This window comes from Cannabis sativa, chromosome 5 (assembly GCF_029168945.1).
Source record: "Cannabis sativa cultivar Pink pepper isolate KNU-18-1 chromosome 5, ASM2916894v1, whole genome shotgun sequence".
NCBI lineage: Eukaryota > Viridiplantae > Streptophyta > Magnoliopsida > Rosales > Cannabaceae > Cannabis > Cannabis sativa.
Window position 1 is genome coordinate 4,132,821 of NC_083605.1, and position 57,640 is coordinate 4,190,460.

Genomic DNA, 57,640 nt, shown 5'->3' on the forward strand with positions numbered 1-57,640 from the left:
AAGCCTCTTCTTCATGTGCTATAATTTTCCCTATACAATAAAAAATAACTCTTGTTTTTCCCATTTGCAGCACAAGAAGACGGCCCGTAAATCGTGGCAAGGCAAAAGTTGATGAAGCTGGGATTTTGATGGTACTAAGCTATGACCTATTCTAGCATGGTTTTCTTTCTTTTCTATCTAAGATGCATGTTCTTAGAAAGAATAGGATTTTGTTCCATCCATTTGATAAGCAGATTATAGTTAAAATTAGTATAAATTCACATGTAAATATGTCGTCAAAGCTATCATTTTCTGTTTATTGTAATTGTTTCTTTTTCATGTATTTAGAAACACTATCCAGTTTCATTTTTCCATTTCCAATTTTTGTTCCGTTGATCCATTTCTCAACGGAACATAATTTGCTGTGTCCTTTTTTTTTTTAAAGATAGTTTGGAAAAAAAAAAAAATTAAGACATTGAAATATTCTAAAAAAATTAAATATCTTTTTAAAAATAATTCCTAAGTACGAGTAATTGTTTGATGTAAATTAGTTGCTCATTATATAGGAGTATTTCATTCAAAGCTGGGAATATTATTATGTGTAATTTGTAACGAATTAACTACAAAATTTGCAATATTAAAGTTGTGTGATTTATATTTGTTTTTCTACAAGGGATAGAGCCTCTTCTGTTTTTTATTTTATAAAAGAGTAATTTGTGCATAAATATTACGGTTTTCCAAATTTTTTACAGTACTAATATTGGGAGAAGTTGACAAATACATTTTTTAATACTTTAATTCAAATATATATCATTTTATGAGTATTGTACCCAAGACACAATTTCAAATAATCTAAACATAATAGATTATGTTATTTGGAGATGCAAAATTTTGATTAGAGAATAATTAAAACTATTGTGAAGTAATAGGAGTAAAATTGGTAGAATGATTGAAAAAAGAGTTAACATAATAGATTTTGAAAGAATGGGTAAAAATTAAAAGCATTAATTTTAAAAAAAAAAATATGATAATGTAATTTTCTCGATAATATCTAAGTTATATTTTCGAGACTTTCATATTTTATCATTAAGCTACGTGTAGTTACTTATTGACTCAGGTAATTATATTTTTATTTTTTATTTAAATATAACCTATAAGAAACAACATGACACTTAATATTAAGTACTTATGAAAGTTCTAAATATATAGCTTAAGTATTTATATATAACTTTTAGTTAAATTTCAATATTTACACCACAAATTACTCATAAATAAAATTCTAACACATTTATTATATTTTTTTTTGAAAAATTACAATAATTGATCATAAATTTGAACCAAGAAGGGTAATAAATAGAGAAATCAAATTATTAAATAGTTTAGCAACACCATTATAATTACCATGCTCATCATTACACAGCAGAGTGAGATCATCATATCCCACATCTTTTATATACTAATACTGATCATGTGGAGGGAGTTTATAAAGAAATTACTAGTTGAACTCTATTCATAGAATTACTTGACATATAAATTAGTGAATGGAAAAGTTGAAAGAAAAACTTGTGTGTTTAATTTTGGTTTAATTGTAAAAGTAGTGAATAGTCTCCTTTGAGTAATTTACTCTAGCATTATATATACACTTGAAAGGCTTTGATTTCGACAACAGTCTCCTTAATGAACAGCCTATTCTTAATTGCACTTATTTCAACAACAAAGTAAATATGGTAAAGAGACTCCTTGAACAATCTACTCTAGCATCAATCATGGTCATAAAACCACACATTTATTTTTTATATACACTTGGAAGAATTTGATTTATTTAAAAAAAAAATTATAATAATATATCTTTTAAAATTCAATTAACATAAATAAATTAAAAACAAAACTAATTTATCTTGTACATCATAACACGATAATGTACTTAAGTTAAATAATTACATAAATTTTAAAAATATCATTCCAATAATCTAAGTACCAGTTTGGCACAACTTTTGAAAAAGCTAAAAGCTACTTTTTGAAAAAAACTGTGATAAAAATGTATTTGGTAAACAGTCAAAAAACAGTTTCTTGAAAAATTTATAGAAAAGCTACAGACTATATCTAAAAGCTAAAACTAGTACAACCCGACTTTTAGAAAAAACTATTTTGACTAAAAGAATATAATTAATCTATTTATACTGAAACTATATTTACTTATTTATTATATATTAGAAAAATAAAAAATATTTAAAATAAATTAATCATAATAAAATAAATAATAATTAAATCTCTTTTTTTTTTAAAAAAAAAATATATATTTTTTATATTTTATTTTTATATTAAGAAACCATATCAACTTAAGTTTTTTCTTATACTAGATGAATGTTACGTGGCGAGCCACGTAAATATTAGTTTTATTTAAGTTTTAGTAGTTTTAGTTCAAGAATTCGGTAACTAATTGTAAATTATTGTTTAAACGATTTGTTTTATAAAAGTAAACTTGTTAAGAGTGTCATAATTGTGTATATAAACCTATGATATACACATTGTTATTAATAATAAACAGTAAGTTTATCTCAATATATTCATACTCATATAGTAATTATCTTAATGTGTGAACATCTTCTGCAAGCCTTGCTCCTCTTGTTCTCGCAACTATTCCATTCTTGTCTCGAGAGCTTGAAATGCTTCCTGCCAAAACAATTCTGGAAACAACTTCACCTGTGTTCTGGTTCAGAACAAGCGCAGAACACGCAGTATACCGTCTATCCCGCCCACAACTAATGTTGATGAGTCATTTCTTAGGTGTTGCAAGGAGTACAAAACGTTGGGGCTAACTCGATTTTCCCATAAAATTCTTATTGTCCTGCAAAATGTAACTGAGAAAGAAAAAATGGTTCATAGATTTCAAAAATGATAAGGAATGTTAAGAAAAATCTTAAAAAAAGTATGTGTTATTACCTAAGGTCTCAACAAGACATATTTCCAGAAGTTGCTCTCGCAAATACCAAGTGAGAGTGTGGATTAAAACACAAAGCCCTCAAGTCTAATTCGAAAAGTTTGTTATGTATTCTAACCTGTAAAAATTTTGAGTATCACGAATAACATTCCTAATTATTTTTCTAGCTAAGCGAGTGAGTGGACTATCTAACTCGTGGAATCTCTTGTTCTTAGCTTGGAAACACGTTGATCGGACGAAAGACTTGAGATGCCGACATTGCCTAGAGAAGAACCGCCGAGTACCGCTGATCGTCGCTCACACATAAGCACGTCAACCGACCCGTATGCATCCCGAAATTAGAAAACCAAACATAAAAATGACCTCCATCGGATAGTTTATTTAGATCACAGAGTTGCAATTATTTTCTTCAAGAACAAAATGTAAAATCTATAAACTGATTTAGAAGGATAGCAGGCATCCTTAAGAACATGCTATAATTAGCTTTTACACAAAGAGTATATAAAGTATTGATTTACTTTTTACCTAATTATCCGAGAGCATTTCTTACCGTACATATCGAATACACGAACTGTTCCATCTTCACACCCGACCATAGCCTCGGGATCTAAGTATCTATAAATAGATAAGAACACAAATTTAGACATGAAAGAGAAAGGGTCGAAGCAATAATACCGTAAAAGGCGAAGCCGCTTAGTTCCAAGTGATGCACATTTTCGGACTTAACATAAGCCGGTGATCATGAATTATCTTTCTAACTAAAATTTTCATAATTTTTTATAACATTTTTATCAAATGACCAAGTAAAAATGAGAGGATGAAGCACCACACCGCATGCATAAACCCTTAGAAAAGGTACCCTCACAAGGAGGAAATACACTTCTTGCCCCATCTCGCCTCCATATACATATACGAGTGCCAAGTAATCCAACAATCTATGAAACACAAACAATGTCACTAACATAGGAAAGAAAATCATGAACTACAATGATTTGCCGATGTATTCAAGTTACCTTATATTCATCAAAATTGAAGTCAATTACGGAGGTTGAGTCCGGTGTTGAATATTCTTCCAAACATTTATAGTTTCCTAACGACCGCAGACGCATAACCTACCATAAGAAACATATAGAAAAACGGTAATTTACCAATTATTAACGGTAAAGATTTATAAGAAAATAATTGCATATATAAGAGCTCTAAATTTATAATTTACTATGGAGGCTAATAACTAATGTGACCTAGCATTATGAGAACCTGGAAATAATGTTGAAGATTCATTTATTTAAATAACAATACATTCTACTTGTGAACTTCTTAAAGCCTATGTAAGATCTAAACGTAACGTCCGCAAAGGAAACTTACCTATGATGAGAAAAAACCAACATATAATTACGATCTACTAAGCAAGAACATATGTCAAAATCAAAGACACGGAATCTCTCATTTTCACGTTCTAACTAAGTAATCATAAGTGAAAAAACTCTACTATTATCTTGGTGTGAGGTAGAATATACCTTATCACCTCCACCGAAGAAGCAATCCCCTCTTCATTCGACATTAATTCGTCCTAAAAAGTTAACTTAGAAATTAGCAACAACAACAACAACAGAAGTTAGAAAACATGATATACAGTCTTTGCCTTTATTGATTACATTTCAAGTTTAAAACAACCATCTTGATCTTTATGCTCATTTTTAAGCATTGTCATTAGTAAACACTTAAATCCCAATAACTAACTATAGATGAAACAACATGTAATTTCATAAGTGAATTAACATCTTCCAAAGTGACCAAAAATAAAGTTTCAAACTTGAAGAAATACTATATCATTAAACATTACCCAATTGAGTGGCCTCTTCACTGATTAACAACAATCGATCCTTTAGCCAAAGCCAATCTATGGCGCTCCATAGCCACCTCCTCCAAATACACATTCAAAAGCTTCTCCAAACTCGTAGAAACATCCAATTTCTGCTGCTGCATGTAAAAGACTTGAAGCAGCTTAGACTTGTTGATAACCACATGCCTGCATCAAAACACAAAAATTAAAAATTAAAACTTTAGATACTTTTTCAAATGGGTTTTTCATATAAACAAAAGGGTACCAAGATTTGCAAACAACAGAGCAGTGAGCGAGGTCGAAGAGGTCAAGGAACGAGAAGATGATGTAGAGGACGTTGACTGATTCTCATGTCGAATATACCAAAGAAGAAATTTGGAGTCAGATCTACGGGGCTTGGGGCTAGTAGTGGCGGCGGGGTGCTGGGTGGATTCATCTCCAATCGCAGATCAGCGAAAAAACATTTTGCAAGCGACTGAAGCGACTGAATTTATGCCTTCAATCGTCGACTGAACGACTTTGCGGGTTGGTAGGCAATCGAGAATTTATACATATATATATTTTTTTTTATGTTAACGACTTTGCATATTTGTAGGCAGTGGGAATCTATACATATTATTATAATTATTATTATTATTATTATTATTATTATTATTTTGATGTTAACGATAACGATTCAAAAGAAATATAATTTAAATGTTCTGTTAAAACTAACGGAAGAGGAGAAGAAAAACGTTAAACCAAGAAATGCCGTTAGATAGACACTTTTAATATATAAAGATATTTGAGTTTCGAATTTTTTTTTTATTTATATTTGATAAAATATAACATAAAAATATTATAAATTATTTTTTATCAAATATATATAAATTTAAAATTAAAAAAAAATATTGACGGCTAAACCACTTGAACTTTAAATTTTTTAACACTTAACCACAAAAATCAATTTTTTGGGAGCAAAACTACCTAAACTCCCATTCCGTTTTGCTCTGTACCCCTCCTTCCAAAAATCTCAGTTAAGTGCCACAGTGGACTACCCACGTGTACAAACTTGTACACGTGGCAAATTTTTAGTGGCCCACGTAATATTAATTATAAATATTTAAAAAATTAAAAAATTAAAAAAAATTAAAAATATTTAATTTTTGGGATATTAGCGACTAAACCACCTAAACTTTGAATTTTTTAACACTTAACCACGAAAATTAAAAATAATGTTAAAAATATTTTTTTTACTTTTTTTTATCTTTTTCTTTTTCTTTCTTCTTCTTTCTTCTTTCTTTCTTAAACTTTCTGAAACCTTAATCTCTCAGCCCTCCCTCCCTGACCCTTTCTTTCTCTCTCTCTCTCGTCTCACCACCCAAGACCTTGCCAGAGCTGAAGCACCCAGGCCCTCGCCGGAGCCATTTGCCCTCTCTCTCTCTCTCTCTCTCTCTCTCTCTCTCTCTCTCTCTCTCTCTCTCTCTCTCTCTCTCTCTCTCTCTCTCTCTCTCTCTCTCTCTCTCTCTCTCTCTCTCTTTATCGTCTCTTTTCTCTCTCTTGTTGCGATATTTTGCACACGCAAGTGTACGTATCGTTTCAAGTAGTAAAACTCACGAGGAGTGAGGTCGATCCCACAGGGAGTGTAGTTAAGTACGTTAAAATTAAACTTTTACTTCTATTTGGTTAAATAAAAATAAAGAAAGAATTAAAAATAAGAAACTAGTAAGAAACAATTATTCAAGAAAATTGATAGTTAATAAAAACTAGGGCTTCAATTTCAATTGTTTCTATTGAATATGGCCTAATATGATTATTTTCCTAATATTAATCTCTATGCAATAGCAGGTTTACTAAGGTAATTTATAGTCTTCTCAGATATATAAATCTCAATTACATGCAAACTTTCTACTCTCGTGATAAATTTAACATGCAACAGGCATTAAGCATAAAAACCCTATAAGCTATCTAAACCATATAGGTACTCTCGTCCTATATCGAAATTCAGTTCTATTTTACTATAGCATATTTGACACTCACTTCTCAAATCTCGCATTAAAATCATAGACATATAATTAGTGATCAAGCAATTAAAAGTAGTTAAGCACAAATAAAATATAATACATAGAAATTAGGGGGAAAATAACTCATATTAAAACCATAAACAATGTCAAACAATATCCATCTAACCCTAATAAAGTGTTTAGTTATTCATGTTCATTGAAGCACAATTACACATATTAACTTTAAGAAAAGAGATGAAAATAGAGAAGAGAAGAAGAGAAGAATGCTGAAAACCCTGAGAAGTATGCCTCCAATTTTTCAGTTGATCTCTCCACTCTGTATCTGAATTCTCTCTTTTTTTCTCTCTGAAGTTGCTTGATGAAATCAACTCCATTCTTCTCTTTATATAGGCATTGAAGGCCTAAAAATATGGAAAAAAACGCAATATTTAAATTCCCATTCGGATTTAAATTTTTGTGAAACCTCAAACGAGATATTTTTTCTGTTGCGTCGACTGATAGTATTTTGGCCATAACTCTCTCAATATTAATCGGAATTAGACGATTCAAGATGTTCTGGAAAGATAAAAGAGAGATCTAGAACTTTCATGCTTCGACATTTTCCAAAATCCAATTAGAACACCGTCGAATTCAGGCTTGAAGTTTCGGCTTGCACAATTTTCTCTATTTTAAATATCATGATATTTTTATCTTTTTCCCATCTTTTTCTCTGATATTTTTCTAATCTTCTTCTATTTTAAATCTGCAAAAATAAAAGATAACAAGCAGTAAAAATGCTCCAAACACGATTAAAACTCAATTAAAAATATACTAAAATTAATACTAAAAATAACTTAACAAATTCCCTCAAACTAAGCTTTTACTCGTCCTCGAGTAAAACACTAAATAAACATTAAACAAGTCAATCTTCAAAACATGAGTAATTTTCAAGTAACTTCAATAATATGATTATGAAAAAATTCACTCATGCATATAATCCAGAATTTCAGTTTAATTACACCCTTGACAGATTTCAATTTATTTTCATTTAGCTTATAAACCATATAATGCAATTAACTAACAATTAAACCACTTGATGCACGCTAATTAAAATCATCAATCCACTAACCCAAAATTCCACATGCTTGTAATACTTACTATTCTCCACTAATATAGATTAATGCACAACCAAGAATTAGAAGGTCTTTCTAGGCTTATAATGTTAGGCTTAGGGTAAAGGTAGTTGAAATGATCATTTAGGCTTTCCTATACCATAAGCTTCTCCAATCATGTCACCCACAATATTTTTCACACAATCCCAATACCCCTTTTTCTAATTACATGAGAGATATATTCTTCAACAAGGTTGCAACAACTTTATATTTATCTTTTTTTTTTCTAGATTTGACACTGGTTGTCAGTTCTTTCTTTCTTTTCTCCTTTTTTTCAAGTTGTTGTCAATCAATTTTTTTTTTTTTTTATATTCTCTCAATTTTCACACTTTTTCCACACACATACAACAAACTTCCCATCCAAATTCCCCCAAACTAAAGATCTACTTATGGTATAATTAGGATTAAATCTTAGGATATTCATGGGTTTATCTTTTTTCTTAGGCTCAATATGTGTAGAAATAAAGAATAGGTTAAGGCTCAAAAGGGTAACTAGGATGAAAATTACAAGGATGGCTTGAAAGGCACAATCGATCCAAACAATTGCCTAAATCACTTTCCTAGTCATGCATAATTTATTATTTCGCCTCAAATAGCAAGCAAGCAAGTTCTAGAATTTCCAAACAACTTTCCACATTCCACAATCAACATACATAAAACAATTCAATTACTAGCAAATTACCTAATATGATTCCATGCTCAAAATTGAAATTAGTCAAGAACGTAATATCACCAAGCACACGGATTTACGAAAATAAGTGAACTTTTCAAATCATGTTATCTACCTACTTTCAAATTGACTCACATTAAGTAAATTGACTCACAACAATAAAAATTAAAAATTAAAAGACATAAAACTTAAAAACTCAAAATAAAAATTAAGTCACTCCTCCCCCAAACTAAAGTGACACATTGTCCCCAATGTGACATTAAAGAAAAAGGAAAGGAAACTTACCTGAGCGCCACATCAACAAGCGGTTGACGCCCGTAATAAGCGTCATGCAAGACAACTTGAAAATTGTTATTGTACTTGCCTTCAAGCTTGGCAAGCGATGAGTTTGAACAAAAGTCAGCACCAACAACATAAGACTTTGGATGATGAGCTTGGGAAGAAGCCTTTTGTAGCTTGCAGAGGATATAATATAGTGTTGATGAAATATATGGATTCATTGGTGGTTTATTAGTCAATATCATTGATGAAGTTGAATCAATGATGTCATGTGCTTCCTCATCCTCCAATGTCACGGTATCTACTCATTCATCTAACAAACCTTCTTCTTGTTGCTCACTCTCCACTTGGCTATCCATACCCTTGCTTGTGATTTCATATTCAATGAGTTCTTCTTCACAAGGATCTTGATCTTCAATTGTAGGCTCATTGTCTTCCTTGTATTCAACTAATGACCCTTCTTCATTGTAGCAATAACTCTCATAACTTTCATTATTGGAGTTATTACATTCTGAATCATGAGCCACTAAATTATCACATAAGGATCTCACCATGTCTGTTAAGCGATTAATCTCTCCTGGAAGTGATTGCATAAGTGCTAATAGTTGCTCCTCTTTTTCAGTTTGTTGGGATGAATTTCGGCAATAAGGTGGGTATTGGTGACTCCAACCCTGAAGTGATGGATCCCAATGCCAGTCATAATCAAAATCTGCCATGTTATTCAACAGATTTATTACATCATAGCCTCTCATTAATAGAGGTGCTCTAGTTGCCTCTGCTCCATAATCAACCCAGCTTCTTGTTTCATTATTAAGTCCATTATAAAAGAGCTACGTAAAACACCCACTTGAGAAGGTGGGATGACATCTCTCTCCATACTCTTTAAATCTCCTCCAAGCAGAATAGAATGGTTCATTGTGTTGTTGGGCAAAATCCTTAAGATATAGCATCTGAATTTATCTTGCAGGTCAAGCTCATCAATAAAACATTAGTAAAATAAAATAAAACTAAATTAGTACTAAAAAGATAAAAATTTGAAACAAAAAAAAAATTAATACTAAAACTAAAAAGAAAACTAAATTAGAACAAAATTTAATTTTTAATATTATTAACTATCACTCCCCGGCAACGGCGCCAAAAACTTGTTGCGATATTTTGCACACGCAAGTGTACGTATCGTTTCAAGTAGTAAAACTCACGAGGAGTGAGGTCGATCCCACAAGGAGTGTAGTTAAGTACGTTAAAATTAAACTTTTACTTCTATTTGGTTAAATGAAAATAAAGAAAGAATTAAAAATAAGAAACTAGTAAGAAGCAATTATTCAAGAAAATTGATAGTTAATAAAAATCAGGGCTTCAATTTCAATTGTTTCTATTGAATATGGCCTAATATGATTATTTTCCTAATATTAATCTCTATGCAATAGCAGGTTTACTAAGGTAATTTATAGTCTTCTCAGATATATAAATCTCAATTACATGCAAACTTTCTACTCTCGTGATAAATTTAACATGCAACAGGCATTAAGCATAAAAACCCTATAAGCTATCTAAACCATATATGTACTCTCGTCCTATATCGAAATTCAGTTCTATTTTACTATAGCATATTTGACACTCACTTCTCAGATCTCGCATCAAAATCATAGACAGATAATTGGTGATCAAGCAATTAAAAGTAGTTAAGCACAAATAAAATATAATACATAGAAATTAGGGGGAAAATAACTCATATTAAAACCATAAACAATGTCAAACAATATCCATCTAACCCTAATAAAGTGTTTAGTTATTCATGTTCATTGAAGCACAATTACACATATTAACTTTAAGAAAAGAGATGAAAATAGAGAAGAGAAGAAGAGAAGAATGCTGAAAACCCTGAGAAGTATGCCTCCAATTTTTCAGTTGATCTCTCCACTCTGTATCTGAATTCTCTCTTTTTTTCTCTCTGAAGTTGCTTGATGAAATCAACTCCATTCTTCTCTTTATATAGGCATTGAAGGCCTAAAAATATGGAAAAAAACGCAATATTTAAATTCCCATTCGGATTTAAATTTTTGTGAAACCTCAAACGAGATATTTTTTCTGTTGCGTCGACTGATAGTATTTTGGCCATAACTCTCTCAATATTAATCGGAATTAGACGATTCAAGATGTTCTGGAAAGATAAAAGAGAGATCTATAACTTTTATGCTTTGACATTTTCCAAAATCCAATTAGAACACCGTCGAATTCAGGCTTGAAGTTTCGGCTTGCACAATTTTCCCTATTTTAAATATCATGATATTTTTATCTTTTTCCCATCTTTTTCTCTGATATTTTTCTAATATTCTTCTATTTTAAATCTGCAAAAATAAAAGATAACAACCGTAAAAATGCTCCAAACACGATTAAAACTCAATTAAAAATATACTAAAATTAATCTAAAATTAATACTAAAAATAACTTAACATCTCTCTCTCTCTCTCTCTCTCTCTCTCTCTCTCTCTCTCTCTCTCTCTCTCTCTCTCTCTCTCTCTCTCTTCTCCTTCCCAGACCCTCTCTTTCTCTTTATCGTCTCTTCTCTCTCTCTCTCTCTCTCTCTCTCTCTCTCTCTCTCTCTCTCTCTCTCTCTCTCTCTCGTCGGACTGAACGAAAAAAAAACAAAGGGGAGTCGAAGAAAGATTGAAGGAGAGAGAGAAGAGGGCAGATCAGGGTTGGGATTTTTTGGGTTGTGGGGTTCAGTTCTGTGGCCCGTCTGACATGGGTTGGTCGGAGAAGGCCGACGTTGTGCATCGTGAGAGAGTGTGTGAGAGGAGAGTTTGTTGCTGAAAATTATTAATTACTACGCAAGTGCACGCAATCAAGTAGTATACTCACGCAAGTGAGGTCGAACCACAGGGAATTGGATTAATTACTACTAAACTATACTTATAATTCTATTTGGCAAATCAAAAGTATTTATGATTTAAAAAAAGAATGAAAGTAATTCTGAAAACTTAAATAACACAATTAAAAGTTGAGCAAGATGAGATAATAGGGAGGAGAATCCTGTTGTTGTTTATCCAAATCGTTAATGCCTAATTGCTATCCTATTCTTGAAGTGAATGACAGATTATAAAGTAACCTAGCTCTTTTCAGATCTTCTAGGTTCTAAATCACATGTTATCTAATTAATTCCTTAATTAAACTAACATGAAATCAGCATTAGGTAATAATCTACTTGTCACATAAGTCATGTGAATACTCTCGTTTCACATAGAACATCGATTATCCAATTTTAGCATTCTCAATTCTCACTTTTCAGATTTTGAATTGAGATCATAAAGCATGCACAAGGTGATCAATCTTAAACATGAAATGAAGAACAAATTAAGATAATTTCACACACAAGAATGGAGGAATGGCAATTAAACATTAACTAGGCAAAACATTAAACAACAATCATCATCCTCCCTAAATGGGAAATTTAGTTCAGAAATAAATCCATAACCATTCCTATGACAATATTCAACATAAATAAATTAAAGAGGAATAGAGAAAGAAACTGTTGGTGGATTGACTCTGGATCTTCACTTTGATTTCCTCTGCTCTTCTTGCCTCTTTCTGCTGTGTTTTAGGGTTCCAAATCGCTTCTCTCTGACTTCCAATCGCAGTTTTCTATTTATACTTGAAATTTAGGGTTCGATGGACGAAATTACCCCCGGTCCGTACGGGATCTCGCCGCGGCCACACTTCCTCTCGCCGCGGCGAGAATGTGCCAAAATTAGGCAGTTTCTGTTTCTCGTATCTCGCCGCGGCGAGACTCTTCATCGCCGCGGCCAGATATGCAAAAACTCAAAATATGAAGTTTTTCTTCGGCATCAGCACGTCTTTCAGTGAATTTCTGCACCCGAGACCTCTTTTACTCCAAAGAACCTGAAAACATAGAAAACAAGCGTAATTCCGTCCCAACACAGCTAAGAATGCACATAAATCGGATCCATAACATAGGCTAAAAATAGCCTAACAAACTCCCCCAAACTGACTCTTTACTCGTCCCCGAGTAAACTAAGACTAAACTAAAAAAAAAAACTAAAAATGATAGCTGAACTTTCCAACAATTAAATTGTTACCACCACCTGCACAACTTCAATCCTTCAATAACCAGAATTTTAACTTGCCAACTCTAAGAACTAAGTTGAATGTGCAGTTTACAAGTAAGTAATTCATACAAACATAAAGCATCGCAATTCCCATCAATATCACAACTGTTCTAACTTTCCAACATCCCACTAACACATGATCAATAAGTTTGAATGACATACCTCTCTCCACTAATGTTGACAAATTTCTACCTGGAATCAATAGGTCTTTTTCGGTTAAAATCACATGGCTTAGGTACATGGGTAGATGAGAAGTCATTTAGGCTATACTATACCATAAGCACTATTAACCAAGCAAGCCTAGACATTTATTTTGCTTTCTTTCCATATATCCCAAAAACAGAAATAAGAGATTGCAGTTTTTTTCTCTTGTGTGTGCACCTCATAATTTTCTTAACTTTTTTTTTCAAGAAGACACATTTTTTCTTTTTTCTTTTTTCATAAGCACAACACACAATATTCTTATTATTTTTTTTCAATCTCTCATTCCTACACTTTATATATTTTTTTCTTCACTTACAGCACTTATTCCCCCCCCCCAAACTTGCTTCAAAGCTTATGGCATAACAAAATATGTTCAGGGTGAAAAAGAGTTTAGAATAACGAATTCAGCTCCGTGAAGTGGTGAAAAATTTGAAAACAGGCTAAGGCTCAACTTTGGGTATACTATGGAAAAAATTTTTTCAGGTAGGCTTGAAAGGCTCAATCGATCCAAAGAAAATTTGCCTAAATCATTTTCCAAACAAAAATCATCAAGGATTTCGCTTCAAGAGAGTATGTCAAACAAATTCTATTCCATGTTCAATCAGTCATTCCACAATCCAAATAGAACACAAGTGATATGTGAGAATAGCAAATGTTTTAAATCTAAATGAACAACCTTCTAATACACATCCAATTTGATTCAAACAGTTGCAAGTCAAGCACACAGTTATGTTTCAATCCATTGCACAAGTGAATAACAACAATTCAATCCATCTTTCAATTTAACTATCACGCAAGACTAAAAAAAACTAAAACAAACTAAACTAAAACAAATAAATGCGAAAAAATAAATTAAGTTTCCCCCCCCAAACTAAAATGCACATTGTCCCCAATGTGTAAAAATAAACCAGGGTGAGGGAAACTTACCTGAACGCCACATCAGTATGGCGGTGGAGGTGGTGGCGGGTAGAATCCACCTCTCGCCTCCATGAGGGCCTTTGTGCCAAACGAAGAAAACTGACCTCCAATGTTGCAAACTTTAAAGCTTTCCTTAGATTGAGAGTCACCTTCATATTTCCCACACAACAGTCTTTTCATACGTCGTCGAACAGTTCGAAATCGTTCTTTAGACTTCCCTTTCGTCTTGTTGGTAGTGACTTCTCGACCATCCTTTACAACTTCCAGTCGACAACAAGTAGGAATTTCAGTTGCAGCAAATACTTTGAAAGTCTCTTCTTCTTTTTGAACACGCAACTTTAACTCCCCCTTCTGTACATCAATTAATGCTCTTCCCGTTGCTAGGAATGGTCTTCCCAAGATGATAGGAATATTCTCATCTTCTTCCATGTCAAGTATTAAGAAATCAGCAGGGAAGATGAACTTACCAACCTTTACCAAGACATCTTCAATTATACCCCGAGGATGAGTCAAAGACCGATCTGCCATTTGTAAAGTAACTGTTGTGGGTTTTGCTTCCCCTAATTTTAATCTTTTGAACATTGATAGGGGCATTAAGTTGATACTGGCTCCCAGATCACATAAAGCTTTTGTTTGTATAGAACCCCCTATTGAGCATGGAATGTTGAAACTACCCGGATCTTTAAGCTTGGGCGGTAGTTTCTTTTGCAAAATGGCGCTACACTCCTCAGTTAATGCCACTGTTTCATAGTCCTCCATTTTTCTCTTCTTAGACAATATCTCCTTCATGAACTTCACATAACGGGGCATTTGTTCCAAGGCTTCAGCAAAAGGAATGTTGATGTGTAGTCTTTTGAAGACCTCTAGAAATTTTGTAAACTGCTTGTCTAGATTGGTCTTTCGGAGTCTCTGAGGATAAGGTATCTTCACATGATGATCAATACTGATTGGTGGAGACTGTTGTTGTGGTGCAGGACTATCAGTAGCCTTCTTTTCTATTGACGTTGGAGTTGGTGCTGATTGATCTATAACTTCTTCATTGAATGGTTGTACCACATCAGGCCCATCATAATTCTTTCCACTCCTCAAGGAAATTGCTTTACATTGCTCTTTTCCTTTTGCCTCACTAGTGCTAGGTGAATTTCCTTGAGCTTGGTTTGCCACTTGAGTAGCCAATTGTTCCATTTGAGTTTCTAGAGTTTTAATAGAGGCTCTAGTTTCCATCATGAATTGGAGCAATAAATCAGCTTGGATATTGGAGCCACTAGGTCTTTGTTGTTGGTTTTGTTGGGGCTGATTTCTCTGCTGGTAGAACCCCTGTTGGTTGTGCCCATAATTATTATTTTGGGAGTAGTTCCCAATGGCTTTTACTTGATCCATTGGCAAATTATCCACATCTGCCTGACACTCTGAAAAGTGATGGTTGCCTCCACATATCTCACAAATAACTTGGGCTTGTTTAGCTTGCCCTGCAATCAGCTTTGTCAAGGCCTCAACTTGAGCTGTCAATTTTGTGATGGCATCAACCTCTAGCACACCAGCTACTTTCTTAGTTTGACTCCTTTCAGTTGGCCACTGCTGATTATTTAGAGCCATCTCCTCCAATAGATCGTAAGCCTCATTAGCACTTTTTCTCATAAAAGCTCCACCAGCTGCTGCATCTATCAGAGTTCTAGTGTTACCAACCAACCCGTTGTAGAAATTGTGAACCAGCATCCACTTCTCTATGCCATGATGAGGGCATTTTCTGATTAGATCTTTAAACCTCTCCCAAGCCTCATGGAGAGATTCATTATCTTGCTGACAGAAGTTGTTGATTTCACCTCGCAACTTGGCTGACTTTGCTGGAGGGAAGAATTTAGACAGAAATTTTGTTGCTAAGTCTGTCCATGTTGCTATAGAATTTGGTGGCAAGGAGATCAACCAACTCTTGGCTCGCTCTCTCAGTGAGAATGGAAACAGTCTCAAACGGATGGCGTCATCACTAACCCCATTGACTTTGAAGGTCTGACATAACTCCATGAAGTTCGATAGATGCAGATTGGGGTCTTCAGAAGGGAGTCCACCAAACTGGACTGAAGACTGCACCATTTGTAGTATGGCAGGCTTAATCTCGAAATTATTTGCATCCACTGCCGGTGGCCTGATACATGACTGCACTCCCGTCAGAGTAGGGAGAATGTAATCTCTCAAGCTACGGCCATTAGCTTGATCTTCCACGGCACCTCCATTATTACCGTTATTACCCCCATTGTTTCCAGCATTATTGTTCACATTGGCAGCCATGATCTCTGATGTTTCAGCAGTTGCTGAAACTCTTTCTTGCCTCTTGTTCTTTCGATTCTTCCTGCAAGTTTTCTCAATTTCAGGATCAACTGGTAATATGACTGATTGTCCTTGACGGCGCATGCACTTAGGATTCCTGAGATAAATAAAGAAAATATTGCAAGAAAAAGGTTAGAAAAATCAGCAAGAGAAAATATACCAAAGTAGAAGTTAGTATAATTTTATGTAATATTAATCTTTAAACAATTCCCCGGCAACGGCGCCAAAAACTTGTTGCTGAAAATTATTAATTACTACGCAAGTGCACGCAATCAAGTAGTATACTCACGCAAGTGAGGTCGAACCACAGGGAATTGGATTAATTACTACTAAACTATACTTATAATTCTATTTGGCAAATCAAAAGTATTTATGATTTAAAAAAAGAATGAAAGTAATTCTGAAAACTTAAATAACACAATTAAAAGTTGAGCAAGATGAGATAATAGGGAGGAGAATCCTGTTGTTGTTTATCCAAATCGTTAATGCCTAATTGCTATCCTATTCTTGAAGTGAATGACAGATTATAAAGTAACCTAGCTCTTTTCAGATCTTCTAGGTTCTAAATCACATGTTATCTAATTAATTCCTTAATTAAACTAACATGAAATCAGCATTAGGTAATAATCTACTTGTCACATAAGTCATGTGAATACTCTCGTTTCACATAGAACATCGATTATCCAATTTTAGCATTCTCAATTCTCACTTTTCAGATTTTGAATTGAGATCATAAAGCATGCACAAGGTGATCAATCTTAAACATGAAATGAAGAACAAATTAAGATAATTTCACACACAAGAATGGAGGAATGGCAATTAAACATTAACTAGGCAAAACATTAAACAACAATCATCATCCTCCCTAAATGGGAAATTTAGTTCAGAAATAAATCCATAACCATTCCTATGACAATATTCAACATAAATAAATTAAAGAGGAATAGAGAAAGAAACTGTTGGTGGATTGACTCTGGATCTTCACTTTGATTTCCTCTGCTCTTCTTGCCTCTTTCTGCTGTGTTTTAGGGTTCCAAATCGCTTCTCTCTGACTTCCAATCGCAGTTTTCTATTTATACTTGAAATTTAGGGTTCGATGGACGAAATTACCCCCGGTCCGTACGGGATCTCGCCGCGGCCACACTTCCTCTCGCCGCGGCGAGAATGTGCCAAAATTAGGCGCTTACGTTTCTCGTATCTCGCCGCGGCGAGACTCTTCATCGCCGCGGCCAGATATGCAAAAACTCAAAATATGAAGTTTTTCTTCGGCATCAGCACGTCTTTCAGTGAATTTCTGCACCCGAGACCTCTTTTACTCCAAAGAACCTGAAAACATAGAAAACAAGCGTAATTCCGTCCCAACACAGCTAAGAATGCACATAAATCGGATCCATAACATAGGCTAAAAATAGCCTAACAGAGTTGGAGAAGGTTGGGTCGTGGGGTAGCGACTAGGTGCTAGGATTTTTCAGTTAAGAAGAAGAAGAAAAGAAAAAGGAAAAGTGTTAAAAATGGAATGGGAGCTTAGGTAGTTTTGCCCCAAAAAAATTAATTTTTGTAGTTAATTGTTAAAAAATTTAAAGTTCGGGTGGTTTAACCGCCACTATCTCAAAAAGCAAATATTTTTAAAATTAATTTTTTTTTTTAATTTTTTAAATATTTATAATTATTTTTTAAAATTAATATTACGTGGGCCACTAAAAATTTGACACGTGTACAAGTGTGTACACGTGGATAGTCTATTGTGGCCCTTAACTGTGATTTTTGAATGGAGAGGCACAGAGCAAAACGGAATGGCAGTTTAAGTAGTTTTGCCCTTAAAAATCGATTTTCATAGTTAAGTGTTAAAAAATTTATAGTTCAGGTGGTTTAGCCGCCAATATTCTTAAAAAAAATTAAAAATATATAGAAAATAAAAATGTTATATAAAATAAGTTTTTATATATTTTTTATTATAATAAACTAGATTATAACATTATCATTATCATTATAATACATCATAACAACTCACAATACTTTAAAATTTATAATTTACCAAATACTCAGCTCCGCTTTTTTCCACAGTTCTTTTGCAGCTGTTTTTTCTCACAGTACAGCTACAACTTTTTTTTCCTACAGGCTACAACACAACTGTACCAAACTAGCCCTAAATCTATCTCATGACACTCAAGTACCCTAACATAGCTTTAAAAATAGAGAAAAATTAAGTGACAATGGCTCGTAACAAAATCAAAGACCCATTTAAGCATTATTATGGGGTTTAATTCAATATGGAAACATAATAATGAAACTTAAAAAAATTTCCAATAAAAAAAATCAGTGCAAAGAAATCAATGCATATAAAAGTAAAATATAAAAATTCTCAAACCCAAGAACTCGATGAACTAAAATTCAACACTAAATTATAATTCGAAAAAATATTAACTTTTTCATTAGAAAACTTAGACATAACATCAATTATCAAACAACTAAAAACAAACCTAAAATAAAGGAAAAACAAAAGCTCAACCTGGATCTAGAACCAATGCTCCAAATCGATACCCTGGATCAGGAAGAGGCCTCAATCAAAACTATGGAAATCGTGTGTTGGGTTTTATGCCCTAAATAAAACTCATTTCAATATAATCAGGTTTACTTATTAATATAGATCAGAAATAACATTTAATGTTGCACGGTTCACATGATTTATTTCATGATTATATGTACATAATGTATGAATTCATCTGAAACCCTTTTCACATACTTGATCCTGTTTATTGTGCTGTCAACACTTTGAAAAGTAAACATGATTATGTGAATAAAGTTTCCTAGATTTATCACACACAGGGTTTTACTGATATGATAATCTACAACAAAGTTTACTTGCATTTGGAGAAATGCTATGTTCTTTCCAGAGCATTGGTTAAAGTAAAGCTCAGGTTGGATGCACGGAGTATGCATCGGAAGGGACCGATATTGAACTTTGACTTAGATTTATTAAACTTACCGTAATATCTATTCAAGTCAATATCGCCTAGTTGATCCTAGATCAAATGATCTTAATCCTTGTTATGATTAGGCTCAATCTCAAGAGGCTATTCGTGTTCTTTGATTTGTTAGTTAAGCCTACTTTTAGGTCAGGGTGATACGTACATTTTGGGAACACGGTAGTGTAATTGAGTGGGAGCGATAACATAAACATGGAACCTATAGCTTCTATCTGGCGAATAGTAAGTAAAGGATGATCTCCTTTGAGCTTGACCAAACGAAAATAAATGGTGGAGTACTCATTTCACATAAGCTGAAATATCATTTATACGGGGTTAAGTGTTTTAAGGATAAAATACATTGTAGGGTGTAACAGTAATCTAATCCCTTTACAGTGTAGATCATTCATATAGAGGATCATTGATCAAATTAAGATTATAACAATGGATAACCAATGATGTGTCTATATGGTGGAACATATAGAGCATTCTATATACTGAGAGTGCAATTCTAAGTTCTATGCGTGGATTCAACGAAGAATTAATAAGTCAGTGAATTTAGGTTATAAATTCTTGATCTGCTTATTGGAAGCTCGGTTATATAGACCCATGGTCCCCCCACTAGTTGAGATAATATTACTTGTAAGACTCATATAATTGGTTTTGATTAATCAATTATAATTCTCAAATTAGACTATGTCTATTTGTGAATTTTTCACTAAGTAAGGACGAAATTGTAAAGAAAGAGTTTTATGGGCATATTTGTTAATTATGATACTTTGTATGGTTCAATTAATAAATATGATAAATGACAATATTATTTAATAATTATTTATAGTTATTAAATAGTTAGAATTGGCATTTAAATGGTTGAATTAGAAAATTGGCGTTTTTGAGAAAATGAGATGCAGAAATGATAAAACTGCAAAATTACAAAAAGTGAGGCCCAAATCCATACTGTATAGGGCCGACCACTTTTAAAGGTTTTTTCATTTGATATTTTCATTATTTTAATGCCAAATAATTCAAACCTAACCCTAGTGGAATGCTATAAATAGATAGTGAAGGCTTCAGAAAATTTACACTAAACTTTCTACTATTTCCTTCAGAGAAAAACCTGAGCCTTCTCTCTCTATTCCTAGCCGCCACTTCTTCTCTCTCTTCTTCCTTGAATTTCGAAATCACTTAGTGTAAGAGTAGTGCCCACACACAGCAAGTGATACCTCAATCATAGTGAGGAAGATCGTGAAGAAAGACATTCAACAAGAAGGAGATTTAGCACTAAAGAAGGAGAGAAAGAGATCCAGGTTCAGATATTGATAATGCTCTGCTACAGAAAGGAATCAAGGGCTAGATATCTGAACGGAAGGAGTCATATTATTCCGCTGCACCCAATGTAAGGTTTCTAATACTTTATATGTGTTTATTTCGTAATCGTTTTAGAAGTTCCTATTTAGGGTGTTAATCAACATACTTGTGAGTAGATCTAAGATCCTGGTAAAATAATTTCCAACATCGTGGTCCACCCAGATTCGACAAAGGATTTGTTACACCAAAATAATTTCCATAAACTTGGCCACAATGCTACTATGTGCCAATACAGATTCGACAAAGGATTTGTTACACCAAAAGTCGGCGATCCTCGTGCATTCTTGACAAAAATTGATGACTCTGAGGAGCCTCAAGCTTACTCTTCATCCATGCTACTTGACTATGCTATTGATCAAGAATGGTATGCTGATACAAAGACCACCAATCACATTGCTCTTGGCATTGAACACCTCGAAAATAAACATCCCTATGCTGGAACTGAATCTCTCATAGTTAGCAATGGTAAGAAACTTCACATAACCCATGTTGGTAATCACTCTATCCCTACTATTTCTCAACCCTTGAAGCTTAATTCTGTTCTTAAAGTCCCCGAAATAAAGAAAAATCTAGTTAGTGTTTTAAAACTAACCAATGATAACAACGTCTTTCTTGAATTCCATTCTAAATATTGTTTGGTGAAGGACAAACTCACAGAGATTGTCCTGCTCAAAGGGAGGGTTAAAAATGGTCTTTACGTGCTTCCCCAACATTTTACTTCAGACTCTAATCTGGGACTCCAATGTAACATGGTCACTACTTTGGCTTCTGCATCAGACAATGCCCACTCCATGTCTACTGATTTAGAGTTTAAATGTTGTTTGTCTAATTGTACCTCAACTGTCTTACCAGCTGTAACTCTTGTAACAATGCTAAAATAAATAAAAGTGACTCCATTTTTCTTCCAAATTGACTGTATGCTCAAAACAGTTATGCTGTCAATCTTTGGCACTTTAAACTATGCCATCGTGCACCTAGAATTTTGGCCAAATCACTGTTAAAAATCAACATTTCACCAAGTTTAAAAGAACTAAAATTCTATGAAGCATGTAAAATGGGAAAAAGCCATAAATTTCCTTATTCTTTGTCCAACTCTAGAGCATCTCAGCCACTTAAGTTGCCGCACACAGACCTTTGGGGACCCTCCCACATAACATCCCTTGAAGGTCATAGGTACTACATCATCTTCATTGATGATTTCAGTAGGTTTACTTGGATTTTCCCACTAAATATAAAGTCCCAAGCCTTTCCCATCTTCTTAGAATTTAAAAAGCTTGTTGAAAAACAATTCAATTTACCAATAAAAATTGTTCAATCAGATTGGGGAGGAGAATACAGGTCATTCTCTAAGTTTCTTACCAAAAATGGGATTCAGTTCCAACACCCATGTCCCCATGATCATGAATAAAATAAAAGGGTTGAGAGGAAGCATAGACACATTACAGAAATTGGCCTAACATTGCTTGCTGCATCTGGTCTCGATCTGACATATTGGTGGTTAGCTTTTCAGCACACTGTCTATGTTATTAACAGGTTGCCTACACCTGTTCTTGATGATTTATCACCATATGAATACCTCTTTCACAAAATACTAGACTACAACTTCCTAAAACCTTTTGGTTGCTCTTGCTTTCCACATTTGAGACCCTACTAGTCTCACAAGCTGGACATCAAATCAGAAAAATGCACCTTTGTTGGCTACTCCTTACAACACAAAGGCTATCTTTATAGAAGCAACAAAGGGAGAATCTATATAGCTCAAAATGTCATGTTCAATGAGCTAGACTTTCCTGCAAAATCTTCACCACAACCTCAACAGGTAACTATCTCGCCATCTACTTTACTCCTACAACAAGTTTCTTCACCATACCTTTGGAAAATAGTTTCAATAACTCACCATATGGTTTTCTGCAACACCTGCTGCTAATGGTGCTAGTCCAAGTACATTACCTGATATGGCTCTTAGACCAGCTGAGAATGCACAATTACCTGCTACACCTGTGCTCAATTTATCCAATCATCCTCCAGTCTAAACTGCTACTCCTCAAGAAGATGAATTAGTCACTGTTGCTCCCCACAACTGTGATAGCCAACATGTTGTATCCATAATAGTGTCACTAGTTGTAACTTCTAATAAGCCTCAACCATCCACTATGACTGAACCCCCCATTCATACGCAAACCTTACCAACTCAGCTCCCAAATACCGATGTGGTGCCCCAAACTACCAATGTTGAAGTACATGAAATCACAGCAGCTCCCAACTCTGCTCCAGGCTCATCTTCCTCATTTATTCCATGTACCTCTACCTTTAAAACAATTGGCAACACTCATCCTATAAAAACCAGATCAAAAAATGGTGTGTATAAACCAAAGGCATATCATGCTACCACTCACCCTCTACCTGAATCTCTCACACCAACTAAACCAAAAATACTTAAACAAGCTCTTGCTGATCCTAAATGGTTCAAAGCTATGCATGATGTATACCTAGCTCTTAAAAGAAATGGAACTTGGATATTGGTTCCATATGATTCAAACATGACATTAGTTGACAACAAATGGGTGCATAGAATAAAACTCAACTCAGATGGTTCTGTTAACAAGCTCAAATCAAGGTTTGTAGCCAAAGGGTATCTCTAAACTCTAGGGATTGATTTCACAGATACTTCTAGTCCAGTTGTTAATCAGCAACAGTTCGAATCCTTCTCACAATAGCTGTGTTTAACAACTGGACAATAAATCAACTATATGTCTCAAATGCTTTTCTAAATGGATGTCTACAAGAGACAGTCTATATGCCTAAACCCCCAAGAATTGTGGATGCCGAGAAACCAACTCATGTGTGCAAACTCCATAAAGCTTTGTATGGACTCAAGCAAGCTCCAAGAGCTTGGAATGACAAATTAAAATAGATATTGTTTCATAAAGGCTTCTCAGCTTCAAGGTGAAACACCTCCCTCTTTATAAAAGGTTCTGGACATGTTTTGATAGTACTTCTTATATATGTTGATGGCATAATAATAACAGGGCCTAATAATAACAGGGCCAACTCATGTGTGCAAACTCCATAAAGCGTTGTACGGACTCAAGCAAGCTCCAAGAGCTTGGAATGACAAATTAAAATAGATATTGTTTCATAAAAGCTTCTCAGCTTCAAGGTGAAACACCTCCCTCTTTATAAAAGGTTCTGGACATGTTTTGATAGTACTTCTTATATATGTTGATGGCATAATAATAACAGGGCCTAATGAGATTATCATCAACAATCTAATTGTTGAATTGAATCAAGTGTTCTCCATCAACAATCTTGGTCTATTACACTACTTTCTTGGAGTATAATAAGATTATCATCAACAGTCTAATTGTTGAATTGAATCAAGTGTTCTCCATCAACAATCTTGGTCTATTACGTACACTACTTTCTTGGAGTAAAAATTGCTCGAAATAATATTGACATGTATCTTTCTCAGACCAAGTATATCTCTGATCTATTAGTCAAGTTACACATGGAAGGGACAAAACCATGTCCAAACCCAACAAACTCCACTCACAAGCTATCTCTTACAAATGGTCAACCATTCATAGATCACACTCTCTATCACAACACACTAGGAGCTTCAAAGTATCTGACATTAACTTGGCATGAAATAGCATTCATTGTGAACAAATTAAGTCGATTCATTCATGCTCCCATAACAACACAATGGGAGGCATGCAAAAGGTTGTTCAGATATCTTCAAGGCACCATTAAATCAGACCAGCAACAAGACTATGCTTACAGGCCTACTTAGATGCTAATTGGGCAAGCTGTCTAGATGACAGACGCTCAACAGGTGGCTATGCAATCTTTTTTGGGAGAAACTTAGTCTTGTGGTATGCTAAAAAGCAATAAGTAGTTGCTCGATTGAGTACCAAAAGCGAGTTTCGAGCTCTTGCAAACATAGTAGCTGAGATAAAATGGCTATGCTCTGTTCTTATTGAACTTAAAGTTAATCTGCTATCACACCTATCATTTGGGTGGACAATTTAGGTGCAACTTCCTTAGCTGCTAACCTTGTGTTTCACGCTCGATCAAAACACATAGAAATCGATTTACATTAATTCGAGACCAAATTATAGCCAACCAAGTCGAAGTTCGCTATGTTCCATCATGTGATCAAACAACAAACATTCTCACGAAGCCCTTGTCCACATAACGTTTTGACTACCTCAAGCACAAGCTTCACGTGTGCTAAATACCTTTTCATTTGAGGAGGGATGATACAACTACTACTTTTACTAAACTAACTGTTAGTTAGTTAATACTGTTAGTTTTGTACTGTTGTAACAATTTTTGTAACAACTTTTTTTTTTTTTTTTTTGAGGGAATTTTGTAACAACTTCTCATTTCTTGTTTTTTTGTTAATTCTCGTAAATTGGGTTCTTGTAGACTCTATAGCATAGATAAGATCTTGGGCTATTTTCAAAAATATGGGAAAAATTATTAAGGTTATGATAAATATGGCATAAAAAGTAAATACCACTAAATATGGCATTATCTAACCAATCAAACTAAAAATATGGTTTTTCTCTAAAAAAAACCATACAAAACATTAAAAAGAAATCTGAATTTAAAATTCATAAAAAATAAAAACTTAATTAAATTACCATAAAAAATATTAAAATTCCCTTCATATTTATTTTTTTTAAAAAAATAAAACAAATAAAACTATAGTGATTGCCGAAGTTGTCACTCGTGCTGGAAAAGTCACCGGAGTTTACTGTCGGCACCGGAAAAGTCGTCGGAGTAGCCGCCGGTGCCGAAAAAGTCGCCGGAGTTATTCTTAAATGTAGAAAAAGTCGTCGAATTAGCATTGTCGCTGGAAAAATCACCAAGAAACCGGTTTCGATGTTAAACCGGCTTTCTTGGTGATTTTTCGTAATTTTACCGTTGACAATGCCAAGTCCGACGACTATTCGAGTTTGATGCTCGGTGCCGAAAAAGTTGCCGGAGTAGTTCCCGTGTTGGAAAAATCGCCGCAGTTATTGCCGCGTAAAAAGTCGTCAGAACTGGTATTGTCGCCAGCAAAATCATTAGAAAAATCACCAAGAAAGTGGTTTTTTCATCAAGAAACTGGTTTCTTCACCAAGAAAGTGGTTTCTTCATCAAGGAACTAATTTTGTTACACAACAATAATAAAGATTATGAAAACAAAACAAAAATGATATACACTGAAAATAATTGAAACCAGTTTCATCAATCAACCAAATAGAGAAAAAAAATATAAAAAAATTACCAAGAAACTGGTTTCTTCATCAAGAAACCGAAAAAAAACCAGTTTCTTGGTGATTAGCCCGATAATTTTTCCGGTGACAATGACAATTTTGACGAATTTCCTAGAGTTTACTGTCGGTACTGAAAAAGTAACCGGAGTAGCTGTCGGTGTATTAGTCGTCAGAGTTGCTACCAACGCTAGAAAATTCGTCAGGCCATTGTCGTCAGAAAAATTACCGGAAAAATTACCAAAAAACTGGTTTCTTCATCAAGAAACCAGAAACCAGTTTCTTGGTAATTTTTCTGGCGACTATGCCAATTCTAATGACTTTTCTGAAGTTTACTGTCGGTGCCGGAAAAGTCGCCGGAGTAGCTGTTAGCGTCAGAAAAGTCGTCAGAATTGGCATTGTCAACGGAAAAATCACCAAGAAACCAGTTTCTTAGACTTCAAGAAACCGGTTTCTTGGTGATTTTTCAGTGATTTTTCCGGCGAAAATGCCAATTCTGACGAATTTTCCGGCACCGGCAGCAACTCCGACGACTTTTCCGGTACCGACCGCTACTCCGGTGACTTTTCCGGCACCGGAAGCAAACTCCGGTGACTTTTCCGGCATCAATGACAAATAAAACTTCCTAAACAAATAAAAACAGTAAATATGGGATTTTGAAACCTAATTACATATATATGGCATATCAAAAACCATACAAAAACCTAAAAACAAAAAAATACCATATAAATTGGCCAAACTTAAATGTGCCATATTTATCATAAGAACTTTTAAAATCCCATACTAAGTGTAATTTTTTCACACAATAATACGTAAATCAACTCGATGGCCCAAAAAAATAAAAAAAAATTTGTTAAAAGTGGGGGTATTTGGGTAAGTTAACCCCAAAATCTCCTCCATTCGTAGTCTCTTTCGCTCCCCAAGAGGAGCTTTACTGTAATTTCAGTTCACAAAACCCTAAACCCCTTTTCTTTTTCTTCTCCCTCCAAACTCCTTCGCTTCCACAGTCACTACATTCTTCTTCTTCTCCATCTGATCCATTATTATACTCTTAATAGGTTTGAATGGCTTACATACAAAATGGTAGAAACGCTCTCCGCCACATTATCAAGGAGACCAACATCCATAGCTCCGACCGCATGATGAACCCTCTTCTCTATCTTTCTCAAGGAGTTCGACACAGAAAATTGGAAGTTATACTAACCACAGTGAGTAAATGGATGTAAGATTAAGTTTAGCGTAGTTGTTCTATGTTTAATTTTTCTGAAAAAAAAAATTCATTCTTGGTTGATTTATTTGAAGATTTTATAATGGGCTTTTTTTTTTCTTTTCTTTTTTGATTATCAGAACATAGAGAAGCTTGGTAAATCTGGAGAGACAGTGAAGGTTGCACCTGGGCATTTTCGCAATCACCTCATGCCTAAGTTGCTTGCTGTTCCTAATATTGAAAAATATGCTTATCTCATCAGGGAGCAGCACAAGGTTTCTTTCTTGTTCTATAATTTGATTAAGAGTTCTTTCTTTTTCTGTTTTACTTTTATGTGTGATTTTTTGTTTACCATTTGAGCTGAGTCTTAAATTTTTGTTTAATTTTATGCTGTGTGGTATTAGATTTTCCCACCTGAGGAAGAGAAAGAGGAGGTGAAAGTGGTTAAAGTTTCTAAAGAAGATAAGATGAAAGAGCATGAAAGGGCAGCCAAACGTCTTGATAATGCTCGATTGGTTAGTAAACTCTTGTCCTATTTATATCCCATTTCCTGTTATGATTTGATTATGTGTTCTTCTGTTCTCTTATAAGTTATAGCCTGAATTGGTTTGATTTCTATACACATAACTCTGTTAATAGATGATCCTTTTGGGGTGTAGTATGAGATAGACAATGGTTGCAAAACTAAAGACATAGAAAACATTTCATGTTTGGAATATAAAAGTATTGCCTTTATCTTCATACATTGCTGGTGGATCATATCAAAGTGCTATTTTTAGTAAAAATTTATGCTTTGTATAATGTATTTGAGCCTTTGGGTATGGAATCTGGTCTAAAGCTCATAATGATAAGAGGGATTTTCTGAACTTGTGGCCTTACAGAATGAGCTTGGGCAAATCTAACATTTATATCTGCTTATAGGTGCTGCGGAGATTAATCAATGTTGAGAAGTTTCGGACTCGCTCGACTAAAGACGAGCCTATAGAATTGCGTAATCCGGTCACCGCAGATGAGATTGTAGCTGAGGTATGGTTTTGGTCTTGCTATCTATTTACTTATGGTCACAGCATACCATTTCACCACCGTCTGACAACATGTTACATTTTGGCAATAAAACTTTTCAATCCTTTGAAGACAGTACTTTTAATTTCTATGTAGTTCATTTCATTGTAGTTGAAACTTGAAAGATGTGTGTTTGTGTTTATTTAGGTGGCAAGGCAACTTTGTGTGCAAATATCTCCTGAAAACTTGCAGCTACCATCGGATTTGTCGACTGTGGGAGAGTATGAAGTGCCACTCCGTTTGCCAAAGTCAATTCCTTTGCCTGCTGGCAAGATTAACTGGACGCTTAATGTTAAAGTCAGAACCAAATAAACAGTGTTCTGCATGTTGATGATGCGTACTTTGTGTTCGATGACAACTTTTGCTTTCATATTTTTTTCTTTGGAATTTCTTGTAGCAAGAAAGTGAGATTCAAGCAACCCCATTTGGGTTATGATTTTCTCAACGATTTGGATATTCTGTTTTGGTCTTTTCTGATTTTGGCAAATCTGCCAATCTTTCTTTCTGAAGGCATTTGTAGTAGAAATTGCTTACTTGGTTGATAGACTCTTTAATGACAAATGTAAATTAAATAAAGATTTTTTGGGGCCTTTTTTTTTTTTTTTATATATATATATAGTTTTATTTTTGATTGCCCAAATTACAATAATCTAATATTCTAATGTAGGGGCATTTAATGTAGGTGTATTTTGTGACTTAATGTATGAAATTAAACAGATATTTACAAAAAGTTGGTCTCAGAAGGGGAGATAAAAGAGAGTTTCAGCAAATTTTCTTAGACAATAAATTTAACCTTTTTTTATTTTATTGGTGAAATGGATAATAAATTTAGTTAATACTCTAACATTTCTATTGGGTTTACTATATATTTAATACTCTTAAGTCGACTCATAAAAAATGGCTTCTTTCAATAAAATGGTCGATGAATGATGTCAAATATGTTCAGAAATGTAACATTTCATTGTGATTTTTTTTAAAACTATATTTTTTCACTATAAGTTTTTACCTTATTGTGTGTTTTTTTTTTTGGCTAATATATTGTGTTTTTATGTTAATTTTAATAGGGGTTTTTATGGATTGGTTTAGTCCGAATTTTTAATTTTTTCAAACTAAAGTTGCATTACGTTTTCTTAAAAATTTAAAACTAAACTAAACTAATCCACTCAAAATCGTATTGGTTTGTAATTCATAGTTTTTTTTTTTGGGCAATTTACACTAATATATACATTATATAATTTTATTACAATATATGTGCATAATAATTTATTTTCATATAATCATACATTTTATCTATTATGAAGAAAATTATTTTCAATTTATTATACAATATATAAATGGTAAGTATTTGATTATTTGATTTATTGCCACTCATTATTATACTTATTGAATGATGATATATTAATAATTATATATTTTTATATAATTTTAAATAATTTTAAAAATCAACCATTATTACAAATATTGAAAGTTTGTATTTAGATTAAATCACTATTTAATTCTTCCCTATAAAACTATTATCCAAATACAATATACTCAAATTTTAAATATTTATGTTTATAAAAATTATAATAAGAAGATTAGTTTTTTTTTTTTTTTTTTTTTTTTTTTTTTTTATTTACAATTGTTTTCTTTTGATTATATTTTTTATTATTATTTGTGTTATAAATGTATGCAAATTTTTTTGTTTATATTTTGTTGATATATTATCACATTTTTATTTATTGTAAAATATATGATTCTCAATATTGATTTTTTTCATAAATAATTTATTAGAATATTTTATTTATGGAAATTATTTTCTAATTAAGGAAATGATTTTCTATTTAAGGAAATAAATAAATAATTGATTTTCTGTTAAATGAATATTTTATACTCATTGAATCTGGACAAAATCAATTATGTAATATTCTATATATGGTCAGATTTCTATATTCATTACCTGATTTGATATCCTGAATTAATTGTCAAAATATTCTGACAATTAATGTGGCGCAGATACTGATGGAGTATCTCACCTATAAATATAGGGTCTCGGTCCCCGAGCTCCTCACTCATTCTGTTCATAACAGCAAAATCCATCTAAAGAGAGTTGAGAGAGCGAGGAAGCCCGATTACCCACATCAATCGGTTTCTTTTGCAGATCAAGCTTATGTGGGATTAATGCTCAAAGAATCAATGGCTGGAGGTATTTCGATCCTTATATTCATATAGTGTATATGTTTATTTATTCTGCATGTTATATACACATACATATATTTTATATTATACATATAAATGTCTAACAGTTGGTATCAGAGCGGATTATATATCTCTGCCTTGATTTTTTTTTTTGAGTTTCATATATATATACATTTACGGGGTTCTTCATTTATAATATAAATTATATATATTTTATATATACTTTTATATTATATAATCCCGATTATATATATATTCATACTCAATTTATTTTTTATATATACATATATATATTCATCTTCATATTTACGTTCATATATATATATATATTATATACATTCATTTATACCGTATAATATATATATATATATGTTTCTGAGTATACACTTTCATATTATATTCATTGATTTCTTTCCATATAATTGATTATCATATTCTTTTATATATCTTTATGATATTTTATATGGTTTAATGTGTATATGTAAGTATATATGTATATATATACATATCCAGTATTGGTTTTTGTTTGTATATATATTTTATATACATTTTCTTTTCATTTACGTATATATATTCATATTTATATATATATACTTTTATATTAATATTTCATAATTTATATGTTCATATATATATGCACATTCATAATTATATTCATATACTGTGTGTATACATATAATTTTTATGTATATATGTATGTATAATACTCAATGCTTTCATATTTTTGTTGCATAAAATTGTATGTAATACTCTCTTTCATACATTAATGATGATTTTATGCAGTATATATACATTGTATACGAGTATATATATACATGAAAGTTTTATTTTTCGGTCTATATTTTTTCTGTTTTCATTTTCGGTATTTATTTTAAATCCTCTATTCATTACTATATTCATATAATATTTTAGATCGATTTTATGAATGAAAAGGATTTAAAACCCATCTGAAAACTGAAAAAATTCTCTTAAGAACACGATCGGACCCGAAAGAATTTTTTATGAAATTAAAGTCTACACTTTACGTGTTTTCGATGCTTGAAATCAATATGGATCTCTTAATTTATTCATTTAGATCATTTTGGAATTGGTTTCATGAATTTTGGTCATCGGTGTTGTTTTTCATGGCAGTTTTTCAAAAAAAAAAAAAAAAAGGAAAATTAAGAAAAATTTAAGAAAATTCCGAAATTTTGTTACTTTGATTTATTTTTGGAATTTTATTTTATTTCCTTATCTTTGTTGATTAAGTCAATTAAATTACATTTGTTTAACTTTCCATTCTTATTTAACATATATCTTCATATATATTATATGTTATTTAGTAATAAATTATTATGGAAAGTTTTTAATTTGGTAAATTAATTACATGCTTTATTTTTACATGTAATTAATATAATTGTGATATTGTAAGAATGTGAATATTTAATTATTCTACAATTAAGTGCGCAATTATTATATTTATTTACCAATTAAGTAATTTATTGATTAAATTAATTGATAATCTGCCATTAAGTATATTCTTTAATTTTGCATTTAATTGATTTCATATAATTAATTGTACTAATTTGTATATTTACCTTATTTATACAAATTAATTATTAGTACAAATAATTAAGATATTATATGGTTATAAATGCATAATTAATTACATATCATGGAATTAAGCATTTAATATATTATCATACAATAATTGTTTTAACTTGTATTTATTTGGAAAATTTATTTTTAATACAATTAATTTTGATTTGTATGATTTAAATGCTATACATAAATTCCTTTTATAGTGCTAGATATATTTAGAAATGTTCAAACATTAAGATAGGTTGAATATTTTATCTAGCACATTAAGTTTCATAAAACTTCATAAAATTATTCATAAAATATTCATAAAACTTCCTAAAATGAATAAAATATGAATAAAATGTAAGTAATTTTATGGTTTGACATAAGAAAACATGAACTTGGGACAAATGCTCATATCTAGAACGGTTTTTAATGATCTTCGGACGACCACACTAGGAGCACTAATCTCAATTGTTTATTATGTTAACAACGAAATTACTTTTAGGTAGAGCCCAATACCTGATGTCAAAGTGAAAATATAATTTTATATAATTAGGGAGTAGCCACAGCATCCTTATTTGTATAAAATTATACATTAATTAAAATTTCACCTTAATGGACATAACTTGTAATTAATTATATAGGTATAATAATTTTACCCCACAGGAATTTTATTATATTTGTATAATTAATTAGGATAATATGTTAAATTAAATTCTCTTAATTTACCCCACAGGGAGTTATGGGGATTTAATTTAATAGTGTTATCACAAATTTAATTAAAGATAGATAATAAACCTTCATTTTCAAAACTGATTGTTTAATTAAATCTATCATAAAGTTCATCTAATTTTATTAAATTTAAAATTTAGCCCACAGGCAATTTTGGATTTAGTAAAATTTTAATCTTCAGTTTATACTTTGGTGTCTAGTGAACCACATAATTTTAAATAATTAGGGAGTAGCCACAGCATCCTTAATTATATAAAATTATATATATTAAGTGGATTAAGATCGCATAATGGACATGAATTATGTGAACATAATAATCTTACCTTATAGGCATTTTATTATATTCACATGATTAATATGTTAAATTAAATTCTCTTAATTTATCCCACAGGAAATTATGTAGATTTAATTTAATAATTTTATCATAAAGTATAAAATTTTGAAACATTTATAAATAATTAAGTGTTTCATACCTTTCATTAAGATAGAAATATTAAACTTTAAGTTTTTCATAAATTGTGTAAATCTATCATAATCTACATCTAAATTTAATCTTATTAAATTAAAAATTTAGCCCACATGCAATTTTTGTTTAATAAGATTTCATATTTAAGCATGTTTATTCATTGGTAAAAACATGATTCATTTAAACCTCAAAATTATATATGTAATTTTATTACATCACTATTCATAAATTTCTTCCATACTAGTAGAAAATTTCTTCCATAACAGTAGAAATTTTCAAAATTTATTCTGATAACTTCATCTAGCATATACAGTTTTTACTGTATAATTAAGAAAAATAAATCACACTTTATTATCACCAATAAATTTTAATTTATTGTGTATGAATTCATTCTAATATAGTTGATGTGATTATTAACACATAGTGGATTATTTTAGATTGTTATTCCACATTCATAATTTCTTGCAAGGTTTACAAATAAACCTAAGAAAGTCAATAATTGTGAGCAAATCTTATCCACAGACAAGATAAGTTCCCACATTTAGAAGTTTAAGGAACAAGCAATATAGTAGTGGCTTTGTTTTAAAATTGGCAAAGACCTTTATGTTCCAAGATTCTATTGAAACTTGATTTAGACACATTTAGAGGTCTTTACTACAAATGATGTCACTCATAAAGATATGCAAGTTCAATCTGACAATAAGAAATGTGTTATTAATAAGAATTCTTCTACATTATAGCACCAAAAATTATGGAACATATCTCCATAAATAGAATAAATGTTAGTAAATGGTGGGGATCTTCATCACACTAGATTTTACTAACTTTATTTAGAACTTGTGTGAATTTCATTAAGAATATGTATTCCAACAAGTCAAAATCGGTGCATACTAGAATTCTATCATATTAGAAATCATACAAGTCAATTAATTTTGAAGACATGGACTCAAATTTTGCATCTCCTTTTTAACGATTACTCACATAAATAATTTTTCTACAAAAGTATAGATTTATATGTTTCAAAGACATTTAAATCTTAAGTAGAGAAATGGTGCATTTTGCATATTAAGATAGTGAGATCAAATATAAAATGGAGAATACTACATTAAAATTCGTGAGTATGGATAAACTCCCAGTCTATTTGCAAAGTTTCTTTAAAAGCATGGGTTCATTGCCCGATACATATGCTTGGTACACCTAAATTATAGTGTGTAACAGATTTAAGAAACTAACCATTTTTTGGACATGGGGTGGAGCCTACATAGCAAACTCCAATCTTTCCTAAATCTTTGTCTATTGATACTCTTCAATGGGGGTGTACATATCGAATCGTGTTCTAACCAAAGTTGTTTCTCAAACATATTTTGAGTTGTGATAAGGTTGAAAACCGACTTGATGACATGTACACATTATTATAAATACCCATATACAGTTAGAGTACAATTGTCAAAGAAAAGATCTGGGCCCTAAACCATAAATGAGCATATTTCATTTGAAAAGCTATAAGGTTTAAGGGTTACATATTTTATTATCCATCTCACAACACTAGAATTGTGGAATTAAGAATTGACTTGATCAGTGGGAGTGATCAATCTAGGAACCTAGTTTTCGAGAAAGATCATTCATATTTTCTCAAACTTCCACCTCAAGTGTTAGATTAATTATGATTCACAACAACCCTTAAGATTAATTGTTATTGAGAATTCATAACTAATCATTAATAATATACAAGTCATTGGTAAAATTCTAATAAGTTATGTTATTTAGTAATTGCTTACAATTTCTAAAATAACATGCTATTGAACCATTTGCTCTTTTAAGAGTTTGTTGGTCCATCCTTAAGATGACTTATTAGAACAGTAAGATCAATGTATTCTAGTGATCACATTTTGTACAATAAGAGTTCAACTACAATATTAATTTGAGACACAAATTAAATTATAGAATGATAAAGAATTGAAGTTGTAGTACAATATGCCATGAATGAAGAAATGAATATCTTAAATAGCAATAAAGTTTATCTTTAGTAAAGTTGCCTAATGGGGTGGAGAACATTAATTAAGCATAGATTTTTTCACCAATAATATTCATTAGGCGACATTGAGAAACATAAAGATATAAAAGAATATTCATTGCTAAGAAGTTCATTTTGAACTAAGAATCAATAACAAAGGAGATTTACATTCTCAATTGTTTTTATAAAAGATTCTATTATAGACCTTGGCATTTGTTGCTTGTTTTAATTCATTAATCAATTCCAAATAGTGAACTAAGAGGAGAAGGTATATAGACTGTCATAAAGATTTTCCTCTAATAGTGGTGAACATATGCAAGCTTAAAGTGTCTACCTATAGATTAAAACAAACATCTCACAAATTGGTATTATATCATCTTTTCCTTTAGGTTTGAAAAGAGAATTATGGAAATAATTATATACCAGAAAGTTAGTGGGAGTAATATTTGTTTTATACGTCGACAATATGTTACTTGCAAATGATGATAAAATTTTTCTATATAAGTTGAAATCATTCATATCTTAAATTATTATTTTGAGATAAGGAATATAAATAATATATATAATTTTAATTAATTAGAGAGTAGCCACAGCATCTCTGATTAAATAAAATTATGTATTATTCATCAGATATAACTTTTATCTTTAAGTGTGATAAATTCAACTCGAACCAGCATCTGAAAAATGATCTGGAGTGAGAATAAATTAAGAACATTCATTTGCTTCTATTTTAGAAGCCTAATGTATGCCTAAGAGTTTAAATAAGACTTTGCATTACATTTGTTTCAGGATTGTTAAGTAGTATCAGAATAACTAAAGTTAAGACCACTTTATTTTTCATACAAAGTGATGAGGTTTCTTTAAGATACTAAAAATTATATTCATATATATTTTAAGATGAATTTACCATCTGGAAATATAGTTAACCAATTAGATTCTAACATACTTCACTGGTTGTATTGATTCACGTAAATCAATATTTTATTACGTCCTTAAGATTACCAGTAAGTTATATTGTAGAGAATCTTGATTGTTATTTCCACTATAGAAGTCAGATTCATTTATTGTTTTGAGGATACATCTCGTATGATGTATTATAGAGTTTCATAGTAGGCCTAGAGTTCAGAATTACATTTTCATTAGGCCATTAAGAAAATTTTGCGATAAATTCAGCTACAATATTTATGGCTAATAACTCTAAGAGTACTGGTCGAAGCTAGCATATCGACATTAAGTATTTAGCCATAAAAAGGCGTGATAAGTGGTCATTAATCACACAAACTGAATTGGGTGATCGCATAGATCCTTGACTAAAGGCATGCCGCAACACAAATTCAAGGATCATAAAGTAAATATGGGATTCAGTTAACCCATATGCAGTTTTTTTATTTGTACAACCAAAAATTATTTAATGAAACTCTAATTTCGATATTTTCTCATATTTATGTGCACCTTAATTTCATCTGAGAAAATTATCGTAAGAGGACCTGAATAAACATAAGGGTTAGGGTTTATTCGCTTAAGTACATTGCCACATAAAGTACATTGTTATATAATAAATATATCGTAATACATGGAAGATAATACTCGACTTATAATGAGGACATGTCGCTATGATTCGTATGTTTATTATATAATGAGGAACGTTGGGTTTGAATATTTTAGTTTAAATGCTGACCAAGTGGGAGAATATTAGAATATTTTATTTATGGAAATTATTTTCTAATTAAGGAAATGATTTTCTATTTAAGGAAATAAATAAATAATTGATTTTCTGTTAAATGAATATTTTATATTCATTGAATCTGGACAAAATCAATTATGTAATATTCTATATATGGTCAGATTTCTATATTCATTACCTGATTTGATTTCCTGAATTAATTGTCAAAATATTCTGACAATTAATGTGGCGCAGATACTGATAGAGTATCTCACCTATAAATATAGGGTCTCGGTCCCCGAGCTCCTCACTCATTCTGTTCATAACAGCATAATCCATCTAAAGAGAGTTGAGAGAGCGAGGAAGCCTGATTACCCACATCAATCGGTTTCTTTTGCAGATCAAGCTTATGTGGGATTAATGCTCAAAGAATCAATGGCTGGAGGTATTTCGATCCTTATATTCATATAGTGTATATGTTTATTTATTCTGCATGTTATATACACATACATATATTTTATATTATACATATAAATGTCTAACATAATTTTGTGTCGATTAGGTAAATTATATACATATATACTTATCTACAATTTATATTTTATTTTTTCTAATTAAATAATGTTTGAAGTTTATAAAGTTATGTTTGTTTATTTATTTTTTGATGTAAGAATTATTTTTTAATAGATAAATTCGTTCACTAACTCATTAGAAAATAATCAACATATTGAAACAATAGAAAAAAAATATATTTATTTTAGTATAGTATAAATATTAGCTATGTCTATTTTTATGTTTACAATTATAATAAACATACCAATACCAATAATATAAAAATTTTTGTATTTATATATGTATTTATTTTATTTTCTATTAATTAAACATATTAATTTAATAAACAAAATAATAATATTCACATAGGTTTATTATATCACTATATTTGTGTCATGTTTATTTTTTAATAATTTTTTAGAAAATAAATAGCATACATAAAAAAATTGTTTATTTATTTTTTGTTTTTTGTGTTAGTTTATTTTTTCTAATTAAATAATATTTGGAGTTTATAAAGTTATGTTTGTTTATTTATTTTTTGATGTAAGAATTGTATTTCGATAGAAAATTCGTTAACTAATTCACTAGAAAATAATGAATATATGGAAACAATAGAAAGAAAATATATTTATTTTAGTATAGTATAAATTGGCAATGTCTATTTTTATATTAAAAATTATAATAAACATACTAATAATATAAAATACTTTGTATATATATGTTTATTTTGTATTCTATTTATTAAACATACTAATTTAATAAACAAAATAATAATATTCACATATGTTTATTATATCACTCTATGTGTGTCATGTTTATTTTTAGTAATTTTAAACATTGATTTATATTTATATAGATTAATATTTATAATTTTTATATTGTATTTTATTGAAAAAAAATTTATTAAATTATAATAATTCGTACTAAAAATAGATAATAAACATTTATTCTTTAATAAAATAAATATTTAATTTGTTTATTTTTATAAAACTATTTATTATTTATTTAATTAATTTTACGAAAATTATTTATTTTGAATTTTAATAAACATATTTTATTATTAATAATTTTTTAAAATATTAATATAATAAACATAAAGATAATATATTATAAAATAATATTACAAACATTAATTACATTAATCTATTTATGGTAATTAGTTTAATCATTAATGATTTATATTATTTAATAATTAAAATGTATGGTTTTATGTAATAAGTTTTCAAAATGTATATATTTTTCAAATAATTTTTTTTTGCACATTTTTTGTAATTATTTTGTTTTTGTTGTACATTTATGAAAAAAGCCCTTTTTTTTTTACCCTAATTGTTTAGTTTTTGGTAATTTTTTAATTACTTTTAATAAATTTATAATTCATAAATAACAATAAAAAACTATTATAATAAATATAAATATTCTATCTAAAATTATTCTTAAATATATACATTTCAATATTTTATTCAAAAAATATCTATAAAGTATACATAAAATAATTATACCTAAACTATGACCGAACCAAATAATTTTAAATAGTCCGATGAACACCCGGTTCCACAAAAAAAGATAATTTAAAATATTTTGTTAAATATTTAAACTTTATTTTGACAATACAAATATTAAAATTAGACCAATAATAATAGTTTGTGAAACCTTTTCAAATAATAATAATAATAATAATAATAATAATAATAATAATAATAATAATAGTTTGCGAAAAAATTAAAATAAAATTATGAATGGGCTGAAACTTTGGTTTGGGTCGTAAGCCCACCTACGACTCGCTGAGTTAACTCAACAAACAAGTGAAAGCGTTTTCTGATTATCTCTTGCTCACTCTCACTCAGACTCAGCCCCTCTTGCTTTGCTATACTCAACTACCAATCTTCCATGAAAAACCAACCGCCTTAACTACTCTCCCTTCCCTCCAATGGCGGCAGCTTCCCGTGTTCTACCTCCTCTCTCTTTCCATTGCTTCAGGTACTTTCTCTCTCTTCTTCTTACTTTTCTTTAATGTCTGGTTTTCTGAATAGTTTCTCTGATTAAGTTTCTGGCCTTCTGGCCATGTATAAATACAAAAGTTACAATTTTTACAGCAACCCTTTATTGAATATTTGTTTTTGACTAAAAAAATTGTAGAAGAATAAGAATTATAATACTGTTTGACTGCTTACTTGAGAATTGAGATAGAAAAGAAGCTTTCTTTTATCCTATCTCTTTTATGGTCTTTTGATAATTTGAATTATTGTATTAGGCCCCTTTTATTGGTTATTTGTTTTAACGTTCTTTTTGAACCATTTAGGAGGAACAAAGTTTGTCAACACATGGAGTCACTTCTTATGCTGAAAGACACAAATTCATTATTTAATTCTGTTAAAAAGTATAGCTTTAATTTGAAGCTCTCTTACATGAAGCCTGTTCGAGCTTTTGCTTCATTGGGTCCTGTAGAAACAGGTTCAGCTCCAAACAACAGTCAAAGGTGTGATTTTTAACTATATTTTCTTTAAGATTATTGAGCTTGGTAGATGGCATTTTAGATGTGTATAACTACTGTATATTCATGTCAATAGGTCTAGTAAATCTTCTGAAAGGGGTAACACTGCGGATGGAGAATTGGGTTTTGAGAGAGAGTTACAGGAGTTTTTTGATGAAGTTAAAATGATGATTACAATGGGAAACAAAAATGATGCCGCGGACCTGCTTCGAGCTAATTATGAAGCTGTAAAGGAAAGGATAAATGCAGGTGCTAGGGGCATGGAAGAAGCTGCTTTGATTGACATCATAGCTCTGGGATATATGGCCTTGGGAGACTTGAAATTCGTCGGTACCCTTTTGCGTATGGTAAGTTATTTTCTTCTTCGTTTCATTGAGTGTTCATAACCTAGTAGGCATATATGGTATGAACATTTCTTATTGTGTGTTATAAAATTACTACCATGTTTATGGAATTTAACATATACACCTTCATGATCATGAAGTATTCGGGAAAGAATTGTCCCTGAATGTGTTGTTGACATGAAATTGTAGTAATTATGAGACTATTTTATAGTAATTGGGAGTCTTATGAGCATTGCTATAAGGCACTATGGTGCTTAACACCTTTATGAGGTGGCATCCAATAAATAGTTAGCGGTTTTTTATAATCATTACTAAAATAAAATAAGTGGGACGCGATATAGAATTGCACCAGTAGCGATAAGATACTTCATAAAGGTGCTAGGCACCCATGGTGCTCCTTAGCATTTCTCAATCCTTATCTATCGCTATTATTCTCTCTGACCATCGATTCAGAAAATGTTTCTTACTGGTCAAATTTGTTGGAAGATCAGTTGATTGAGGTGGTGGACAATCTAAAAGATGATGAACTGCTTCTGGATCCTGTACTTGTGCATATGGGAAGTATGTACTCAACTTTGGGGAAGTTTGACAAATCAGTATCCATGTATCAAAGGGCCATCAATATTATGGAGAAAAAATATGGTATCCTATTTCTCTATCTCTCTACTTTTTATTTTTGCTTTCCTTTCCAATGTGCAACAGTCTTTTTGATTAAGAACATATTTGGTGGTTTAATGTGGGAATCTGAAAGTATTAGTAAATGCTCAACTGAGTGTTCTTTTCACTAAGCCAGCAAAGTGGAGGTCATGTTTATAAAAATTTATATTGGGGTGTGATTACCCTCAATTCTCCTTATATTTGTTAAGTATGCTGTCAAAATCTGCTGAAATCCATTACTACAATAAGAATGTGTGTCCTGAATTAGAAGGTGGAAGATACAATATTACTGTTGGTTACTTAACTGAACATCCTGTCATTTGCTTCTTGTTAATGAATTCCATCATCTTTTTCGTGGGGATCTGCTGTTTTGTTCTTCAACCGTTCTAGCTAAAGGGGTCGTTTCGATTGATATAACATGTTACTTTCTGGTGCTGTTTTTAAATTATTGTGATTGCTTTCAATGCTATGCTGTAATGTCAAATACTCTTTTGTCTGTTTTCTTTTCCCTTCAGGCAAAAATAGTGTTTTTCTGGTAACACCATTTCTAGGCATGGCAAAAGCTCTTGCTTCTATAGGAAAAGCTACAAAAGCAATAGAATTCTACCATCGGTCAATTACTACTTTAGAATCAAGCAGAGGCCCTCAAAGTGAGGACTTAGTTATACCTTTATTTGGTCTCGGTAATCTGTTACTCCAAGAAGGGAAAGCCAAAGATTCAGAAACTCCTTTTCTTAGGTGAATTTTCTTTTCTTCCTTAATTGACGGGCTACATTGCCTTGAGCTCATGAGTTTCGGTTTGACCCTTTTATCACTTTTCAAGAATGGTTTCTTTCTGTCACAGAATCTTGGATATATATACAAAGTTACATGGAAAATATGATGGAAGAGTTGGAATGGCTATGTGCTCACTAGCTCATGCTAAGTGTGCTATGGGTAATACACAAAATCTCTCTGTCTCTCTTAAGTTTTTAAGCCACACATTGGGCCTTCTATGATCAGTCTTGGGACAATGAATTAGGATATATGTTTTATATAAGCATTTGTCTTAAAAAGCTTCAAACTTTAACTTCAAGTGTGGTTACACATTATAATTTTTATATAGGAAAAGCGGATGAAGCAATTCACTTGTATAGAAACGCGCTTCAGCTCGTCAAAGATTCAAATTTTTTAGCTTTAGATGACAGTACAGTGGAGAAGATCAGAATAGATTTGGCTGAATTACTTCATGTTGTTGGAAGGTAATGCTAGCTTCATAATCAAATTTACAATTATATTTCAATGAAGAATATTTCGCTTCGGGTGTTCACATTGTAGTTCTGATTGTTTGCAGAGGAGAAGAAGGCCGAAAACTTCTAGAAGAATGCTTGATAATCACTGAGAAGAGCAAAGGGAAAGAACATCCAAGCTCAGTAACACACATGATCAATCTTGCTACTTCCCATTTACGCTCGAAGAATTTCGTGGAGGCTGAGCGTTTACTCCGGACTAGTATACAAATCATGTCTAAAACAGTCAGTTCCAATGATCAATCCATCACATTCCCAATGCTGCATCTCGCAGTGGCTCTATACCATTTGCAACGAGATGAAGAAGCCGAACAGCTCGCATTGGAGGCTTTAGACATCCGCGAAAAGGCATTTGGGAAAGACTCTATTCCAGTTGGTAAGTTAAATCCATCTTCTGTGCTATCCATTTAAAAAGTTTCCACATTTTTCCCAATGGGGTATTAGGCATTAAGGCACTAAAGATCAGATTTTTCTTTTGAGTCTTCCCAATTTTAGTTCCTTTTTATATGGTTTTCTTATTTACTATGATATGTGTGATTTGTATGGCAGCTGAGGCTCTAGATTGTTTGGTTTCAATCCAAAATAGGTTGATAGAGGATGATGGAGTGTTGTTGGAGAAGCTGAATAGAGTTTTGAGAATCCAAGAGAAAGAGTTGGGTTTTGAGAGTGAGGAGGTTTTGGAAACTTTGAAAAAGATTGTGTTTTATTTGGACAAATTAGGAAGGAAAGATGAGAAGTTATCTATTCAAAAAAGATTGTCAATGCTTAGAAAGAAATTCAAGCAAAGAATTCCATATTAATATTTATATAAATATATATATCCAGTCAGATCAATTCATTTTCTTCTTGGTTCCATTTTTTTGGATAACAAGTGCTATTGAGTTGAGTCGGTGATTTATTCTTCTCGGACTCTTTAAACGATATTGCCAAAAAAAGCATTATTAGTGCATAACATATTCTTCGGTTCGGTGTCATATCGTTATTGTTGGTGTAATTAAGTGTAAAATTTTATATAATTTAAGAGAATAATTTTTAAGGCTATTCATAGAACACTACTTATAAACTTATAAAAGGGAGGATTACTATTAAGTACAATATTATACATTTGGTTAGTGATATTACTAAAAAGTTATTTGTTTAAGTTATATAAAATTATATACTTAATTATATTAATATGACACTCAAAATAGTACCAGGTATGAATATCTTTTAACAATTCTCCTATACAAAATGTTAATTAATTGGTGACTCAATAACAATACTTTATGGGTCCGTTTGGTACACAGGACTGGATTGGATTAGACAGGCTAATTTGTCCAATCCAGTGTTTGGGCATGTTACAAGTCTGGATAACTAATCCAGTTAACCTCATCTGTTTGGGATTATTTATCCCATCCAGCAGGGTGGGATTATCCCACGCAGGTGAGATTTTTTTTTATTGTTTTTTTAATTTAAATTTTATTAATATATTTTAAATTTAATAAGAATTTAAAGGAAATAATTATCACACATTTATTTATACATTTTTTTTTATCAAAAACTTATTCATTGCAATTAGTGAAACTGTATAATTTTGAATTATTATACATAAGTTTTTAAAATTTAGAATATTATTAATTAAATAATAGTTACTTAAATTGATTTTAAGAAAAAAATATGACAATAAAATTATATATTATTTTTAAATTACTAAAAAATTTATATAAATATTTTAAAAAATTAATATTTATATTAAATTAGTGTTTAAGATAAACAATTTTATATTATTCAAGTATTTTTATTTTACTATTTTAATTATTTATTAAATAAAAAATATGACAAAATATTTTATTATATATTTATGATATATTCTTAATTATATATGATATATTATTTTTTTTTGCTACGAATTATTTATTTATATTTACATATTTTAATTTTAATTTATTATTATATATTTTTATTTAATTTAATTTTTTTTTCTAAAAGGAAATAAATAGTCCAGTCCATTCTGAAACCAAACACAGGATTACTTTCAGCATAATCCAATCTTGTCCAGTCCAGTCCAATCCAGTCCAATCCAGTCCAATCCTGCGTTCCAAACGGGCCCTATATATAAATCTCAATATTTTGTGACATCATTTTTGGAACTTGAAAGAAATATATAAAAAAGAGTTCGGTGCCATTAATGTTTGGTTTAATAAAAGAGGTATTTTTTTTAAAATAAAACATGACCAAATTTAAGAGGTCTCTTGTTTTGGCTACAAGTGAAAAGAAATGGAACTGGCTCTAAATTAATATGGCAGTCAAATTTAATCAACACTTGGAGTTAGCAAACTGACACCATTATCCATTGTCAATAGTAATAATAAAAAAAAAAAAAATGACACCATTATCCAAAACTTCTAACCTTTGTTTAGGAAATAGCAATTAGAAAGAAAAAAAACAACCTTTTTCGTAAGAGTTCTTTATTTGATCAGAAAAAATAAAGTATTATTACAGAAAATGATAATTGGTTTTTTCATCAAATAAATTTATTATTTATCTTAAAAACATGAAAATGAAAATAAAACTCATTATTTATCAACAAATAAACATTTAAAATATGTTAGAATAGGGTGAGAATTGGCACTGTAAATGTACCGCTTACCTCCTTCGTAGACTAATGCAGTTCGATTTTTAGCAAGATTAATGCAGAAAATAATCTCTAATTGCAGCCGTGTGTTGGGACATTTGGAGTGCACGTAACGAAGTTGTTTGGAAAGGAAAGTCGACCCATGGTGATGACATTGTTGGATTTGTTAAAAACTACCTTAATTGATGGAATAATGCTCAAAATTCTATCCTTGGCTCATCATGTTCTGACTATCAGGTGCATGATGTTGCAGAGCATTGATCCCCTCCACTTGTTAACAAAATTAAGGTTAATGTAAGCGCAGCTTTATTTGATGATGGTCGATCCTTTGATTTGAGTATGGTGGCAAGATATGATAAAGGTTGGTTGGTTGAGGGCCGAACCATCTTTTCTTCGAGTACGGTGGAACTAATCTTGGCTAAAGCAATTTGTATCAAGGAAGCTCTCACATGGATAAAGAGAAAGCAGTGGCACCATGTGACCGTGTAGAATGATTGTCTTGGGGTTGTGCAAACATTACGTAGTTCTATTTGTATGATTTCTTTGTTTGGTCAAGTCATTCAAAGCTGTAAAAATTTGCTTGCTGAATTGTGTACCGTTGAGGTTATTTTTGTTAAACGATCTGCTAATTTAGTGGCTCATAGCTTTGTTAGAGTCTCTATTTTGTACCCTGATCATACTTTCAGTATGGAGTCTGTTCCTACTAATTTGTTACCTTGTTTAATGATTGAGTTTGTTGGTTAACGAAGTTTACATTTTTCATTAAAAAAACATTTAATAAGCTGATACTTGGACAAAAAAATCCTCCAAAAATAAAATTTTAGTAACTTTATATGATAATTTTAAAATTACGACATATAAATTAATAATATAATAATTTTTTTTTTAGAAAATAAAACTTATTTTCTTGAAGTTCTTTTATCCTTAGAATCAGAATAAGACACGTAAACAAACTACAACAAGACAATCGACAACTACAACAGCAACAACATCGTATAGCAATAAGTGTTTGAAATGCATAGTTAGATATAATAAATGCAGTGGAATTAGAAACTTGTTTTTGATTTTCAAATGAAAAAAATATGTCTAATCAATACATAAACAACCATTAAAAGAGATTTTTTTTATCTATTTTTTTTAAGAAAGAATCAAAATTTACTGTCTAAAATTTGTGGAAGTTATTTGAAATCTAAAAATGTGGTTTGATTGGTGTTTAATCAGATTTTGACAATAATTAAACTATAATTAATTACAATTAATAATTTATTATAAAAGTCAATTAGCTTAATAAATATATTAAACATCATTGAAAAATTGAAAATCATTCAAATTTTTCTAAAACTCCAACACAACACATATAAATAAGGGTAAATACCATTTTGGACCCTCTGTTTTACAAAAGTTATCAATTGGACCCTGTGTTTTGTTAAATGACAAAATGGACCATGTATTTTCTAAAATAGTACAAATAGGACCCTGAATTGATTTTTTGTCAAAATAAAGTTTAATTATAATCCGATTTAAAAGTGCTATGACAAAACTGTTTACATTTTTTGTATCTGTTCGTATTAAGCATTGTCTTTAAGTTGGTTGTATTAAAAAACAAAGTTGTCAAAAATTAAGCTCAAAGTCCTATTTTTACTATTTTAGAAAATACAGGGTCCATTTTGTCATTTAACAAAACACATGGTCTAATCTGTAACTTTTGCAAAACACAGAGTCCAAAATAGTATTTACCCTATAAATAATGTTCATAGTGCAGTAGTGTGTAAGAATTCTAGAGAATAGTTTTTTATACACATCATATATATTTTGAAAAAGAAAGGATACTCAACTTTAGAAAATTGTAATTATCCATGCAATTATGCAATTGTTATGACAAATAACAAATATTAACCCTTTCAATAATCGTTTCACTTGCATTTAATTTTTAAACTCAAATTTTGACAATAAAAATTTCTAAATTACTGAACTGTTAGTAAATTTAAAGTGTCATCCAGTTAACTGTCATTTTAGACTACTTATGTGTATACTTTTATATACATGCAACGTTTATATTGGTACACCTAATATTATTAGTTCAAATTATTTTAAAATTAAATAAATTATAAAAATAAAAAACAAAATATTTTCAAAAAATAAAAATATTATAAATTTTGAATTAATTTTTTATAATTTTTAAATAATAATATTAGGTACTAATATAAATGTGTCACATGTATAAGAGTACACATAAACAATTCATGTTCTCAGTTAATTGTAAAAAATAGATAAAATTTTAAATTTACTAAGTTAGTAATTTAGAGGAAGTGAAATGATAATTGTGAAAGATTAACTTAAAAAAAAAAAAACTCATTTCTTTTTTAAATAATTTGATAAACGACATGTCGTATATGCATTAATAAAAAAATAAGAATGGTAGTTGGATAATGATTGAAGATATTTTGTATTTTCTTTCTTAAAGGAAGACTATTATAATGGCTCCATCTCTTAAAATTCATTCTCAAGTCTTCTCTTTTCTTTTCATAAAATGGTCCCTCCTTCCTAGTTTTGCTATACTAATATTACAAGTTAACTCAATTAAATTAAACGTAACAAAACAGCAAAATAAATAAATCAAATCAAATCAAATGAAATTGGTCATGAATTTTTATATTTTTCATTTTTTGAAAGCAACTGGCCATGAAATTGAAAATTATGTACTACAATTTTTAGTTCAAGCCTTTATAATTTCTCTGACAAGTTTATCTGAGTGAGTAAATTTAGTAAAGAAATGTTATATAATATTTAACAGATGTCAGTGATGTAAGAGCCAAGAAAGAAGGAAAATGGAGTTTGCCCCAGACCAAAAGGAGAGATTTTGATCTTAGTTTTTCCATATTTGGAGTTTGAAATACTGAAAATTCAGAATACCCATATCACCAAAAAGGTCAATTTTTTATAATTTTTTTTTTTTATTTCTTTGTTCTTCTTATGTTTATTGTTTCAAATATATCATGTGTTTCAAGTGGTTTTTCTTTCGTTTTGGAATTCTATTTTTGATTACATAATTTTATGGATTGTGCTTCTTTGTCATTGATTTTAACTAACTGTTTTCTGTTTTGGGGAAATTAGTTGAACTGGGATTTGTTTATTTTCTTTGTAAAGTCTTAATTTAAGATCAGATTCCTTCTGTGTTTTGGAAACCTTCACTTTCAGAACCTAATTGGGTATGTAAAATCTTGACCCTTTATTGAGTTGAGACTCTGGATCAGCAAATGTTTTCTCATGGGTAATTTAGATTATTGATTGTTGATTATGATTGTGGGTCATTAAGAATTTTGCTTCATGATTTTCTTTGGATTGTTCTGTTGTTTTCTTGTACTTTATAACAACATGACAAACACTTAATCTCAGAAAGCTGTTTGTGATTGTAAAAATGTGGTACTTATCAAGGACCCATATGAATTGATTTGTGTAATTTTAGTTTTTGTTGCCTTACTTTTACTTGATTATGGAATCAGGTCATTTTTGGATGATAATAATCATAGGGGCTCCTCAGATGCTTATCCCATAATTATGATGCTATAATAGAGGTATATCAATATGATGATTCTTCATGGTTGTTTAATATTGCTTACTTTTTATAGATTTGATTCCTTTTTTACCAAAAAAGGGGTTAAGGATTCATACCTTATTTTCTGCTGTGTTATATTGTAACTGCAGAATTTATCACAAGCCTATTGTTGAAGTAATTAATGGCAGCAGCAGAAGCAAGAACTACATGGAAACGTACTGCTCGTCGTTGCTACTTCCACGACGATGTGAGGGAAAAGTATTCTTCCTGCACGTCATCGTCGTGTTCCTCGAAGTCAGAGTTCGATTATTCCCCTGATAATGCTGCAAAAGATCATCTGCACCCTTTTGCAAATTATGATGTGTTATCTGGTAGAAGAAGGTGGTGGTTGAATCAGGAACCTAACTTTGTTCATCACAAGAATTTTGTTAGTGAGGAGAGAATTTCATTGGAGGCTCAACTTGAAATTTTGAGTAATGATGTTTGTGAAAAGAAACAAAACAAGGAAGGATTTATTGCTAAGAATAATAATTGTTCTATGGATCAACTCAGGAAGGTGTATGTCACTTGTAATGAAAATGGTTTGGATACTAAAATCCAGGAACTAAAGGCTGTTAGTCCCCGAAAAACAGCTGCAGGAAAGGATGTGAGAGATTTATGGTACTTGGATGAACATTATATGAGTTTGGATTCTTTGAACAATTTGGTTTCTCAAGATCCCAAGAAACTGCCTTATGATTATGAATCTCACTGGGATGGTGTTGATAAGACTGAGCCATGGTGGCGTAGTACCGGTAAAGATGATTTGGCTTCCTTGGTTGCTCAGAAGTCCCTTGAGCACATCGAGAATTGTGATCTTCCACGCCCCCGTGCTAAGAATTATAGGAAGCAACAGAAACCATCAGCTTGCTCACAGAATTCTGACTATGATGATGCTCTTTCTTCGCCTTTAGATCCAACGGGGATGACTGAATCAAGATTCTCCAGTCAAGAGTATTCTTCAGGAAGCACAAATTCAGGCTTTTCGCCTCATGAAACTCTCAGGTAATGCTGTGTAGATTATTGGTACTTGTTACTATTTTTTCATTACTACCATATACAGTTCTGTTGCCTTACCTTTTGTGCATAAAAATGCATAAAAAAATACAACTAGTTGGCCATGTTTTAGTTTTTAGAAAGTTCAATTTCACTTACAAATTGTCCTTGTTCATATGATCTTAGTACCACCAGCATCAACAGGCATGATGCTGAAGATGATACCGAAAATGACAAAACCAAAGCTCAGCTCTTAAAAGCACTATGCCTTTCTCAGAAACGAGCTAGGGAAGCCGAGCAAGCTGCAAAGCAAGCATATACCGAGAAGGAACACATCATCACGCTACTTTTCAGACAAGCGTCTCAACTGTTTGCTTACAAGCAATGGCTCCAACTGCTGCAGCTAGAGAACATCTGCCTTCAGCTCAAGAACAAAAACCAACCAATCGTCGATCTTTTCCCACCAGAAAAGGCACCCTGCAAAGGCGGTAGTAGACAATCACATAAGGATCATCATCAGCACAAGGCTGGAAAGAAAAGGCAAGGCAACCCAAAGCATGATATTCACAAGTCTATTGTTGCATTTGCATTGGGGTTAGGCCTCGCCGGTGCTGGTTTGTTCCTTGGATGGACAATGGGGTGGTTGTTTCCCGCCGTTTAGATTTGCCATTGTTGTGTGGTGGTGCTGTTGCTGTCCCTCTCTAGCCATAATTCTTTGTCAATGGACATGATTGGGTTGGCTGCAAAGCTTGTTTCAGATTACAGTTTTCACATCTTGTTTAAGTAAGGATTTAGTTAACTATATAAACATATCTGTTGATTATGTACATATAAAGAACAGATTTTTTGTATAAAAAGAAAACATGAAAAGAGATGTGAATCATATATTATGTTTGTAAATAGTAAAGGACTATTTTCTTTACTTGGGATCATTTGAAACTGGTCAATTGTATAGGTTAATCCCAGGCCGTCCTAAATATTTTAGAGGCCCTGTTCCAATATTAAATTTTAGGCCCCTAATAAAAAAAAATTATTTTATTATAATAATTGTTATTTATTTCATTACAACTTTAAGTCAGTATCAACCTTCTATTCAAAAAATGTCATTCTTCGCACACTTTTTGAAGCGAATTGATCAACAATCTCTTCATATTTTGCAGTTTCTAAAACATCATTTTCAATCGCGATCAATGCTAATCCATTAAGTCTTTCTTGTAACATGGTAGACCGCAGGTAGGACTTCAACAACTTCAATTTCGAAAAACTTCTTTCTGCAGAAGCAACTGTCACAGGAATAGTCAATAAAATTCTGTACGCAATAATTGTATTAGGAAAACAATCTACGCCTTTCAAAAATTTCAATATATCAATAGCTCTCATTTTTTCCCTAGGCAAGATTTCTCTTAATAACTTTAACTCCACATATAATTCATTTCCATCAATATCATATTGTTCATTATGTTTCAATGCCTTTTCAAAATGACTACAACAAGACTTCAAACCTGTATTGTCTAATGATTGGAGCTTATCAGAAGTAAACAAAAAACCAAAAATATTTTCATATTCTTCATATTGTTCAAATCGCTTAGTAAGAGAAACAATGACTTGATCAACAAGGTAAAACAAAATAATTAATTATAAAAGATTCTTCTCCTGATAACTCAATAGATGGGGTATTCAAATTCTCATCAAATTGTCTTTTTCTTCTAATTGTGCGTCTTTGAGGAAAAATTGGATCAATATTCATATCAATAGCAATTTCCTTAGCACTATTCAAGGCATCATAAAAACCTGTTTCTCTATATTTTTCAAAAAAATAAATTAACCCTTTTATTTTTTCCATAGCAACATCAATAAGCATATCTTTTGATTGTAAAAGCTTGCTAACTAAATTAATAGCAGATAATATTTCAAACCAAATAATAATTGCTATTAAAAACTCAAAATCTCCAAGCTCATTTGTTGCTAAGGATTTTGCTTCACTTCTTATTTTAGAATCAAGTTCATCTTTTTCTGACACTTCAAGTAAAGCTTCTCTAAAGTCTGATATTTGAAATCTTATAGCTTTAACACTATCTACACGACTTTCCCAACGAGTGGATGACAATGATTTTGGAGTCAATCCTTTCACATTATCTTTCAAAATTTGCCATCTCTTAGTAGAATTGGCAAAAATCGTATATATGCGCTGGATAACTCCAAAAAAATCTCTAGCTTTACTACATGATTCAGCCATGTCACATAATGTCAAATTAAGACTATGACATCCACAAGGAGTATAAAAGGCTCTTGGATTTATGTCTAAAAATTTTTTTTGTACACCTTGATGTTTTCCTTTCATATTTGACCCATTATCATAACCTTGTCCTCGCACATCAAATATGTCAAGATTAAGTTTTTTCAACTCATTTTGTAAAACATCAAAAAGTCCTTGACCAGTTGTATCATTCACATTTAAAAATCCTAAAAAAGATTCTTCAATGTTAACCGAATGTGAAGAAACATCCACATATCTCAATATTAAGGACATCTGCTCTTGATGACTAACATCAGGAGTACAATCAAGTATCACAGAAAAATACTTTGCTAGTTTAACTTTTTTAATTATTTCAGTTTTGATTGCAGAAGCAAGCAAAAGTATTAACTCATTTTGAATGTTATGTCCAAGATAATGATTGTGAATATTATCATTTGTGATGCGTTTAACATGTTCTTGGACAACAGGGTCAAACTCTGCTAACATTTCAATTAATCCCAAAAAATTTCTATTACTATTTTGATACAATTTCTCATTAGAACCACGAAAGGCTAAGTTATGTTTAGCAAGAAATTTCACTATTAAAATAATTCTTAGTAAAACTTTTTTCCAATGATCTTTTTCTTTTTCAATTAGCCTTTGAGTAGTTTTATCAATCGTTTGATTCTTTTTAAGCCTTAGACGCAATTCATACCAAGTGGTCATATATTTAACATGTTCCATGCTAATCTCATGCTCTTTAAGTCTTTCACCAATATGCGCCCAATCACTAAAGCCTTCATTTGTTAACATGCCTCTACCAATCCCACTTTTAAAAACTTTGCAACAAAAACAAAATACTCTATCTAACTCTTTTTGTGACAGTCAGTAGTCCCGTGATCCGTAAGGGGAAACACCGGGTAAGCTGTGCAATCCCACATCGCCTGGGGAAGGTCAAGTGGGATGATTCTGAGACTGTGTAGGTATGGGACTACACAGTTAAAGAGAGCTTAAATGGATTGATTGGTACTACCTATATCAACAAGGTGCATCTTGTTTTTCGGTAGCCCATCTCGAAAGAACTCCACAGTTAAGCGTGCTTGGCCTGGAGTAATTTCAAGGATGGGTGACCTCCTGGGAAGTTTTCCCAGGATGTGTGTGAGTGAGGACAAAGCACACTGAAAACACTCGTGTTGGTCTGTAGGGTCAGCCATCAGTCCATGAAGCAGCCAGAGTGATGAACTCGTGTATAAGAGCCATTAGTCTGTGGGTGTAAGGGCCCAATAGAGGCTTGAAGCGGGGATGTTAAAAATGGTATCAGAGCCTTGACCCAGCCGGAAGTGTGGTCGACAAGGACGTCGGACCCCGTAAGGGGGGGTGATTGTGACAGTCAGTAGTCCCGTGATCCGTAAGGGGAAACACCGGGTAAGCTGTGCAATCCCACATCGCCTGGGGAAGGTCAAGTGGGATGATTCTGAGACTGTGTAGGTATGGGACTACACAGTTAAAGAGAGCTTAAATGGATTGATTGGTACTACCTATATCAACAAGGTGCATCTTGTTTTTCGGTAGCCCATCTCGAAAGAACTCCACAGTTAAGCGTGCTTGGCCTGGAGTAATTTCAAGGATGGGTGACCTCCTGGGAAGTTTTCCCAGGATGTGTGTGAGTGAGGACAAAGCACACTGAAAACACTCGTGTTGGTCTGTAGGGTCAGCCATCAGTCCATGAAGCAGCCAGAGTGATGAACTCGTGTATAAGAGCCATTAGTCTGTGGGTGTAAGGGCCCAATAGAGGCTTGAAGCGGGGATGTTACACTTTTGAATAAACAAGCCAATCTTGATCACACTTCTCTCCATTTGATAAAACTCTAGTATACAAATTAGCAGTGAATCGTCTAGAAAATTTAGTTTTAGAACCACTCATAACAGAATAATCTCTTTTTGGACCCTTCAACACTAATAAATCAATCATTTTTGAATCAAGAGCATCCCAATTTCTTGGATCAAATATATCAAGCAAATGTTCAAATGGGTTTGATTGCTCTGCATTATTATCATCATTATCCTCTAAAACATCTTCATTTTTAAGTGAATTATTCAAATGATCATCATCACTATTTGTAGTATTATGATTTTGATTTTCCATATTATCATTTTTAAATGACTCATCACTATTATTTTCCACATTAACATTTTCAATAGGCACATCACCTCTACTTTTCATATCAACGCTTTCATTTTGATTCTCAATACTAACATTTTAATTAGGAACCACATTTTCAAGAATTTCAACATCAACAATGTCATAATTATGATTTTTTAAAAAAACTAATGGTTCTTTTATAATAAATTTATCAAGAGCTCCTTTTTGAGATTGAGTTAACTCCTCAATTTTTTTCTTTTTCTTAAGTTTTTCATACCCAGACTCATGTTTTCTAATATTGGGAGGCATAGTAAAAAAAAGAACTAATATAATATTTCAAAGAACAATCAAGAGAGTAATAATTAAATTAGAAGTGAATAAAGGAACAAAAGAACCTGGTATTTGTTGCTATTATAAATTCAATATCGCCAATTGCCCAATACCACAATCACCAAGTGAAAAAAAAAGCAAACCAACCACCAAGTGAAAGCTCCAATCTAAAAAAAATAAATAAATATATGTATATATATATTATAGAGATTAGAGAAAGAGAATATATATAAACAATATATAAATCTTATGTAACATTTATATTATATAATATATATATATCTGACTTTTTTTTATGAGAATTGATGGCAGCCAAAAATTAATATTGATTTAAAAATATGAGAAAGGAAGAGAATGATACTGATTTTCTTAAAAAATAGAATGAGAGAAAGAGAAAGAATGAGATAAAAATGGGAATGTTAATTATGTATTTATATAATAATTGTACATAACATTAATATTAACGTTATGTTATGAAAAACTACCAATAACAACCTTTCCTATTCTCAATATTAATTCTTTTTATATTTTCAAAATAATAATAATAATAATAATAATAATAATAATAATAATAATAATAATAATCCCCTATTATTTTGGGGCCCTGTGCAACTGCCCAGGTTGCACAGGCTATTAGCCGCCCTTGGTTAATCCTGAAGAGGATGATTGCTATACCATAAGGCCTTGTTTGGTGCATTGGAGATCTAGGTGGGATTGGATTTAGTCCATACCATGTTTGGGCCATTTTTAAAAAATTTGAGGGATGGGATAAAGTTATCCAACACTTAAATTACTTCATGGGATAATTTTTTTTTTTTTTAAAAAAAAAAATAAGAATTTTAAATATTTTTACAATTTTTATGATTTTATTTACAGAAAATAAGGTCTTTTGATATATTTTTATATTATACTCTTGTTATTTTATTGTTGATTTTTTTATTATTTGTATGTTATTTTTTGCTGTTATTTTGATGTTGTTTGGATATTATTTTTTTTGTTACTTTTTTTATATAGTTTAATTGTTTTTGTAAAATATTGTAAAAATGTAAAAAAGAAAAAAAAATGTAAAATTTTTAGAGAAAATAGTGCTTCATATAATTTTTTTTTTGAGAAATTTCACTGTTATTAAAACTGCATATCGTTTACAACAACAGAGAAAATAGGATTTGGGATTTCACCCATCCAACAGACATCTTCATCCAACTCAAGAGCATACTTAGCTAAACCATGAGCAGCTTGGTTAGCATTTCTCTTAACATGAGAAACAATTACTCCTGAGAAAAAGGATAAAAGATAACTAACATCCATAATTAAATCATTAAAACTAGATAAATTCCTAGATGGACAATTTAGAGCTGATGAAACACGCAATGCATCTGTCTCAACATTAGTAAGGTGTAATTGCAATTGCATAGCCCAATTGAGAGAATGAAATAGCGCTTTGGCTTCCATTTCATCCGACCTGAAGCAACCTTGAACTGGCTTTGATATAGCAGCTACAACACTGCCATGATGGTCTCGGATGATAGCACCCACCCCTAGTATTTTCTTTTCTTGGTTGACAGCGGCATCTACGTTTAATTTCAAACCAGTTAAGCCTGGAGGGGACCAAGATATCACAGAATTTTGATGCTGAAGGGGAACTGTTGCAGAAGCTTGGACTGATGCAGGAACATTACTGGTGGGGACTGTTACAGAAGCTTGAACTGTGGCAGGAACATTGCAGTTTTGAAACTGCTGCTGGTTTTTACTTCTTGCCCGATGATATTGGTCCAGATGTGTACTAGCAAAAGAAGCAATGTCTTGACTAGACTTAGACAAACCACCATGAATGACCTTATTTCTTTCATGCCATATAGCCCACATTGTGCAAATAATTAATTCAAGATCTTGCTTAGAATGTAGAGATGATAAATGTATCAAATAATCACCATTGTACATATTATGTGTATGTGTGTGATCAATGATGTATTTAGTTTCTCTCCAAACCTTCCTTGCTGTGGTACAGTTAAATAAGGCATGACCAACCGATTCCCATGCATTATTACACAATGAGCAAATAGCAGAATTTATAACCTTCCTTCGGACCAGACCAGTAGCTACAGGAAGTGCATTTTGCATCACTCTCCAAGCAAATTTTTTTACTTTAGATGGTAGATCTAAGTTCCAAAAGGTTTTCCACCAGGTGCTATGAGAAGAGGAGCCGTTTGTTTGCTGGTTTTCTGCCAGGTTCTCAGCAAGATGGAAGCCCGAGTTCACTGAGTAACAGCCTATAGTAGTATGGTACCAAATCAAACGGTTACTGTTAGGAAAAAAGCTAAGAGGAATGGTTACAATTTTGTCGACATCAATAGGTTGAAAATATTGATTAAGAAGAGACATGTTCCATTCTCTTTGGTCTGTTATGAAGTGAGATACTGTCATTGAAGCAGCCCCATTGAAACTAACTGGTTTAAAATCACTAAAACCCAGAATCCATTTGTCAAAACCAGCTAACACATTAAAGCCATTTCCAATCTTATAACGCAAACCTACAATAAGTAACTCCCTGCCCCAATGAATGCCTTGCCAAGTGAGTGAAGGCGAGTGACCAAGCCGTGCTTCCAAGAAATTGTTATTTGAAAAGTATCTATGTTTAAGCAAGCGACTTAGTAGTGAATTAGGCATCTCAAAGATTCTCCAAGCTTGTTTAGCTAGGAGTGCCTTATTAAAATGAACAAAAGAGCGAAAGCCCATTCCACCTTCAAATTTCGACTTGCATAACAATTTCCAACTTCGCCAATGAATTTTTGAGCCATCTTTTGTTGAACCCCACCAAAAATTAGCCATCATAGACTCCAATTGGCTACAAAAAGTAGAAGGCAATCGGAAATAACTCATAGCATATGTAGGGATTGATTGTACCACTGCTTTCAATAGGACCTCTTTCCCTCCAACTGAGAAGAGTTTGTCATTCCAAGCATGTAGTTTTTGCCATATTCTTTCTTTTACATCGCTGAACATTTCTTTTTTATCACGCTCAGAATAAGCGGGAAGGCCAAGATAACGTTCATGACAATCACTAATGGGCATCCCTAAAGTATGATGGAAAAAATCCTTAGCAGCTTGTGAAGTGTTAGGCGAGAAAGACATAACTGACTTTGTTGTATTCAACAATTGACCAGAGGCTCTGTGATAAGTATCCAAAACTCGGTTAAGTGCCATGGTTGTGCTGTTAGTAGCTTCACAAAACAGGAGACTATCATCTACAAAGAGAAGGTGAGAAACTGATGGAGCATGACGTGTTAAACGTAAGCCTTTTAGATGATTGACCGATTCCTCATACTGTAATAGTCGTGATAATCCTTCAGAGCAGATTAAAAACAAATAAGGTGACAATGGATCACCTTGCCGGAGGCCTCTAGTAGGTTTGACATAACCAACCTCTTCACCATTTAGCATGAATGAGAAACTTGTAGAACTTAGGCAAC

The 57,640-nt window shown here is 31.6% G+C and overlaps 5 protein-coding genes, 1 non-coding gene and 2 pseudogenes across 8 annotated transcripts in view; 5 read left to right on the forward strand and 3 right to left on the reverse strand.

Moving 5' to 3' along the window:
* LOC115716262 (RNA-binding KH domain-containing protein RCF3) overlaps nucleotides 1-397 on the forward strand; it is a 4,191-nt gene extending 3,794 nt beyond the window's left edge. The window contains exon 8 of the mRNA XM_030645021.2: nucleotides 71-397. Coding sequence (XP_030500881.2) covers nucleotides 71-90 — 20 coding nt within the window. The 3' untranslated portion in view covers nucleotides 91-397. The remainder of the gene's footprint in view (nucleotides 1-70) is intronic.
* A 1,943-nt stretch (nucleotides 398-2,340) lies between these two features.
* On the reverse strand, nucleotides 2,341-14,544 carry LOC115710735 (F-box/WD-40 repeat-containing protein At3g52030-like; annotated as a pseudogene).
* Nucleotides 14,545-15,841: 1,297 nt separating this feature from the next.
* Nucleotides 15,842-15,948, forward strand: LOC133038603 (small nucleolar RNA R71). Its single transcript, XR_009688101.1, has one exon. It is a non-coding gene; the product is annotated as a small nucleolar RNA R71 (small nucleolar RNA).
* A 10,982-nt stretch (nucleotides 15,949-26,930) lies between these two features.
* LOC115717369 (uncharacterized) lies at nucleotides 26,931-28,897 on the forward strand. Its single transcript, XM_030646337.2, has 5 exons — nucleotides 26,931-27,246; nucleotides 27,386-27,520; nucleotides 27,650-27,760; nucleotides 28,167-28,271; nucleotides 28,455-28,897. The coding sequence occupies exons 1-5, from the start codon at nucleotides 27,103-27,105 to the stop codon at nucleotides 28,617-28,619; spliced, it is 660 nt and encodes a 219-aa protein (XP_030502197.2). The 5' UTR covers nucleotides 26,931-27,102; the 3' UTR covers nucleotides 28,620-28,897.
* Nucleotides 28,898-39,285: 10,388 nt separating this feature from the next.
* Nucleotides 39,286-43,299, forward strand: LOC115717289 (uncharacterized). The gene is made up of 9 exons (XM_030646258.2): nucleotides 39,286-39,452; nucleotides 39,775-39,951; nucleotides 40,043-40,313; nucleotides 40,802-40,952; nucleotides 41,483-41,705; nucleotides 41,812-41,903; nucleotides 42,073-42,208; nucleotides 42,301-42,632; nucleotides 42,806-43,299. The coding sequence occupies exons 1-9, from the start codon at nucleotides 39,403-39,405 to the stop codon at nucleotides 43,054-43,056; spliced, it is 1,683 nt and encodes a 560-aa protein (XP_030502118.2). The 5' UTR covers nucleotides 39,286-39,402; the 3' UTR covers nucleotides 43,057-43,299.
* A 4,061-nt stretch (nucleotides 43,300-47,360) lies between these two features.
* Nucleotides 47,361-50,383, forward strand: LOC115716324 (uncharacterized). 3 transcript variants are annotated; one of them, XM_030645089.2, is made up of 4 exons: nucleotides 47,361-47,799; nucleotides 48,374-48,445; nucleotides 48,576-49,470; nucleotides 49,648-50,383. In XM_030645089.2, exons 3-4 carry the CDS (start codon nucleotides 48,608-48,610, stop codon nucleotides 50,120-50,122), a joined length of 1,338 nt encoding a protein of 445 aa, XP_030500949.2. In that variant the 5' UTR covers nucleotides 47,361-47,799; nucleotides 48,374-48,445; nucleotides 48,576-48,607; the 3' UTR covers nucleotides 50,123-50,383. The 3 variants fall into 3 exon arrangements, with proteins under 3 accessions (XP_030500949.2, XP_030500951.2, XP_030500950.2); XM_030645091.2 differs by having other exon boundaries at nucleotides 47,385-47,799; nucleotides 49,666-50,383; XM_030645090.2 differs by lacking the exon at nucleotides 48,374-48,445 and having other exon boundaries at nucleotides 47,404-47,799.
* Nucleotides 50,384-50,550: 167 nt separating this feature from the next.
* Nucleotides 50,551-52,545, reverse strand: LOC133038096 (uncharacterized; annotated as a pseudogene).
* A 962-nt stretch (nucleotides 52,546-53,507) lies between these two features.
* Nucleotides 53,508-53,921, reverse strand: LOC133038097 (uncharacterized). The gene has a single exon (XM_061116145.1). It carries the CDS (start codon nucleotides 53,919-53,921, stop codon nucleotides 53,508-53,510), a length of 414 nt encoding a protein of 137 aa, XP_060972128.1.
* Between the last annotated feature and the right edge of the window lie 3,719 nt (nucleotides 53,922-57,640).

What these genes read in the sequence shown, in the direction of transcription:
- LOC115717369 (XM_030646337.2), top strand. Translation starts at nt 27,103, where the DNA reads ATGGCTTACATACAAAATGGTAGAAACGCTCTCCGCCACATTATCAAG. An exon ending in TCATCAGGGAGCAGCACAAG is followed by an intron (nt 27,521 to 27,649) that starts GTTTCTTTCTTG and finishes GTGTGGTATTAG; the next exon opens with ATTTTCCCACCTGAGGAAGA. An exon ending in GTCTTGATAATGCTCGATTG is followed by an intron (nt 27,761 to 28,166) that starts GTTAGTAAACTC and finishes ATCTGCTTATAG; the next exon opens with GTGCTGCGGAGATTAATCAA.
- LOC115717289 (XM_030646258.2), top strand. Translation starts at nt 39,403, where the DNA reads ATGGCGGCAGCTTCCCGTGTTCTACCTCCTCTCTCTTTCCATTGCTTC. An exon ending in CTCTCTTTCCATTGCTTCAG is followed by an intron (nt 39,453 to 39,774) that starts GTACTTTCTCTC and finishes TGAACCATTTAG; the next exon opens with GAGGAACAAAGTTTGTCAAC. An exon ending in TCGGTACCCTTTTGCGTATG is followed by an intron (nt 40,314 to 40,801) that starts GTAAGTTATTTT and finishes TTGGAAGATCAG; the next exon opens with TTGATTGAGGTGGTGGACAA.
- LOC115716324 (XM_030645089.2), top strand. Translation starts at nt 48,608, where the DNA reads ATGGCAGCAGCAGAAGCAAGAACTACATGGAAACGTACTGCTCGTCGT. An exon ending in TCGCCTCATGAAACTCTCAG is followed by an intron (nt 49,471 to 49,647) that starts GTAATGCTGTGT and finishes ATATGATCTTAG; the next exon opens with TACCACCAGCATCAACAGGC.
- LOC133038097 (XM_061116145.1), bottom strand. Translation starts at nt 53,921, where the DNA reads ATGAAAAGTAGAGGTGATGTGCCTATTGAAAATGTTAATGTGGAAAAT.